This window comes from Harpia harpyja, chromosome 1 (genome assembly GCF_026419915.1).
Source record: "Harpia harpyja isolate bHarHar1 chromosome 1, bHarHar1 primary haplotype, whole genome shotgun sequence".
Lineage (NCBI taxonomy): Eukaryota > Metazoa > Chordata > Aves > Accipitriformes > Accipitridae > Harpia > Harpia harpyja.
The window spans coordinates 23,515,878-23,587,966 of NC_068940.1; positions in this window are offsets into that span (position 1 = coordinate 23,515,878).

The window sequence follows — 72,089 nt, forward strand, 5'->3', positions numbered from 1 at the left end:
AGATGAGCAGTATCTTGATCATTGCCAATTACATACCAGTCTAGTTTTTGAATGGGATTATATTTCTGAATAGAATACGCTTGCAGCAGCTTCACTGGATGTCATTAAACCAGTGGCTGATTCCATGTACAATCCTTTATAAAAATTCCAATAGCCTATTGCATTTCCATGCTCCACTCTTTTACATGAAAGACATTTACCAGCCATTTTGCGTAGCACGGCAGAGAACACTTACATAGAAGAGAAGAAAAATAATGCACTCTAGGACATACACTAAGAGCATGCATAGTTTCAAAACAATAATATTGCTAGATAATTGTTAGACAGCTAATCAGTTCAATGTCATCACTTAATATTCACGTGCTTCCCCCCATCTTGCTCACCCTCTGGTATTGCTCAAATAAAAAGATTGTCCCAGATTAAATTGCTATCATACTGTACCCTGCCCTTCTCTTCAAGTTCCATACTCACAGACAACGTTTTGTGGAAAGATTATAACATTACATTGTGTGAAATGTGTGCACAGACATCTATTCTTCTTGTAAAACCCAAACCTGAAAAATACTGGGTAAGCCGTTTGCCTGTGTTATTGCTGTTACAATCTATTTTGGCTCAACCGCATGCCAAGAAGCAGTCTAGAAAGGTAATTTAATTTTTAAACTAAATGCATTCGTTGCTATTTAACTGCAGGCATCACCTTTTCTCAGTGCTGAGGCACAATGAGAAGGAACCAAATTCCCAGAGGCACCGAGCGCCCTTTGGCTGCTGGGAAGCAGAGCGGGTTGCCATAGCAACTGCCACACCACCCTCTGTCTGTCTGTCTGTCTGTCTGTCCATCCCGAGCACATGGCACCTCCCAGGGCAGCCGCAGTGTCGGTGGAGCCGATTCCTGCTAACGCAGAACACAGCTACACACCTCAGCTGCTATTGTTGCCATGAGGACTGGAAATCGATGTGTAAAAAGAAAAAAAAAAAAAACCAAAAAACCAAACAACCTTCAAATAGGCTTCATTAAAATATTAAAAAATAGAGTACACAAAGTAGCACTTTCATTTTCTGCAAGGCATGTGTTGTCTGCCACGATGACCTTGACATTCAGTTTTATAATTTACCCTTGGGTAAGAGAATTTGCAAGGGCATATTCTCTTTAGGTTCAACATCTTCCATTGCAAATGAGATTTGTCTTGCCAAAGCAGCAGCAAATCAAATTCTGTGTTTCATCAGAGCTGCTTGTGTGCATTTACAGGATTATTGATTTGGAAATCTAACATCTGCAAAATGCAAAACTAGCCAATTAAGCTCAGGAAAGGCTTTAAACATCAGCTGATCTCCCCTGTTGTATGCAGGCTAATGGTACTTACCCACATGACTGTGAACTAGTCTGGAAAAATGAGAAATCACTGCGATCATTAATAATGTCATTATCAGACATTAAAAAAAATACCATCTTTCTAACTTGACCAGGCTTCTACAGGTATCAGTGGCCGTTTTAGAATTTCTTTCCAGAGTACAAAGGTGGACACCATCTCTTCCCCTTTTTCAGTCCATCGCTTCTTAATATCAATGTCTAGAAAGAGATAATACCTTTTATTAGACCAAAAGGTGCAGTCAGAAAAAGGGAAAGATCAAGCTTTAGGGCATACAAGCCCTTTCGCAAGCCTAACATGAGCCAAGCATGCACTGGCTAAAATTATTCTGGCTGCAATCTAGCTAAGGGGAAAAAAAATAATTCCAAAATGCAAAATTAAATTTTCAGGAGATTACTTTGTTTACTAATATGTACAATATTACAGGATAAGTGAAATTCTGGCCTAAAGTATGGGGTTTTTTGATAGTCCACTAGAATTTCCTTCCTACCTTATATGCTTCAAATTTCTCACCGTTTTTGCATACTATTTATAGCTCAAATGTGCTAGAAGTAGCACCCATTTTTAGAATAAGCAGGCACATAGGCACTCTTTGCCTCTCTGTCTCCCTAGTTTCTTACTATTATTCTCAACATCTCCTAGCTTATTAATATAATTCAATGATATCCAGAGCAATTACTACCCACTTAGTTTAATGTTTGCTCTGTCTTTATAAGGCCTGAAAGAGGGCCGCAGTGCTTCAACCTTCTGCTCTTTTCATACTGCGTCAGGTTGCCCGTCTTACAACCATGGCTATCACAGCTACATAATGCTGCTATTAATTTTGGTATGCTCTTTATAGTAAATAAACTTGTTCAGTGTGCAGCACAGAATCCATTATTCAATCAAAAAGGGAGAGTATGATCCCACTGTTTACACACTGCTAACATTTAATAAAAGGAGAAAAGGAAAAGAAGAATCATTCAGAGATAAACAAATACAGATATAAATTATTTTTATTGCTGTGCATCATTTCAGATCCTTCCTCTGTGATTTTCAATATAATGTTAGAAAGTATTTTTGAAATTCAAACAATGTCTTCTATTCAGTTAGGATCATAAACACACTACAAATCAGTATAACAAAATAATGCCATTTATAAACACAAAAAATCAAGCGCATTTTGATAAACCATTTTTAATTAGTATATTTAATAGAATAATTCTTAGCAAATATGGTCTGTTACTTATCAGCAGTAGCTTTTTTCAAGGCAGAATCAACTAGAAAGATGCTATGTTATCTGCTCCATATTGGATACGAACTCAGTTACTTATTTCCAGTTTGTATGGTTCTGATGACATTTAAGACCAAGAAAATCATCAGTGGGTCCAAATTTACATGACAGGCTTTTATAGACATTAGGATCAGTAAAGCTAGTAACTAAGAAACTTTACAGAGGCTAAAATACTGTCATCCAGTAAGTAGTATAGCTACAGATACTAAATTATTGAAAATACTGTACTTTTTGAAGTGCTTGAAATGTAAATGTCTATGACTTTAGAAAGATTTTATTCTTGTGCACTAAATTGAAATTGAAAAGAATAAATTAAGCTATGGACTACCTACAGCTCTGTATAAGTTAAAGTTATGAAAATTCTCCAAGCCAGACTGTTATTTCAAAGTACTGGAACCCTGGGTGGAAAATGAAAATCATCAGATTAGATACTGTTCTGAATTTCATTTCTGGAACATCCATGGGATGTCAGCAAAACACATAAAGTTTGGCAGAGAGCAGTATATAACATCAGATACCTCCCTCTGAAACCTCTTTAGGTATTGTTGTGTATTGCCAACTAAAAAAAACCACATAAACTAAAAGCTTATCATGCAGATGTGCTGCAAGATTTTCCCTTTAGTCTTAAGCTTCTCTGCCTTAGGCTGACTCATTCTCTAAAAGCTTTGTGAAATCTTGTTAATGTCATCAGAATGTGTTCTCAGAAGGAAAGGAGATCACATTTCAACAGTATTTGTAAAAAAATCCTACTTTGGCAATTTCAGAACAGAATACTTCAGTCCTTTTCTTCTGATAAAATTAAAAATATATTATACAAAAATAAATGCCCCCACCTTTTTATTGGGGAAAAAAACAATGAAACAAAACCCCCGTATAAAACAGATACAAAAGCAAAAATGCATTTTGACTGATGTGGAAGATTTTCTAGTTCTATTCTGGTCTATGTTCCTGTGCAGAGAGTCTACAGCATTTCCTATTTTTTGTGGTGTCATGTTGAGAAATGGTTAGAAATCCAGACTTAACTTGGCTGAATTAGTTTATTAAGATTTATTAAGGCCTGTCTGAATTCAGCCATATAAATAGAATGTGTTGGAGTTTTACCTAAGGTACAAGATACGAGATCAAATTATTTTTGATAGAATTCTATCCCAGAGAAGTTCCATTTGTGGCCTGATAAGATGGGACAACAGAGCCATGAAAACCTGGGTTGGGACCATAGTATTACCCATTAAAAAATTGCCCCTATTTTCTGTAAAACCCATGCCTAAGAATATATAATCAGTTCTCTGTGTGGGTCACATATGCCTTTCCACCTCACTACCATCATGATCACAGCGGCTTCCGATACAATTCTCTGCCTTGTCTACAACCGTCTACTTCTTTCCAGTTTTGGGGCTCATTAGTCTCTTAGGTTTATTTTGAAACCCACTTGCAATACAAAAAAAATTCAGTTGCATCTTGCTCTTTCCAAACAGCACAGTACAACTTCCAATTTCAGTATGGGGGGAACAGGGGCGAAAAGCCCCCAAAGGCGCACACCTTTGCAGAGCTAGGCTCCGACAGACTCACAATGTGCAACCTGTGGAAAAGCCAAAGAGAACTGCAGGACTTCTGTATATTTATGATCAAAGCATGTGCCTTAGGACCAATCAACACCGTAAGTCCAAATTGCATATCTTCCAGCTGCAGAAATATGTCTTGGCTTCCCTCTCATTTTTAGCCACATTTCGTTTGAGCTTTATTTTCACTGCTTTCTGCTACGTGCTGTAGTTTCCTCTCTCCCCTGTTGTTTCCAAATTCTTCTCGCTCTTAAGAACAGACACCACTGAGCTTATAAAATGACAATTGGGAGCATAAGCAATTTCTTTTTTGCTTAAAAACCAGTCATCTTGGATATTTTGCTACGAATGCAAAAAACAATCTTGCTTTGAAGGCTGTCATCCTGTTCATACAAAGCAGAGCTCACCTACTATCTGCATATGGAGAGTTATTTGAAATGACCAGCAAAGAGTTTGAGGAAAAAAGTGAGAGACTAACTAATGAACTAAAGTGCGATTGTGTTAGATTACAAAAATGAGGTATTCCCTTGAGGAAAAACTAGAGAAATTTAGCTTGCCTTCATAGAATCCTTTGTAAGGGGGGTTGTATTTAACAAGCTGAATCTCTCCCACTCTTCTCATAATGATATTTACCACCAGAAGGGCTGTTTTCAGGGACATGTAACTGTGGGGAAGTGGTCATAGGCTTGAAAAACTTGCATATTGGGAAGGAGATAACTAAAATCAGATCCCACTGAGGATTAAGATCTTTGGATGCAGAACAAAGACTACGGCAGAAATTTGTTCATGACAGGTATAGAAAATATCATGCGTACATTTCCAGTTGAAAAAATGGGCTCAGAGAACTTATTGAAAGGGCCGATTTCTTTATGTTCAAGACTTAAATAAGAAAAATGGGATTTGCTTGATTCTGGGGAGCATTACAAACCACCTCCATTTATTTCAGTAAATCAGACCAGATAGAGTCTTTCCTGCTCTTAACAAAGATATGTCTTACTGAGGTATCACAGCTATATTGTAATCCTGAGAGTCACCTGGCACAGCCTAGCAGAGGATGCAAGTTATTTCAAGTTTGAGTGAGGAATCCGGCTGCTCTGCATGCAGAACAGGTGTGATAGGATTGGTACTGTCCTGGGTCTGATCATAAAGATTCAGGAATGATCTGGAAACAAAATGTTCTTAAGCAGGACACTTACCAAAATCTATCTTGTTTTGCCTTTACAAATGAACTTCAACATGAAAGAAAATGTGATATACGACTGTGATTGTTAGAAATGAACAATAAAAAGGAATGATCACTCAGGTCCCAGGACATGGATATGTACTTTTGTTTGTTCAAAGTCTAGAGGGCTTGGTCTGCATCCTCCTTTGAATCTATGCTTTACATGAGAAAAGATCTGCCTGAAACCACCCTTCGGAAGAAGAATGAAGAACTTGGACAATGCTTGTGAACAAAAATTTTAATTCAGCAAGGAACACCAGATCTGTGACAGAAATCTGCATGAAAATGGAAGAACTCTTTGGTTTGTAAATCAAGTAGAGCTACATTAAAGGGACATGTTACTGCTGTCATAGCAGTGGTAATAATACTCCAGATCATTTTGGTTATACAGAGGCAAATTGCCAAATTAAGGAAAAAAAGAATGACAAAACAATCAACACTATATAGGGGATAAGTAGATTCTTGTTTACAACCTCACTGTCCAGGCTTTCCCTTGCAAGTCAAAGGGAATCCCTCTAACTTCACTCTGTAATTCCACAACTCCCATCTTGCTTGTGTTCCACCTCTCCTGTTTGTAGGGTTTTTCTTCCAAATTATAACATATATTAACATCCAACTATATTTAAATGCCTTTGCCATGAAAGAATACAGATAAACTCTCTTCTGCCTACTTTTTACCTTCTTTTCTGAAAAATGGCTCATCTTCTTTTGTCACAGTATCACTCACACCCTTCACTAATGATGTCTCAAACTTGTTCATTTACGGTATCCCATCTAGACTGAATTTACATCTCTTCCAACTGCTATGAGAGGCGTAAGAAAGACAGACAGGCTTTGCAGTATGTGACCTGCTCATTTATGCAAAATGGTGTCTAAATGCACAAAATGATGTTCTTCCATCTCTATTCAGGTCCAACGACATTGATGCTTCCTTGCAGGTGCTTATGCCGAGCCTGTAAGAGGGTTCATGAAGGTGAAGATGCAACATGCCCTACAAGAATCTCTGCCAATGTGTAACGGTTGACTTGTAGGTCCGAGCAAGAGAGAAGTCATGAAACAGAAAGTCCTGGGCTACTGTGCAAGAAAGTTGTACCCCGCTAAATTTGAATACACTCTCCACTCAGTAGCAACTTTACCGAAAATTGACCCCGAAGCCTGAAGGTTTCAGGATATGTAAGAATATAACCATGGAACTCTGTATTCTGAGAAACAAACTGTCTTTTAATGAGCCAGCCTGTGGGCTATGAATTGTACATCAGTTAGTGCAAAACAGTCTCATGAAAATGCTAAAATGCGGGACCTGACGATGTGAAACATCTGCTTGAGGCATTTGCCTTTTGAAGCAACAGTATTATCATGAAAGACACCCCCCAGGCCTGACTTTTCAGATTTCTTGAAAGAATTTTGGTCTCCAATCTCTTTTTTTTACATCTGTAAGTGATTGCAGAAAAATGTCTTACCTCTCAAGGAGACATTCTGTGATCCCAGGCCTGAAAGCAGCTTCAGACCAAAGTATGTCCTTGTGAAAGGGTTCCCTGAGAAAAAAGGAAGGACTGAGAAGTGGAAATCCTCAGAAACTGGATTGTACAGCACTTCGTGCCCAAGGCGTCAGTTACTCCCTGGAGCACCATACTACACTAAATCAACTTTCATCTAAGGTAGCTCTAGGAAACCCAAAGAAGAGGAACTCTGAGGAGCTGAGCTAGAACAGCAATTTGTTATACTCCCAAATAATATCTGATTCAGAATTGTAGAGCTGTCAAAACCTACATTCTTTCAGGAAAATATCAGTCTTCTCAGCATCCTTGATGCACATGATTGTCTAGGCTATTTGCTGCTTCTGCGACAGAAGCTGCAGCTAACAAAGAATGGTTGCATTAATTGTAGAAGACATCTGTTTCCCCTCCTGTGAATACCAGGGCAGTTTTTAAATCTATTCTTTTGAATAAATACCCAATAAAAAGCTGAACTTGACAAGTTATATAAACCTGTTCCAGTAATGTTGGATTGACTGAAAGCAATAGATTCAAGGTACAGAAATGGAAACAGAGGTCTACCAGTGTGTGTGACTGTTCTGAGGAGCAGGAATCTCGGTGTGGCCGCTGCTCATTGTAGGAGCTCCGCAACAGTACTGGATCATCCTGTGCTCAGACTGGGGTGTCACACAGTTCGTGGACACTGAAAGGAAACTCTGTGCAAAGGACAGCTCAATCCTCTGTAATGTCAAACTGTAATGTCCTCCGTGTCTTTAAAAAGACTAAAAAAGTATGTTCTTTTCCATTTTAATCTGGTTTCTGACAACTAGATCACGTACAAAAGTGAAAAAATTGTCATGATAAATAGTAGCTGTTTTTTCTTACCCTGATCATCAGATCTAATGTTCTTATTAAATAAATTTGGAGAAGCAACTTGATTTATTTCAATATTTACTCCTAATTGATATATGGATTAGAACTTCCTTTTAGCACAAGCATGTAGTGACAGTTTTACTACTTCATGATTATCTGGCCATAGAAAGAGATTAAAAGAAACAGCACCTAGAGAACCTGAAGTTCATTAAGAAATAGTTGAAACAATATTTTCCTGTCCATTCTTCTTCAAAACAGAGCTATAAAAGAGTCCAGTTTAAAAACTTGTGAGTCGTTGACTGTCCCTATATGTGATATTCTTATGAACAAAGTAATACTGTTACCAGAAAAAAAATGCTTAAATTAATAATGGCAGTTAAACGCACATTTTCTATAAATCTGGATATCCTTATCAGGATCATTATTTTTTAATAAAGAATAATTAAATTAATAAAAATACATGCTATGTTAACCATCTGCACTAAAATTTTTCAGTTTGGTTTTTCTCCAAAGGTTTCCTGACTATATGTGGGCCACCAAAAAAAAAAAAAGAGTAGTATAATGCCTAAATGCTGCCAACAAATAGAATTTTCTTATTTATTCACATGTATAAAATCACGTTTATAACAGAAAAACATGCACCTTCTAAAATGATCCATAATTACTGCTCAGAGACAATTGAGAGTAAAACATTAGAATTGCATTTGATAGTTCATAATTCTGCTTTCTTTGGATCTTTCCACACCACTCTTCATCCATTTCCTTACTTCATGTAACATATAGGCAAAATATAGCAGGAAGGAGAAAGCAACATTCTTAGGAAATGAAAATGGAACATCAATAATTTACCAACAGTTGAGCTGAAAGTACTTATCTTCCCTGGCATAAGGCTGCCAATCTCAATTCAAGTCTTAAAACCAAGTTTTGCAGTCAACACGGTGGTGCAAGTCAAGATAGAACAATAGCAGAACATTCTTTTTCCATATTTTAGCAACTCGGTGACCTCCCGTTAGAAGATTTGAAAGTGTGGCATGGATTCAGTGATATCTCTGTTTGCAACCTATCTGCTAGCATATGACAAGCCACATTCTCATCTCAGGAAAAAACAGAAGGTAAAAGGTATTGATAGCAGTTAATGGCTCAATGACTTTAAATCAAGCATCTCAAATGAAAGCTTTTTGGCGTATTCAGGAATTAAAAGTATTTTCCAAGTTTGCCTTTTGAGAGGCAGCACTGTGGTGTGGAAAAGGAGCTGTTGTTATAGAATGCCCATTAGCACGTAATATAATGTGTGTCTTGCTAGGTTTACTTTTAATGAAGTTCACAACTTTTATAGCCTAAAATATTATTTTTATTTCCCTGGTAAACATTAACACATTTATTCAGGAGTTGGTGTCCAGTAATATATGCTTTTATCACAGAGCCATGTGTTTTCCTTCCATAATTAACTCACTACCAGTACAGGCCTACCCTGCGTCAGCCCTGCCTAGCTTAAAGACTTGATTATTGGAAACCTTTAAGATGTTTCCGCTTGAAGGACAGCAAGAACAACAGAGAACAATTTATCAATGTCTGGATCATGTTAACTCACTGTCCTGGGTTATTGGCTGGGATAAAGTTAATTTTGTTCTTAGTAGATAGTACCATATGTTTTGGATTTAGTGTGAGAACAATGTTGATAACACACTGATGTTTTAGTTGTTGCTAAGTAGCGTTTATGCTAAATTAAGGATTTTTCAGTTTCCCATGCTCTGCCAGCAGCAGGTGCGCAAGAAGCTGGGAGGGAGCACAACCAGGAGAGCTGACCCGAATCGGGCAAAGGGATATTCCATACCATAGACCATCATGCTCAGTATAGAAACTGGGGGGAGTTGGCCGGGAGGGGCGGATCGCTGCTCAGGCATCCCTCAGTGGGTGGTGAGCAATTGCATTGTGCATCACTTGTCTTTCTTGGCATTAACATCTTTTTTTTTATTATTATATTCCTTTTCACTACTATAATTATTATTATTGTTAGGTTTATATTTTATATTACTTTAGTTATTAAAACATTTTTATCTCAATCCACGATTTACTTTTTTTTTATTCTCCTCCCCATCCCACTGGGTGGGGGGGGGGGGGGGAGTGTGCAAGCAGCAGTGTGGTGCCTGGTTGCCACCTGCGGTTAAACCACAACACTCACCCTCACCCCAAGAGTAGAAACTGTACAGAGATGTCAGTTTATTTCCAACATCAGTTTCCCACATTACCAAAATTTACCCGGTTATACCAAGATTTAACAGCTTTCCTAGGGTCGTAGGAACTTTTTGTATTTACAATGGAATAAACCTGACAATTGGAGGATTTTCATCTTTCCAGCCTGGACTTTTTATTTGCAATATTTGTCTCTTGTTACAAGCAGTAGAACCAGCTATTCTTGAAAGACTACACGGGGATGTGGAATCTCTGATGTAAGGACACCAAGCAGCACTACTATGATTTCTTTGAGAAAACCATAAAATGCCCATCACCGAAGGGCCTTAAGAATAGATTACACAGACATCTCATCAAGAATTATACAGGGGTATTTGATACTTCCTTGAGGAAGCAAAATCAGCTAGGTTATTTCCTCAGGTACCTTTCAGCCCTATGATTAGACCCGATATGCTCCAAAGAGATTAAAAAACATATTCTGTAATTATGGAAACTTGTAGAATGTACTTGAAGCTTGTAGAATGCCTAATACATAGTCTTGTAAAAAGTACTCAATTATCCAAAAATTCTTTTGATTAATAGACATTTTTTAAGGAAAAAAGACTTTAAAAAAAGTCTGAGCTTTTTAAATGATGGAGTAAACATGTGGGAACCTATTAATACCTGTTGAAATTATTAATATTAAAGGTAGTGGTTTGATTTTCAGGAATCTTGTCAATGAGAGTGAACAAATAACTGTTTTGTTAACATCTTTTGTATGTTTCAGTGTATGAAGTTAATATTTCACAGGTGCCTTGCGTGGCTAAGCATGATCTGTGTATGATCTGAACTTGTTAATTTTGCCCTGCAAGCACAGAAACAGTATCACCTCACTTGCAGCAAGGTGCCTTCCTAAGGACGGCTGCTGTTTCATTTACACGTACTGCTCACCAAACATCACTGAATAGAGGAACATAAAAATTGGGTACAGGAAAAACAGTAAAAATTTTGAACTGAGCAAGTTAAGGTAAATTAGAAAATAGAATTCTGCATAGCTCAACTTCAAAAAGAGAAAATGTTATCTCAAACTTCAAATGGACATTTGATTTGTTTAGCATGTAAATTCTGCTTCGGTTTATTCAGATTGCTACCGTAATGCTCTGTAGTCATTCCCTGAATTTTTCTTCAGAATACGACACTTTGGGATTGCGTCTGCTCTTTTTTGGTGTTTTTTTTCCTTCTTTTCAGCCTGCGACCCTGAGAAAAAAACCAGTCATACCCCTGCCTGTGTATCTTCTGTTCTTCCATTTCTTCTTCATGATGACTTAAAAAAAAAAAACAAACCAGGACAGACAGACAGACAAGATGGCCGCACCCGCACCCTCCGCGGCACTGGCAGGAGGGGCGGGACCGCCCGCCCCCCCCCCCCCCCAGCAGCCTATGGCCGGGCCGGCAGATCACCTGATGCTGGGTGTGGCTTTGGGCGGTCATGGCGGGAAGCTGTGAGGAGAGGTTTGCCGTGAGAGGCGACGGGTACGCGGGCGGAAGGGCGGCTGCCACAGCGCGTAGAAAAAAAGGAGGGAAGGTGAAAAGATGTTTCTGACGCTCAGAGGTTTGAGGTTGTTTAACAGCCTGCTAGTGGGGGTCATGTGGGGAAGAAGCTGAAATTATTTCACAATGAAGGCTGTTAAGTTTCTTCGGCTTTTTTGTGATGTGGCTGTCTGCAGCCGCAGAGAACTAAAACCAGTAGCGTAGAGGGTCCCTTCCAATCCTAAATGGCTAAAACAATTACAGCAGTCAAAAAAATGGAATTGCTTTCTGATAGGAGGCATATTTATGCAGCGTAGACAGAAGGTGTCCCTCATTTCTTTGCTTTTTGTACTTGATGAATCAATTAGCCTAATATCCTGGAATATTACTTTTGAATTGAAACAGCAGTATTCATCTTCCCTTTCCATAAAGCTCAACAAAAACATCTTGGTCAAACAAAGTACTTTAGAAATCCCTCCGTCATATAGTTTCTTAAGGCTTCAATAAGATTTAAAACTGCTTTTAAGCTTTTTGATGCCATAAATGGCCAAGCGTTTACCATGAAAAATCTAATGCAATTTTCAACAGGAAACCAAGAATGTTATTTTAGCTTGACCAAGCAAGAATCTATGGACATATATATGCCCCAAATGCTTTAAAATTACAGTGACTGCTTAGAAAGCGAGATGTGTAGAAAAAAATCACAGCTCTTATGCTGCATTATTAACACACATGTAAAGACAACATCTTTATTTTAATACAGTGCTTTAAGGAGGAAAAAATAATATCTTCGTAAGGGGGTGATAAAAATGGGAAGTAAGGCCTCATAAGGGAATGTCAATTTTTCTTGAAAAAGGAAGAAAAATGACAATATGCATGGTAGCAAGCAAGAAAGAAAACATAGGGGAACAGGAAATACAAATTCTGCAATTTTATTCACTAGAATTGTGTACAAGATGTATTTTTCTAGTGTGTTTTATTGCATAGCATTATATAATTTTGTTAACAGTCAAAATACAGGACCTGCACTCTATTTGTAGAGAAGCTGTGGCAACACAGTTCAGTTGCTAAGCACTCCTCAAGAAAAAAATTATTTACTGAAATGCCCAATGGCCGTTTTAAAGTAGAGATGAAATGCTGGAGGCACACAAACACACACACACACACACATATACAAAGGGTGTTTATCTTAATATGCACCTGGGAAATTAAGTTTCCCCAGACAGAAATAAAACCAAGCTCCCTGTCTCACTTAAAAAAATGAAATACAATTCACTGGTGGGGGAGCAGAGCCTGAAGGAGAAGGGAACACTACTGACGAGCTTGGCAGTTCTGGTTACAGCAGTAGACTCACATGCCTCACTCCAGCTAAGTGGAGTACCCTGCACAATCAGCTCCAGAGGAAAAGTGGTTGTACATAGACCACAGTCTGAACAAAATAAAATAAAATCTGATCTGCAAAACTTTCGCTGGGAAGAATACCATGCAAGGACTCCTGCTGACTGTCACAGCTCAGTCTTGAGTTTGCAGTAACAAGAAACATAAACAATACTTTTATTCCCTCCGGTGCATTTTGTTCCCCACCAAAAAGTTGTATTTCTTTCATTACAAAGAATGTTCATTAATACTGTGTAGCAAGCAAAACCGTTGAAGACTTGAGACACATTAAGTACCACAAGCCAAAAATACTTTATTATACAGTACATTACGTTAAATTTAAAATACCACATGCTAGAGACCTTCCAAGTATCGAGACCTTCCACATTCAGGAACATTGAGACTTAGCACATTCCAAAGCCTCTATATTTAATGTAGTGCAGTCATGAGAAACTTAATTAACACAGTTTTACCATTTTATTCCTCTTTGGGTTTATAGGCATAAAAAGAATGACTTAGAAGATTCTTTGGCTCAGCCATGAAAATCAGACACTTTCCTCCAATGAATTATTACACCTTGGTCCTATAACCACTAAGCACTAGCTAAAACAGGAAATTATTATCAGAATTAATAAGTTTAAATGCATTTTGTCTACATTGGCAATAAAAATGGACTTCTTTAAAGAACAGCTGAAAAAAATCTGGCTTCAGTCTTTCATTGTTCTTTTTGGCAGTACTCATCATGGCAAAAGGGTAAAAGGAATGCAGAATAGCATTTCTTTGCTGTTACACAACTTTCGGACTTTAGTCTCCTCTCTTCCACCACTTTCTCCTCCTCAGTCTAGACCAGGGCTCTGTCCATGTTTAGGTTTTGGTAGGAGAGGGTTTTTTGGGGGGGGTGGAGTGAGGAGAGGAGAAGAAAGCAGGGAGGAGGACATAGTTACCAGTGCAAAAACTGAATCTCCTCTCCTGGCAACGTTTCTGATAAAAGGATATATAAGGAAATTCCAAAGCGGCAATAACTTGCCACACAGATTATATTAAGTGTATTTTTCCTGTGGGGCTCAGTGCATATTCATCTACATACAAGCTTTATATGGTAGGTAGTAAACATTGAGACTGACAGGAAACACACAAAAATTGAGGTGTAGGAGTATTTTGGTAGAGAACTACAGTGGAAGTTGTACAGTGATGAAGTAACAATTTTACTCAAGCATACAGCAAGGGCAAGAGGATTTCCATGGGCTAGATGATACTCTTTTTATAAAGTTTCTGACTTCTGAGCCACTTCTTAAACTATTAGGCATTGCCTGCCCACACAGCAATTCCAACTTGGCCTCATTTACACAGCAGAACTCCTTGCTAAGGGCATTTCAGCTATCCACCAGAGGAAAACATAGTCTGTTATTTCTCAGTGTTTTAGACAGTAAAGATTAAGAGGAAAGCATGAAATATAGATCTGGTGAGTTCAGTTATTAATTTGATGCAGAGAGCAACTGGGAGAAAATAAAGCCCAGAGTTATAAAGTAATTGCCTGATTTTTAACCAGTGTGCTTCCTGTGCGTTCCCCTCCTTAGCACAGAGGTAGAATGACAGCTTACATTTCCAAAAGGAGAGGTACAGAGAGATGCCAGGAACTCATTCCTGGGGGGCTTCCACACAAGTATCTGCTCACAGTAAGGACAACTGATTTCCTAACTTCTGCTGAATTAAACAAAACCATTTTTATAAATTGTTAGGCAATTGGTATATATAATTATTTCCACCATGCACTTTCATAACACATTTAGAAGTATTGGGCTCAATTTTCCTTGTTTTTTGCTTGTACAACAAATCAAGCCTAATTCCTACCAAAAAAAAAAAAAATAGCTTTCACGCAAAATATTAAATCCAAAGCAAGTAAACAAACAAAACAGGAGTCAGAGAATTTTAATCCTGCAACATTGAATTACTAAAAAAAAACCACAAAACAAACTTGGGCCCATAGACCTGTGCTACGAAGGGGAGACAGTCCACAGAACACTTAAGAATCTGTCCAAATTCTCAAATGGACCCAACCACTTTTCTTTCTGAACATGATTAAAATAGTTCTAATTTCTTTTCACTGACCTGAAGAATGATTCTTCGTGAATGTTTTCAATAAAGTTCAATCTAATTAAATTAAAAATAAAGCAAAGGAGACACTGTGGCCCAGAGTAGCAGAATTTAACAATTTTTTCAGTAACTCATCCATTGTGCTTTGTGGAGTCCATCAGGTTTCAAGGGTAGCCGTTCATTTCAGGAGCCACTGTGAATATATTACCCATAAAGCAGTACATCAAGCAAGGAAATACCACAGAAAGCCCCCTAACCCACTGATGAAACATCAGAGAAATGTTAATCTGGGCTGGTTTCTTTCACATACCGAGATCTGTGCAAACCTTAAAGTTGGTTTCCCTTCACTGTGCAGATTACTCCTATATAATGATTTATTTTCCTTTTTGTATACCAGAACCTGTGAAAGAACTGGAGTGTGAACCTCTTTTGCTTTGCAGATCATTAGAGCTATCAACATTTCAGCCACATTTTTCCAAAAGAAAATTGCAGAGATGATTAGTTATTGGGGATGAGGTTTTTCCATTGATTTTCTACACATGGCCTCACTATTGCAAGATGCTTAAGCACGTGAACAGCTCTGCTTCTGAGAGTAACACTGTTGCATAGCTCTAGGCTAAAAGCATATTAGCTCACAATAGCTCAGTAAGTCTTGCAGTTATTTATTACCCTTTTGAAAAAAAGTCCTCCTCCTCCCTAAAGAGATGAAAGAAATGAGGAGGGGCTGTTGCACAGCACTGATTACACAACATGAGGATAGAGCATTTGGTCCTTCTTTTGAATCCTGTATTATTATTAGATACCTTTCCAATAATGAAGCCCATCTATTCTTAAGAGCACATCCAAGATTCCCTACCAGCCTCAATTTAGATTTAAGTGTAAGTATCTTGGCTTGAAATGCTATTCACATGCACAAGCTTGAATTTGAAGCGTATGAGCAAATAGGTAGCAACAGGAGGATGTTAAGAGCTCCGGGCCAGGTTTTCAGGAAAGGATTGCCTATAGCTCAAAGTGAAGACAGGTAGACTTTCAAAAAGAGCAACAGCACCATCAACATAACAATGTTTCCTAAGTGTATTACATACCTTTGATGCCTAGTACGTTTCGTAAAGGCCTGAAGTAAATACTGTAATTTCTCAATTTTTGTTTATAAGCAGAAAAGTGAGATTCCCAACTTCACCTATTTAAAGAATAAGGCATAAGCATGGAATAGACAAGGACAAATCACTATGAAATAACTGAGAATTTAGTTAGTCCTTTCATCCAAGCTACAGGTATAACAACCTCTTTGAGGTGCTCTAACTAATTTTGACCTTCAAGTTTCCCATTATGCACTAACCCATTAACAGCCACGTTGACTTCTACTGTTGCTTGGCTTCTTCTCAAGGTAGGGTATAAGCTGGAATTTCTTCAGTCAAAAACTGTTCTATGTCTGGATGATGGGGCAGAGGGTACCTTCAGCAAGTTGGCTGACACACAAACTTGGAGGACTGGCTGACACTCCAGAGGGTTAGGGGGTTTTCATTTACTTGATTCAGAACTCTTTATCAAAGCAAAGAATAATGCCAATGTAGGACAGATCAGCTACAGTTAGCCATCCAAGGACCTAATTCTGTTTCCCTTTCATATTATTTTGTCAGAAAGGGGAAAATACTACCTAACCGAAATCCTGGCATTTCACATCACTGAAACCAACTTCCCTATATGCAAATTCCATATAAGCAAGATAGTAAGACTTATATTACCAGCATTCTGTTCATTGGCTTCCTAGTAACACAGGCAAAATTGTTCTTGCGTCAGCAAAGTTCGGATACTTCACTGAGGCTCAGCTGCTCCTACCATGAAAAGGGAAAGGAGGTGAGTAAACTTAATCCAGCTGTTTCTAGGGGATGGTATTGGAGGGGTGGAAGTAGAAATTGCTAGTTATTGGATCATGGTCATTAGCACCCTTTTTTTATATGTCAGACCATCAAAGAACAGAAATTTGATCAGTGTTGGGTATGAACAAACTATTGCATTTCTGATGAAATAGAGTACATCGTGCAGAGACTATGTTGATTCTGGAATGATAGCCGATACCGGATCCAGTATAAATTTACTGACATAAACAGTCATTACATCAGTCATTCAATTTGCCAGTGCAAATTTTAACCATCAAGATGAATTTATACATACTAGAGTGGTGATTTGTCCTGCGGCCACAGCATTTTCCTTACAGGTGGCTGCCACAGGCAACTGCTGACTTTGCCTACAGCTAGAGCTCACATTAAATATGAGTTTTAGAGGCAGTTTGCAAGACCATGTTCTTGCTCACACTTCTCTAAGTACGATCACAAGAGCAAAGCCAAGCACATTGCCAGCCTTTGTTCCATGTTCCCTTACCCTCCCCCTATTTTAAAACAAAAGCATTGAAATCCAATTCCAAGCACTAAAATCATGTAAACAGTGCTTGTTTGAGCCTGCTAATTCTGACACCCGTATATTACATGGAAGCCACAAACCATATAAATGTCATTGCTTTGCAGCTTTTCCCCTGAAGGCCTCAAAATGTTTATCCTAAGGTTTATACAGGGAGTTTCTCAAAGATGTATACAGGTGTATGCATGCCCAACATTTAAGGTCATTACTTTTTTTTTTTTCTTTTTCCCAAAGGCTCAAACATTGAAGGATAGTGTCTTTCATAGTAAGAGACTCCATTTATTGTCACAGGTCTATTATAAAGAGTTGGAAAGAAACGTCCTGTCTTCTGGATTAGACTGATCCAGACTGGGTTTTGTCAGAAATAGCAGTAGACTTACAGAGACAGTTCTCTTTTCATCCCTCACAATTTCTTTCCTATAAAGCTTGTTAATCTACCTATTGTATGAAATATTCATCACAGTTTTAGTCTCAAACACTAGCTTTCTCTTCCTGGACCATCCAAGAAGAGGGGCACATGCTTAGTGTGTTTGTTTTGATATGAAATACACCCAGCCTGTCTGCTTTCAAAACACTCTTTGCTCAGGGTATGTTAGCGGTTGGTGTTTCTGACTGTGTTTAAGTAGGTGATGGCAAAACTCTCTCTCTTTCTACAGTTCCCTGTTCTTACAACCTTATTTTCACAACCAATACCAGTTCTTACCAGCCCATCAGAAGATCTATCTAAGACCCAAACATTAATCACTTATTCAGATTTCTATCAAATTTGCTAAGGCACTGGGCTGCTCATGTGAAAGAAGAACGCATCCAACAAAAACAGTGAATTTTCTCCCTCCTCCCAGGACTTTTCCTCAAGACTGTACATGAAATTCCCTCTTCAGGCAAGAATATTTTTTACCTTCTAGTCATTATGAGAAAATAGCAACAGAAACTTGGAAAACTTGGAAACTGGGAAAAGAAATAGGAACCATATTGAGAATTAACTTCCTCTTGTCAGTTGTTTAGGCAATTAGGCAAATAAAATATTGAACTGAGGAAAGGTATCTGTGACTTCAGCCAGGTGTTTGAATGATGGGTGTCTACTTTCCTTTTGATGAGTATAAATCAAAGACAGATGAGGACTTTCTTTTGACACAAGATGGTATTTACTTTGCATGGTTGTGGCATGAGAATAGAATCATAGAATCGTTTATTTTGGAAAAGACCTTTAAGATCATCGAGTCCAACCATGAACCTAACACTGCCAAGTGCACCACTAAACCATGTCCCTAAGTGCCACGTCTACACGTCTTCTAAATCGCTCCAGAGATGGTGACTCAACCACTTCCCTGAGCAGCCTGTTCCAATGCTTCATAACCCTTTTACTGAAGACATTTTTCCTAATATCCAATCTAAACCTCCCCTGCTGCAACTTGAGGCCATTTCTTCTCGTCCTGTCACTTGTTACTTGGGAGAAGAGACCAACCCCCACCTCGCTACAACCGCCTTCCAGGTAGTTGTAGAGAGCAATAAGGTTTCCCCTCAGCCTCCTTTTCTCCAGGCTAAACACCCTCGGTTCCCTCAGCCGCTCCTCATAAGACTTGTGCTCCAGGCCCCTCACCAGCTTTGTTGCCCTTCTCTGGACACACTCCAGCACCTCAATGTCTTTCTTGTAGTGAGGGGCCCAAAACTGAACACAGGACTTGAGGTGCGGCCTTACCAGTGCCGAGTACAGGGGGACGATCACCTCCCTGCTCCTGCTGGCCACACTATTTCTGATGCAAGCCACGATGCCGTTGGCCTTCTTGGCCACCTGGGCACACTGCTGGCTCATATTCAGGCAGCTGTTGACCAGCACCCCCAGGTCCTTTTCCACCAGGCAGCTTTCCAGCCACTCTTCCCCAAGGCTGTAGCGTTGCATGGGGTTGTTGTGACCAACAGGCAGGACCCGGCACTTGGCCTTGTTGGATCTCATACAATTGGCCTTGGTCCATCGATCCAGCCTGTCCAGACCCCACGCTGGAGCAGGGAAAGAGGCTGAGGAGTCCTCCCTTTGAGGAGGAAGAAGCAGCAGAGACAATATGTGATGAACTGACCCCAACCCCCATTCCTCATCCCCTGGTTCCACTGAGGGGGGGAGGTGGTAGAAAAAATAGGGAGTGGAGTTGAGCCAGGAAGGAGGGATGGGTGGGGGGAAGGTGTTTTTTAAAATTTGGTTTTATTTCTCATTATCATACTTTGATTTGATTGGTAATAAATTAATTTTCCCCAAATAGAGTCTGTTTTGCCCGTGACAGTAATTGGTGAGTGACCCCTCCCTGTCCTTATCTCGACCCACGAGCCTTTCGTTCTATTTTCTGTCCCCTGTCCAGCTGAGGAGAGGAGTGATAGAGCAGCTTTGGTGGGTACCTGGTGTCCAGCCAGGGTCAACCCACCACAACAAAGACTGCAAAGCTCCCAAAAGTGGTCTGACCCCTCCTGGTCCACCAGGCACACATAGTAGGAGAGAAGAGACTGTGCATACATTCCCCCGTGTCTCTCCACATTGAAGGCAGAATTGCACAGTCAGATAGGAGACAATGCAGCAACCCACTAATAATAAATCAGACGCACTGCATGGGGAGGGGAGGGAAACTGGTGGAGAAGGAAATAACCAAAACCAAATGGGAACTGACAGTGATTTAGGAAGGAAACTTTGGAGCACTCCAGAACTGTTTCTCACAATGTAAGTTTGCCAAACTCAGTGCCTTGGCATTTAAGGTCAACAACAAAAAATGAGGAGGAATTTGTGTTATTAATGCTTAATCTACCCCTCAAAAGTGCATCAAAGAGTGTATTTCATAGCTGTTACAAGGTAAAAGCAGGCTTCTGGGACCTCTGATCCTGACCAGTAGCTGGAACTGGCTGCTGCTGTTCAGATATGTTGCTATAAAACCAGTCACTGTTAGTATTAGAAACCTCACCCCTATGTTTCAGACGTCAGAGAGGAATCAGGTTTAGAGTAGCTGTAAGCATTGTGAAGAACCATAAATTAATCTTACAAATATTACAGATTTAACCTGTTGACATGTTAATTTGTCTCTATAGTTATACCTGTAAGAAGAGTCTCATGGCAACTGGGTGATACTTCCTGCATGTACCACAATGCTATCTGTTAAGATTAAAGCCTTAATTAACTGCTTATTAAAGTTTATTCTTAAGCAATACCAAATTTCTACTGACCTTTTGTAGGGCATCTATTACGAATAGCAGTTACAATATATAAAGCACCTTCTACCTAAAAATTGAAAGAATATCCATGTAAGTAACAGGTTCTGCCACCAAAACTGACGGTCTGACCACCCTCAGCGTATCACACACAAACCTTTGAGCTTTCAACACTTCCATTAGAAAAAATCTTTTTAGAGCAGCACAGGACTATTCACTGGAGGTCCGACATTGCCCGTGGAATGGGCAGAAGCCGACAGGACTGCTCAGACCACCTGGTCCTCCTTCAGGTAAATATATAAGGGAAGGAGCAACAGACCTAGTGCACTCCCTGAAGCTTGCTACCACTGCACAGCCCTGCTCTGTGCCTGTGGGCCATAGGGAGGGGGAGAAACTACCCCTGTGACTCCATATTAGGGGTAGAAGCACTTCTGAGGAGGAAACAGGAAGGAGGAGAGTTTAACTGACACCCCTGAACAGACAAAGACCAGTTATGTGAAGCAGCAGAGACAGAAAAGTGCTAAGATAACATCCAGTACAGCAGCAATCTGAGGTTTAGAAAGGTGTCTAGTCTCTGACTTTGTACACCTTCCTCAGTTGTTCTCCCAGAATTATCTTTTAGGCCTCTTCTCTAGTTCTAAAAGGAAAAAAAAAATTAAAAAAAAAATATTAAATGTTATACTCAACAACTGCCAGATCAGTCAACTCCCAATTACAAAGCACACAACAAAACATCTTCCCCAGAATTTTAAGCAACAGTGACTAAGGGTTGGGAATGAGGGATGAGGGAAAACCAGGAAACACATTAATACAATTGATGGATAAACATACTATATCAGTAAAAATTACAGTGAACATTTGCGAATTTTAATACATGTATCCCAAGAGAAACAAACAGAACAGCTGCTTAATTGAAAATAAAATTAATGAAAAATAATTCCCTTTTCCCCAAAAGCGCAAGACCCTATCGTTAGCATTGTTAGCATCTTATTACGAATCATTATTTTGATAAAAAGCAGAGCCGAAATGGGTTTTCTGGTTTATTGTAAACAACTTGTACTTTATCACATCAGTGTAACACATTAGGTGTGTCATTATTTATCTTGTTCTACAATAAGCAAGCTCCATATATTTTCAGGCTTCAGTGAGTTTTGCTGGCATGCTGTATCAAGAAGATATTTCAAAAAATCATTCTGGCTTTCCTCCATTTCTAAAATGCTCCTTGCAAGTCATTTTTTACACTCACAGTTAAGTCGGGCTTCATGGATGCTTGGAACATTTTAAGGGCAAATCCTGCTAAGGGCAGACTAACTACATAGTAAGGATAAAAGAACACAAATCAGATGCAATAAATAAAGCTGGCTAACAAATTACTGCCTGTCAGGTAGCCACAGTAGCAGTCCGCTTTTACTCCTTTTTTCCAGCTTTTTGCAAATTAAGGCATGTTAATACAAACTCTTTCACTGAAGTGTTCTTTCTTCCCCTGACAGCAGAATGCTAAGTTCACACGTGCAAACAGGCAGCATCGGTTTAGCCCTGAGGAAGCAAAATCTCAAAACTTTTCTCACTCTGTCATGGTCAGTTGTGTGCTGACAACCAAAGGCAATGGTTTCCAAACTGTTTCCAGCTCCTTTCCCAAACACACACTGCCATGTAGCCCTCCTGTCTCCCCTTGCCCCAGCCACCCATATGATTATTGTGTTCCAACTCTGCCTGCAGAAGTAACATAAACAATCATTTTTTTGTTGCTTTTTCATTGCTTTCCTTTCTCAGGAGGTAGAGGCCCTCTATGAGTTTGGGAAATACTTTGGGTTTGCCTACATCACGCAACGAACCACACTGCAGAGACCTGTGCTCGTACCAAGTGAGCTAACACTGAGAATGGAAGCAGCATTTCAACACTGGCATAGCGATGCACACAAGGCACTTAACCCTGCTGAAAAGGTAGGGTTTGTCTTAATCTATCCGTTTGCAAATAAGCTCTCCACATATTATGTTGCTTTGGCAACGTGATGCTCAAATAAACCATACAGATGTTCTAGCTTTCTTTAACCTACCACAGCTGTGGATAGCACTGCATGTTGACGGTCTAAGGAGAGTGTCATGACATACTAAATGTATAGCTTCTGGAGCAATTTATTCTGGATTTGCAAAAATGAATAGAGATGCAGCCCGTTCATGAAGAGTGGAAACTTGGCTGGAAAGTCTCTCAGAGCAGCTAATAATTTTACCCTTACAGCCTTTCATGAGCCATCTAGATGAGTGCAGCGTATTATATCTCTCAAGCAAGAGGTTAAACAAGAGACTGTTTCCTTTACAGTGATTGATTCCTATGAAAGAGCGGTTAGATCATCTGTAGGATTACTTTGTAGCACTTAAACAAGAGGAACGAGACAGGAACTGCTAATAGTCGCAAAAAGGAGAAAAGAAATACAAACCCTGCCTGCATGCATCATACTAGTGGTACAGCTTATAAAATTGTAAGTTGTAGGGCTGATGCTCTTCCACAAAATTCCAGATATAACCACAGGTGTAATCTGAGTGGCCCTAAGCCCTCCTAGGGAGGACGGCAAAATTATAGGAGCTCACTTTGCATCCTTGCCCTTCCATTTACTGGCCATAATCACCATCTGCTACAGGACATACCAAAAGGAAGGCTAGAGTCATGTCCCGGGTATTGGCTCACAGTCTATTCTGCTTTTGTGGGTTTTAGGGCTACTTTCCAGGTGCCCTTACTATACTGGATACAGTGCTAAATGAGGCCTTTCTCCTACTGCAACATCTGTTTGTTAGGCAGCCAGTATCTGAATTCAATATTTCCTGAAGAATGATGCTTTGGAGCTTATCGACAAGTCTGCAGGTGCTGCTTTTGCTCAAGAAATGTGTCTGGATAGATGAGGCTCACAGCCAGTTCACCTTGCTTCCTGTTGCTTATCAACCAAATTTAAGCATCAGCCTCTGCGATCAATACAAATGTTTCCTTGTTAAATGAAAGAGGAGGGCAGAGAGGACTGTGCCTCTCATCCATCCAGCAAGTCCTGAGACGCCAGCACACAGCTCCGTGACCCTGTGCTATCCCACCTCTAAATGGACTGGCCTAGCATGCAAGCCCAAATTCACACAGCCCAAGTTCCACGTCAGCTTCAGTGCCCGATGTTTCCCCCTTCGCCAGATGCTCCCGAGGATCCACAGCCAGACCATGGGGAACAGGAGCTGCGGGAACACAGAGGGTGAACATCGGCAATATTTCCAGCCTCTGACGCTACTGTAACCACCTTTTTCTCAAAGCATTTTAGTCTACTGACTAAATATATACATATATACACACACACACTCATAAATATAGTTCATGCATTATATTTGCATGGTATTTTAAATATAATTTTTATTAAATATGCATTAAGTACAAGTAATTGTTTTATATAAAGAAATAGATATACTTCAGGTATGTAATTTTGCATGTTGCTTTCACGATTGTTAGTGGCGTCCTGCCAAGCTCCCAACACCGTCCACCGTGCCTGCAGCAGAAAAGCAGGTAGGATCGAGAACGGAGCTGATGGGCTGCCCCTTGGGCTGCTGTTTGACAGTATTCATAGCCGGACCAGTGACACGGCCTTGGCTAGTAGAAGTCCTCGTCAGGCTGATGTTCTGCCTGTGGTGCCAAGAGGCCCACTGTCACGTGCACTGCACATGTTGGATATTTTTATTTCTCTCAACCTCCCAGAGCTGGAGATGTCTCCTCTACTCCTGTTCTCGGCCATGGAAAGGGGAACCCACAGAAGGCCACGGTGCCTAAGAAGACAAGCACATAAGCTATCAGGATGTGCCTAAATGGGATTGGTTGCTCCTGGCGTGCAAAATCCCAACACCGGCTTGTATGGAGCATGATGGAGCACCACATGGGGCACTGCCTCTATGGGCTGCTTTTGCAGAACCATTACAGATGCATTACCTGCATGCAACATCCCAGTGAGGGTATCAGGGACTGGGCAGTGCACCCAGCCGAGGGCTTTGGTCAGCCTGGGCTGTTTAAGCACAGAAGAGATCCAAAAAAACAGAGGAGAGCACTTCGATGAGTCCTGCTCACACATTTCCCCTTTTAATGAAGTCATGAGACCTTCTCTTCTGGTTTTAATCTCTTTTCCCACTGTTTGTTTCTTGCTCTCTCTCTAACTCACTAGTTTTAGACAGCACATCTGCCCACGAAGTTCATAGGATAATGCCATCTACAGGTTATTGCTGATGCCTGCAAATTCTGCACATCCCTGCAAGTTCTACATGCATGACCTAGAAATTCATTTACGATTACACCAGAATAAATAACATGCATCCTTGTACTGCACTATGAATAAATGAAAAATACTAAAAGATGGCCCATACTGATTAAAAATGATATGGGAAAGGGTAGAGAGAGATGTGTTAGCTCATTTATGTCACAGTCAGCCTAGGCAGGTCTCCTACGTGTGTGATAAATATTTTCCATTATAGTTATACAATCAAATAGAAAATCATAATTAATTATGAATGCACTTCTGGATCCACTTGGAAAAAAGGAAACAAAGGACTTCTGGTGCCAAGCAACACAGATAGGCTTCTTAAAGAAACCACCCCTTTGATTTCATTGTCACAGTGGTTGCACCGTATTCCAACGTGAAGGCCAAAAAAATCAGCTCCCTCTGGGGTACAGGAGGGACAGTGAGCACACAGCATCTACTGATAGGAAAGCAGAGCTCGGGTATTATTTATCGTTGAGCATTGCCAGTGGCCCTGTGCCGTTGCAGTACAGCCACATGCGAAGGTGCCACCTGCCTTTCCTTCCCAGAGTGATGGACTCCAATAGGGTTCTGCAATGTTAAAGATGTATTTCTGACAAGATATTTCTAGCTTCAACATTCAAGCTGTCAAGGCTGTTGTCAGTTCAAAGCAGGCTCTCTTTCCTCTCAAGGCATTACATAACCACCAATTTTATTTTCCACATTTACCAGAAGCTGCCCGCAAGAAAACAATTCACTGGAGGATATAGCAGTGAAAATACCAAAGTCTGGCTTTTATTTCTCCTCATTTTTACCTCTTTTCTTTCTTTTCCTCCCCACATGTAGGTGACCAGGAAAGGACATTTATAATTTGATTTGTGAGTATGCGTCTCACATTTAACTTCAAGTACAGTAACGTAGTAAAATTGTGATTCATAACCAAGGAGAAAAAAGGGAACCATAATTCAGAAGAAGAGTGAAGTCTGTTGATTAAAACATACAAAAGCAGCAAACTGTTGAAAGGTTTGTATCACTTAACGGTACACCAGATTCACAAGAAATATACTGATGTTTATTTAACACTGTTACTTAATTTGCGATCATTCGGGAATATATTTGGTGCTTCACAAAACACATCGCAAAGTAACGCCCTGCTCACAAATCAAACAAATTGAAGGGCTATTTATCATGCATTTGAGATGGTGGTGTGCATACCACACCTATGCAAAGCTCCACTGAACTTCACTTCGGAAGATGAGAGTTTATAGTGAGAAAAAGGGAAGAACTGCAGCTTTGCATTATAGTAACTGGTATCTGCCTTAGCCCTGCAAGATCTCCGTATAGCAGAGTTCACGCAAGCCCATACTAAAGCTTTGCAAGTGGAAGGGTTCAAAATGATTTAGATCAATACAAGCCAAAATAGCTCTATGAGAAATGTTTTCAGTTCAGAGTTGGTGTTACTGCCAAAAAAAATAAAAAGGGGAAAAGATCCCTCAGTATGCTAAATGCCTTCAACCTCCAGCCAATTTTAAGCATTTTTAGATCTCTATACAGACTTAGTACAAATGATCTACAAGCAGCTGTAGACCTTCTACACTCGGGGAACTCCTGTCTCCCTAACAGAACAATAGAGATTTCATGTCAGGTTCTCTTGCATTATAATTCCCCAGGACAGAATATATATATATATCAAATAGAATAACATAGGACCCTGGAAGATATTACAGTAAGTATGACTCATCTTAAATGAGGGGCAAGGAGATCTCTCACCACGGCAGAGTCTGATAACACCAAAGCACATGGATAATCTTCCTAGCCGGGAACTGCAGCGCACAGCACAGCACGTCTTACACCAGATGTCACTGTATCATGCATGATGAATATCACATCTTTCCCTGCTAAAATCTGTATATATGATGTTGCAGCAAAAACCATCACCTAACATTTAGTAAATCCATTTCTTTATGTTCTGATCAGCAAAGCAAATTTTCTTAGACCTAAAGCAGCTGCTAGCATCCTTCTTTCCTCCCAGCTGTGCAAGATATTATTGCTTTTTTAAACAGGATGCAAGCCAAAAATGAGAAGCTGGTTGTGTCAGGGTTATTTCTATTTCTACTTAGAGAAATAAAATTTTACATCCTCTTTTCCTCTCCCTTTCACAGAGGGAAAGCCATACACTTACAGACACAAAAATGGACACGCATTCCCCATTTACAAAGGGCTTAATTTAGTCCTTGAGTATGCACAGAAATCCTCCCTGCAGCAAAGTGATGTCAGACTGTGTGTACTCCTGCAGTATATGGAAATCCTGGTTGCCATGAGAACCAGACTGCTTCTTCGCTGAGGTTTCCGCACACGGCTATGAAGACGTGCCTCCATTTTGCCACCCTGAAGCAGCTCAGCTTCTCAGCCAGCCGGGGTGGCCCTGCCACTGCTACCTACCTGCCAGTGGCCCTCAACTAGCTCCAGCTCTGCCACTGAAAGGAATGGGTAAAAGCGTCAGATAATCAGGATTACGTGTCTGAAGCAACACCCTTCCCAACCGTATTTCTTCCCCTCTACTGTCCTCCACCCTGGAAAATAAAGCAAGAAGCTGCTTGGACTTGAGGCAGCATTAGAGCACACAATATTTTATTGTATTAGGAAAGAAATCAAAGCCACACCACTACAGTGAGATCTCAGGGGAGATTTATGTCTCCAAGCAGCCATTTTTCCAAATGCTGCTGCATACACGTACAGCCTTTCTGAACACAATTAGAGCAAACGCGGCTGTGATAAACCAACCTTGTGCTCCCGAGGTAAAGGAAAAGGTTGGTTTCCCTTTTCACTTCTTTGCTAGGGACACAAAACCAGCTTCTTCACATACAGAAGTGCTTAGAACTGATCAGTGAAAAAGGAAAATGCTGTATTTTTTCCTCGTCAAGTATGATCTCTAGAAAAAAAATCCTTGTGGCAAGATGCTGAACTACATAATATGCTTAAGCTGCAATGAATGAAAAGCCTTTATCACATTCTATAATTAAGAGAAGTATAATATAGCAACAGGTAAGCTAACATTCATTAGAGGAAAGTGCTATAAGGGAAATAGTTGTGCATATTCGTGCTGGCTAACACAGAACTAACGGACCGGACGACCAAAACTAAATCAAAGCATAATGCCCCCAAAGTGCTATATATCAATCTAAGCCATAAAAAGCCAGGTTTAAATGGCTTAATTTCAGCATTTACATTTTCCTTAGTGCTCTGGAGAGCATGTGGGAGCCATGGAGACTCTTTCTCAGGTTTACAGGTAGCAGGGACCTCACATTTCCGCCACTGCAGCCCTGTTACCTGAAGGTATCAGGTCTCTCTTTTCTCTGAGGAAGCCAGTCAATTAGCAATTAGGTTAAACTCAGGTCACCTGTTTCTAACATTTGCTTTACTTGCATGTTTGGGCTTCTTTGTCAGACACGATGTAGCTTTCTGTGCCTGAAATCTTGTCCATTTTTTCGAACTGTATCAGCTAGCCTAGAAAAAAAGATACTAGCTCACTCTTATAAACCTGGCAGCTGATTAAAAAAAAACCAATACATTTTTCATTTTAACATTACGGGAGGATGAACACAAACCAGCCATGAGTGTGGTTGAGTCAGGACTAGTTTTCAAATTTGAATGAATGGCACAGCAAATTTTTTCCTGTTTGCCCAGTGTTACTCAACACAGAGCTGCACAGTTCTAAATCCAACCAGTAGAGGACAGTGGTGAATGCACACACTATCATGCCTGTCACTCCTATTTTTTATATTTGAAGCAACATCTCTGTATGAAGTGCTGTGTTTCTTGCCATCTCAAAAGTCAGCTCATGCTTATGAAATCTCTGCATGTCAAAGGAATACAGATTACAAAGAATCCACAGACCAAATGTAAATAATTATGCTCTGTGTATGCGGAGCGTATTTCTTATTTCTGCAGAACACCGCTTGGGTCTCGCTCAAAGATCTTGACTTGGTCCTTGTTCAACAGGCTTCAAAGCTTTTCCTAAACAAAAGACAGACCTACACTGCAAATCCATTAAGTATTTTGCTTATGTTAGGAATGCAGGACAGGCCCCTCAGTGTAATTATTTCTGTTCTTTAATATAATCCAGAGTCCAAGAAGGCAATGAAGTTGCACAAAAGTTCACAGAGCTTTAGCCTGCATCAGGAGCAGTTGCACTACCCACCCTCTCAGGAACAAGTTATAGAAGAATACACATCTGATCACTTTTCAGCTTTTCAGAAAAATTCTACAGCTACTTTATCTATCTACCTCGATCCAGACTCTGAATACTTTTAGTGAAAGCCATTGGGATTTCTTGTGCAAGTACACCTGTATCTAAAGCCCCTGGACTGCGAGTTCACTAAGCTAAAGACTCTGGCTTATTTTGACACATCAAAAACATTCCTACTTAAAAAAAAAAACAAAAAAAACCACAAAAAAAACAACAAAAAAAACCAAACAAAAAACCCCAGACTTAGCTGCATGTTCCATGAACATTGACAGAGCTATAACGTTTTATTGGTACTTGCAAAATTATCTATCTTGGCCTTGTGGCCTGAGGTTTTTGTTGTGGTTTTGGTTTTGCCACTTCGATGCCAAGTTAAGTAACATACAACTGAGTTAAAAACTTTATATGATTTCACAACACGGAGCACATAAGCAAAATATTTTGTGTTTTCCCTTACTTAACGACTAGTAGCTTAAGGACAATGCTCATGGAAGTTACAGGCGAGATCAACCAGAAACAACATTTCAATGTTTATGTAAACTCTATTGCATGAGAGAGCACAGCTCACCAATTTCCATCATGTTACATTTTCAAAGTGACATTCTACAAAGCCCTGAAGAGACTAGCACATAACAAAGAGTGTCTTCCAGGGTCCAGTCTCTTCAGATTCATCTGCAGCACTACAAAACACCTATTAATGGAATACATAAAGAGTGCTTGTTTACAAGGGGAGATGATCAGGAAAGGATTTCTAAAGACCTTGAAATAAAGAGACAAGACTTCACTCGTAGGAGTATTTAATCAACAAATATGTTCAAGTGCTCCTCCATGCAAATATCTAGCTCATATTCTGATCTTTTTAGAGCATTGAAAAAAATCTATATTCAATTAACACATGGCATATCAAGAGTTGTGATTAATATTTTCTTTTCCGGAAATGCAGTATTCACCAGGTACAGAAACAAACGACCCTCTGCTTCGCTTCAGTATATATTTGAATTTTGAGGTTTGCATTAGGTTGCTGTCTAATTCTTTCCAAATGTGAGACAGTAGGAGTTATAGGATCAACTGTAATTGCAGGAATCGGGGCCTGACGGCAAGCATGGATCAAAGCTTAGGCATTACAGAGTCTACAGAGCGTCTGAAGTCCCAGAGGTCTTGGAATTATGTCAGAATCTGAAATTGCCTTTTAAAAAATGCATGCATCTCTAGACTTCACAACTGCAAAGGTAAAGAGAGTGCAGCCAACTCAGTGGCACTAAGTGAGCCTGCAGACAGTCTGAATGAATCAGTCTCGGCGTTGTGACCTACCACCAGCATCTCCCATCCAAGTCTAGTTGCTCCAGGCGCTGCTGTCAGCAGCGGACTCGGAACGGCTGGGTGGACTCCTCTTACAAAAGAGCAGAGCACCTAGCCATGTTAATTTGGTCCCAGTGGAGTTTGCCATAACAGGGAGTTTAAAAGCGTCCATATGACCTCCAAATTAATTTGTATTCTTGGCAGGTGCAAGGCATTGCACGATTTTCAATAACTTGGTTTGTTTGTCTAAATCACAGGGAAACCACGTAATAGCTGACACCTCTTTCTTGTTCATACTTTTTTTCCTCATCTAGCAACACTTAACAGACAATAGTCGCTAGATGATATATGCTGTGCAGAAGTTTTGCTTATATCTGTATAAACTACCCATTTTTATATCTCTAAACTAAGACTTTATGTTTTCAGATTATTGATACAAAAGGAAGAACCTCTGGCATTGATGCAGAAGTCGAGGAATGGCTACACTAGTTCTTCCCTAGTTTGAATTCTACTATCCCATGGCTTCTCTGTACAGCAAGGCAACTACCAAATGCTGTTAAGATTGTCTATATATCAACGCAGAGGAACAGAAAAAAAATCTTAAAGCTCATCTCTTTTTTCAGTTGACTGACCTGTGAAAGAAGGGGAAGGGAAATTAGCCCTTTAGATTTTCCCCTCTTTCTTCTTTTTACTCCTCAAAGAGCAAGGGTGATTGTTTCCTGGAGTGAAAAGAAAAGGTTTAGTGTCTTTATACCATGAAGAAAATTCACTGAGGCTGGCTGTGAGAGGCAGGAGGAGAGAAGGGGACTGCCTAAATGCGAAGAAAGAGACACTTGCTCTGCCATCTGTTCCCGTGCACTGTCACCAGGCTGCTCTGCAGCATAAGAGGCAGCTGCTCCCTTTTCCAAGAGTTAACATGAGATATTGGAAGGAGAACACCCACCCTCCAATTCTGACCGTACCCACAAAGGATCACAGAGAGTAAGTTCATGGTACCCATTTATGTGTGATGCAGCCCCTGGTTCAATTCCTCTGACTCTGCTCTGCTGCTTCTCGTGACAGTGGCAAGGTGCATTTTCCTCTCAGGAGCAAATGCAAGTGGATTAGCACTATCATACTCTACTCAGTAGTCTTTGTTTTGCATACATTACCCTCGCCGTGTTTCATGTCAAAGATGATTCAGCAACTTGGTCCTAAATTCAGGAACAAACAAAGATTACTGAAGGGGCTGCTTGAAGGAAGGAGATGAACAAAAGCCCCATTTGTTAAAAGGGAAAATAAATAACAGCCTGGCTGTTACATGAAAGGAAGCGAGACCAATGAGGGATACAAAACTTAGGATACCAGCTGCTAGAGTACGAACTGGGACTAAGCTTTGCCTTTGCCATCTGCAGAGTGCATTTCCTCAGCCTATGAGCTGGATCTTTGCTTTGCCAACACCACAGCCTCAAAGTGCAAATGCACCTTTTTGTTTCTTTGGGGTTTTAAAGCATTTAAAGAAAGTTCATTTAATGCTAGTCATTTAGAAGTCTTTATCCCTGTCACTTTCTACCAGCTTTCTGGTCTCTTTCTTTCTAATAGCTCAGACGAAGTTTACTCCAGGAGTAACCGAGATTTATAGGAATCAGGCTCCCGGCAGGAACTCTGCCCCATGGAGAGGAGCCCACGCAGGAGCCCACGCTTGGAGCACCTAGACCCATCACATCCCTCTGGCTCTGCCACACCAGGCAGTTGTGGGCACTGTATGGAGTTGTTGCATGGCTCTGCTTGTGAATTGGAGCTGTGCTCCTCCGACCCCATTCCTAACACTTTAAAACTAGATTGCCTAAGTCACCTAAATATTTGCGTTTTGACAGTTTACTCTTCTGATCATTTGACAGAAAGTGAAGGTTCGTAGAAATTTACAGCTAATTTAAAAACTGCTTCCCCAACACCTAGCTACACATCAGCTTCTCTCATTTCACTGACAGGAAAACTGTCAAATAATCATACCTGGGATGTACATCCTCCTGCTTTACACCATTTCATGCCTTCACCAAGACTCCTGGTAGGAGTCTTCCCTGCAGTGGAAGTCCTAGTCCAAGTGCTCCTATCAAAATATTCAGGGCTGAAACCGAGTGCTTTTAAATGGAGCCCAGAAACCCTTTCTCCCTTCCCGTGGAATTCCCTGTGTCTCTAGCATCCAATAGCAGTGCCTTCCTTTCTCACCTAGCAAAGCACATAAGCATATGATTAAAGATGCACACAATCTCATATGAATGACTGGAGACGCTTTCTCTCACAAGAGACGCATAAAGGATTAATTTATTACATTCGCTTAGATCAGGATGCTGTCCATGTAGCCAAGATGGGAAGCATGAAGGCTTTTTCCTTTTTCTAACAACAAGGAAATAGCCATGTTTCATTTGCACATCCCTGACTGCAGCAGGCATCATATCTGTACCTATGTTTACCTATGCATTATGCTATAGATTGCAGTGGGAAAGGCATATATAGAAAAATATGGTTTCCATGTGGATCTTCAGTTCTGGATGGTGATGTCTGGGGCAGAGAGTTCTATGGAAATGCAGAAAGGAATCATTTATACTAATGCAGACCTATGACAATAATTAATGGTAACCCTGTTCCCATTTCAGTCCATAAGAAGACATGTTTTAGTGCATTCCGGGATGACAAGGCTTGGCTTCTATTGCAAACCTTACAAATATATTTAGACACATAGCTTGTCACTATGTGAAATTTGCAAACCACCATTCAGAATAGCCCACTCTATTTCTAACATATCTGAAATCTGAATTTGTTCTGCTTCCATGTTATTTCAAGTTAATAGCAATTTATTTTGCAATTGTTTCTGGAAAGTTGTGTATCCAAAAGCCTGGTCTAATTTATATAGTTACATATAAAAATAGGTGCGCATGTGTATACACATGCATTATTTCTCTCTACAAATCTTATCTCTCTTCTAACATCAAATCATTAACCTACAACACTCAGCCACATGTCCTTATCTGGGGTTTTTTTGCATGTTAAAACCTATATTTGAATGGTTATTTGTTTCCAGAAGCATATTGCCTTCCCTTGGCAGTTGTCCTGTACTATTGCAGTTTCTGGTAGTCTGTTTGTGACACCCATTGGCAGTAACATTTGAACTGATCTCTAAGAGTGCTTGTCTCAGCAATAGCCATTAACTTGCACCTATAAATAAGGTTTCTTTTTAGAAATCTGTCCTGTTTTACATCCCCATTTCTGTCAAAGTGAAAGCATAAGGGAAACTGGGCACTTTAGCAGAGAATCACTGATACCCTGTAAATTATTGACACATTCTAGGACTGAAAACAATGTAGCAATGTAATGAGATGTTTAGTTAGAGAGTTATTAAAATTGTTTCCTTAATCAACAAACCTGCTTTCTTTCCTGCACCTGGGACATACTGTAGATATCTAAGCAATTCAAAACCGCATTTTGTGATTGTCGTTATGTAAAGATGCTTAAATGTATTTCATGAAAATATTAATTGTACTTCTCCTCAACCCATACAAGTTTCACATATTCTCATTTGCATCAGCAGTATGATACCTGTCCTTTGCATCTGATTTACATTCTGCTGGAGTTTACTCTGTGAACTGTAGCCAACCCCACCCCCAAATTTTAGTCTTTTGTACAAATGTCACTACTTTACCCAGGCTATTATAACAATGACATTTTTTCTGTGTGGTCCATACCTGAAAAATTGTATCATCTCACATTTCTTCTCTCTAGCTGGGTTAATGTCCTACAGCAGATGATCAGGAATGCGCTTTTTCATTTTTAGTTGTCCGATTCCAAGGATGCTTTCCCTTACTGAGTAACATTAATACTATTATATACTTCTGATTTACACATAACTTTTGCCTCCCATCTGTACTATTCGTATTGCATTTGGGTATGACTTACACCCACTTTATCTTACATTTTTCCTACCACTTCTTCCCCCCCACACTCCTGTCTCCCATTTACCTGTTTTAGAAACCTTCATATTCCCTTTTCCCTGAGCATCTTTTGCTATCTAGCTATTTAATCACAGACTATCTGCCTAGCCTAGTCCCCCAGAAAGTTTCCCTTTTCATTCCTCATTCTTTTATGAAGGACATGTTCTTCCTTGTTTCTTACAAAGGGTGGGACCCAGCTTTTCAAAACAGGTGTTCAGGCTCTTCCAATGAATCTTAAAAGAACAAAAGGTCAAATTCAGCTGCAGTGGATAACATCTTATCTCAAAGGGAAGAATTTGTTCCCAAATACTTTTAAGAAAAAAAAGAAAAAAAGTGGAGAAAGCATTTCTAGGTAAGTAACTTGCCCTTATCCACATTTTTTAATTAAAAAGACAGGTCTGAAAGGTAACATAGCTAACTAAATACTATGATGTGGTGCAGTAGGCAGTGATGATGTTACTTTTAAAAAATGATGTTTATGGACTTTTTTTTAAGGATGCATCGGAAGGAAATTTAGGTAAGAAAAAGAAGAAAATATTGTATTACTAAAGTGCTTGCCTCTTCCAGTTATGCACAGGTACAGAACTCAGTACAACTGAAGGAGAGAATTTGCATCCCCAGGGATAAGATTCCCTGAAACAGGAAAGGAAAAGGAGCAAATTCTGTCTACTTCAGAGCTATGGCTTTTTTTCAGTTACACCTCTCCACTGGAAAGGCTCATGCAAGAAGTTTAGATGACTGAGGGATCAAAAGCTATTGCTTCAGCTACATGGTATCTCTATTGCTGCTTTACAATCTGTGAGGGTCATTATTTTCACTACTTTAATAATGTTTGTGTTAGTAATCTGTAAGCTAGTATTCAATAGGGACTCCATTTTGTAGCTGCAGTCATATTCTGCCTAGCCCAGGACAAACATGTATGTAATAAAAATAGCGTAAACTCACTTGAAAAAGACAACCAGATTTTGAATTATTTTAGATGTTTTCTGGGGAATAGTACCTAGAGAAGTAACAGAAACATGTAGACAAAAAAAAAAAAAAAGAAAATATGAAACCCCTTGTTGCATAACTCCTTGCAGTTTAGCTCCTCTTGAGAATTACAGTTCTGTTTTTTTCAGTGCGAGCTGGTAGAGCATATGCATTTATTTGATTTTTCACTGTTTCATCTGAGAAAGCTTATATTGTCTCATAAAACTACTGAAGGAAAAAAATTAAGGCAGGATGATAGAAAGCAACTTCCTCCATCCAGTTTCCCCACATTTCTGAAAAATGGGACATTGAGGACTGGACGCAATCCAACCTTTGTAGATCAATGCCCTCTTTAAAACACCGTATTCCCATCAGCTGCTATTGATAAATTAAGACACAACTGTACTGTATATTCCTAGATCATTAGAAGACTCTGAGGAAAGAGAAAACAAACCCTCAGACAGCAATGGCATTCATTAAAATTATTAAACTATCCTTTCTCAACTGAGTAAGGTCCAAAGTAGGATAATGCACAATGGTGTTGATTAAGTTATTGGGCAACTCTTCTATGCTACTATACAACTGTAGATTGATGATGTAACACTCTAAGAGAATTTCTGATCTTTAAACTACTTCACTTTATCAGATATGAATAGGGAAAGTATTGTTTAATTTTATTCCTTTCAAACCCTGCAGTGTAATTAAGGGGGCTAAATCTTGAAATCCACTTTTTCACTTCAAATTTAACTTAATATATACACTGTGCCTGCGATATCTGCCACTGAGCTTCTAAGGTGTCTCACGTAGCATCTAGAACATTAAATAAGTGTTGCCACAATATCAGGAACACATTTTAATAAGGATCTTGATCAGGAGTCCAGTGAAGTCTAATGTTAACTACAGTGATCTGTTAGCCAGCTCTATATAGAGCAAGTCCTGAGAGAATACTTATTCAATAAATGAATTACACTTTAGATATATTAATTACATATTAATCTCACTATATTTTCCCACCACCATCTGTCACTTGATATGGCACAGTTAGTCAAGTCACAACTGGTAAAAAGAATTATAAAAATGAGATTTGTAAGGATTATAAAATAACCAGATAATTGCATCACCAGTGGCATTTACTGTACAAAAATATTTTTCCCACACAATTTTGTATCACATCAGCTGCTTATCAAAAAGGTGAGGTAGGAATTTCCCCTATATATTCAAGTAAAGAAATGACAGATTTGACATCCAAGAAGACTGTTCTCCTAGCAGCATGTAAAACAGCCTAAGGCAAGGGAGTACAAATTAAAACATATAATGCCATTCATTTCTTGGGACTGCCATTGCTGTGGTTTAACCCGGCAGGCAGCTTAGCACTACGCAGCCGTTCCCTCGCTCCCCCACCAGTGGGATGGGGGAGAGAAACGGAAAAAAGATAAAAACTCATGAGTTGAGATAAAGACAGTTTAATAGGACAGAAAAGGAAGGGGGAAATAATAATGATGATAAAAGAATATAGAAAGCAAGTGATGCACAATGCAATTGCTCATCACCTGCTGACCGATGCCCAGCCAGTCCCCGCCAGCTCCCCCAATTTATATACTGGGCATGACGTCCCATGGTATGGAATACCCCTTTGGCCAATTGGGGTCAGCTGCCCTGGCTGTGTCCCCTCCCAACTCCTTGTGCCCCTCCAGCCTTCTTGCTGGCTGGGCAGGAGAAGCTGAAAAACCCTTGACTTAGTCTAAACACTGCTTAGCAACAGCTGAAAACATCAGCGTGTTATCAACATTCTTCTCATACTGAACCCAAAACATAACACTATACCAGCTACTGGAGAGAAAATTAACTCCATCCAAGCCAATGCCAGGATAGCCATGTATTGATTAAAAATTGTCATTTTTCTTGCTCTTGCTTATATCCCTCTTCCTGTAAATTTTATGCCTATAAACACTCTCTTTGAACTTCATATTTGGAATAACACAAAAAATGTAGAGATAGGCAAGTCAAAATCTTATTCAGACAGATTCCACTTGCAACTGCTGATTCCAAATGGTTTTGGAGCCTGTACAGCCTCTGAGCTTGTGCACGTTTGTAGCTGTAACTAGCTTTCTGGTTGCTGATTATGAATATAAATGGTGAAGACTAAGAACTAGAAAACTCCAAACAGCCATCCCGTAAAAAAAAATTAGGCAGCTGTATAACACCTCTATCTTTATCAAGTCTGATTCTCTTTAAAAAAAATAATAAAATAATCTGCATCACAACCTGCATAATGCCTGATTTTTGCAGCATTCCATAAATTCAGTAGGTAATTCAATGGGATAATTCACCTTTAAAATAAGAAGTTCCACCTCAATTGCCTCTGCTGTAATTATATACCTAGTAGTGCTGCACAGACAGAGTAGAGCAAACAAAATCAGAGCAGGAGTCAGCATAGATCTCAAGGACTAGTGACAAGGGCAGCAACAGACAGATGCTGCAGCAGAGTGCCTAATGCACCTTACAACGATATAATAATGTCAAGGAGATGTATTGGTGACCTGCACGTGAAGCACGACAATAAACCACAGCGATTTCATCCTGCACGTGTTACTGGCCTTTATGTCCGAATCTCTTCTGGAAATCTAAGCGATGCCAGGGTAAGGGTTCAGGCAGAACAATTGTTTCTGCATACATATGAATGTGATATCACTGTGCAATGTTCATTTTTTAGCACTGTCCCGGGCATGATTTAGGACCATGACAACTAGCATTATCTCAAACTTCCAAGTATGGTTTTAAGGACAACGCAGACCAGGGACTGTTACACCATTTTGAGTCAGTTTTATGTAAGATAAGAATTGTTTTATTTTAAGCACACAAATAAGAAGCTTTGTTACAAGCACAGCCCTTGGCATGGCTTTTCCCCTTCTCAATTTGTATTTTCTCATGCTATGCTCAGACACATGATCTTTGACCTTTATTTCTACTCACTTGTGTGTAATATATGTATGACAAACTGTGAGGAGCCTAAAAAAAGCCCCAAGGTCGCCTACATGAACTTTAATCTTTGCCAAATATATATGGTCTTTATAAACAAAATTTGACAGGTTGGAATGATGATTTAACACCATTCAAAAAACTAACCTATTAAAAGCCATATATGGCAGTTTGATTACTGCAATATGCTGCATTTGAAATTCATGCATTTTCTATTAATAGAAGGACCAATTCTTCAACTGTTACTTATATTGACTAGTGCGTGCTAAATGGAGCAAAGTGAATCAGCGATGGGTTTTGTATAAAGAAGTACTATTGATGAGACTGGAGGACAACGGTTTGAATCCACAGATCTCATTTGTCTGCCCTTGATTCCTTAGAATCACCCACAGTTATGGAAATGTTACACCTTTGCCTCTGTCTTGATGTAAAGGTGAAGACTGAAAGTGGTTAATTTGATCAAGTAAAATTTTACATTTGTTTTCATTATCAGTTCAGTTTTGAAGGATTAAATGCTTTCTTCTAGGTATTCTAATAAAGAGTTTTAAAATCAGAATCAACTTAAAATACCTTTGCCGTAAATATTTCTTCAGCTTGAAACTACAAACAGAATCAAGTGGTCATCGTGGCTACAGTATGGCTACTTAGTTGGAGGCCTGTTCGAGAAAGAATAGCACAATCTAACTAAAATAAATTGGATTTCTTATTTTTACTAAATTCTTATATTCCCACCATCTATGCAGCACAAGTTTTTGTGTGTTACCCGCATGTGTACACACACATTTGGACAACGTTTTTTTAACTCTGGTGATAGGTGAGCGAACTTAAGAAGAATAACTGCTTCCCTAACACATTTGGAAACATACTGAAATAAAAAAATTTCAACTGGAAAAATACATTTGTTGGAAGAGACAGCTTTGTCTACTACTAAAGTATCTGGTGGGAAATTATTCTGAATTTTTCTGTGAGAAGAATTTTTTATTCTGTTAAAGACAGACATTGAGCGAGCTGTAATAATTTTAAGATTAATTTAATATTGACTGCTGTATTATGCCATTCAATTAAATATGATGAAAATGGATGAGATTTAATACTAAAATGTTACTGTGTAATTAAAATGTTTATTAGACAGTCCTAATTCAATAAATCTTTTTGTTCCATGAGATATTTTTAATTTGTATTTTATTTCACATTTCAAAGTAAATTTTCAAATAATCAGTAAGGCAGAAAATAGATTTTTCTATACAAAGGAAACATGTATTTACAGCTTAAAAAAACCAACTTGGATCAGCAAAATCCAGACTATTAATGCTTTATTACTACCTGAAACTTTCTGCCTAAAACATATTCCTTGGTCTTCAGTACAACTGAGACCACATGACCTTCAATCTTCATAAGCCCTTAAAAATCTAGATGCATGCCTGCTTGCAATTTATTATCAAAGACTGATAAAGTATATTTGTAAAACAGAAACATAGAAAAGCTCTTGCATGCAAAATTGTGTATTTTGAATGTATAGACATCCTCTAGTACTCACAACTTCGCATCTGTATTAGAAAGGCTCCACAGAATACAAGCAATCTCCGTTGGCTTTCACTAAGTAGGTATTCAACTTGTGTGTCACCAGGAGTAGCATTCCAAGGCATACTGTATGTGTTCATCCAGGATCATATGTTTTTTCTAATACGGGCTTATTTTATCTTAAAATATTTGTCTTTATTTAAAAGGTTATTTGTTCTCTTGTACTTAAATATTTACATTTGTCATTGCGGTTTGGCTGGCAGAGAAACTGGGATTATGTACATGTTGCTATTTGTCAAAATACTGATGTAGTATGAAAAATCTGCATTTAATGCTTCTTCCCATCAGACTTCTTCCAAGAGCCTCGTGTCTGTCTTTTTAAAGACAAAGCTAAAGGAGCATAAAATATTAAAATGGGTTTTGAAGAAAACGGGTTTTTTTAGAAGTGTGATTGTAGCTGCTACTTAAAACATATGCAACAGCTCAACAAAAACAAAAGAAACCACATACACAGACTTACATATATACACATAGTTGTGTCTGTGCATGTTCGTGTATATATCTATACACATATAATGCTGAGAACAAGACGACCTTAGGTCTATTGATCTATTTGTTTACTAGTAGTCTATTGAAGCCTTAAGGCTTGCTTATTGTGCACCAGGTATTCCTCAGCAATTATTCACAGAATGTCACAAGATCAACTCTAAAGTCCAGATGATGAAAGACAGTACATATAAGTCTACTCTTTAAAAAAAAAAAAAAAAATCATTCTCCTTGCAGGTAAATGGTCAGTCCACAGATAGTTTATTTCTAAAAGTATTGTGGATGGCCAGTAGCTACTGACAGGCAGTGGAGGTGTTCTTGCTTTCAAAGTATTCGTCTTAGCTCAAGTTTTGCTGGACATGAATGGTTTTTACCAGATTTTAAAGGAACTGATGAAACTCTTATTAACAGCTGTCCAAATTGTTATAACTGTGGTGCCATCACTTGTAAATTGGTGTATTTTCTTGTCAAGTGATCATAGCAACATGAAAGGAAATACCAGAATTTCTTAGCTCTGGATTCTGAAGTGTCACTTATAATCAAAACTAACTCAGCAAGAACCATTAAAACCTTCTTTCTAGCTAATCTGCAGTAATTTCTACTACATTTTCTCATCAAGATGTATTGCCTTCCACTCTCCCTTTGAAGCATGGAAGCAGCAGCGCTTTGGATAAATAAAGTAAAATGATTGTTCAGAAATCCCCAAGATGAACAATATCCTCAGTTGGTTTCCTTCAAAAAGTAAAAACTTTTGATGAATACATCTACAGATAGCCAATAACATAGATTAGAGCTAGATTGGATACCATTTGTTTTCACAGGAAGGTTAAGGAAGAGGCTTATATTATTAAAATGCTACGGAAATATATTTGCAGACATGTTGGAAGACCCTTTATAATGGGTAGAATTGCAATGGAAAAACATGATAATTTGAACTCTCTGGATGTTCACCCAGGGGCAAGGATTATGTTTTAGTTCAAGCCTGGTGAATTCTGCAGGAACCTTTAATCATGAGCATAACCACTGAAAGTGCTCACTCTCTCATATCGAAATTCCAGAAACTGCAATATGACACTTGTTCATCTGCTGGTTTCTGTATATTAATTCAGTTGCAAAGAGAACACGATATGCATCACCATTTGAAAAGCAGAAAACAGGAAACAATTTCTTCCTTACGGAAGCAAAATTTTGTTAAAATAACTTGTGTGATTTCTATCAGGGGTTATTTTTAGATCTGACTGAACGATGATAACGAACATTCTTTCCCCACTTCTACCACTTCAATAAAAATGACACAGTAGTTTCCTGGTAAAGAGTTGTGAGTAATTATGCAGTAATGCAGAGCTTATTGAAGTTCTTTCTTCCTCATTTTTCTTCAGCAGAATTTGTGCCTCCTGTGGAAGGGCCCACTAGGCATGGTCAGCTGAGTAAGATGATTACCACAGTTTATAACATTAAACTGCTACATCTTTAAGTCCTGTGACAGCTGAAAAAGGAGTGAAAGAAATGGTTTCCACACCCTACAGACATTTTAAGAATGTATTCATTCCATTTGATCTTCCGCAAAAATTATTAATTTTCAAACATTTTTAGAACATTTATGATTATTTTTTATAGAAGTTAAAATTTGAAGAGAAGACATTTTAAAGATAATTGCTTATTTTACAACACCTAATTAATTGCCTTTTTTTTTTTTTTTTTAATTAGCAATGTGTTGAATTCCACCCAATTCCAAGATATTTGGACAAAAATGATGATCTAGTGGTTTTGGATAGAAAACATTATCACTTTTTTTTTTTTCTTTTTTCAGACTGGTTTCACAAAAGTTCCTAAACAAAGTTTGCTAAAAATACTTCTTATTGAATTTTTCCATATGTTTTTTCTTTCTGTAGCCTAAGAGACAGTAAGAAAATAAGGCCAGATCCCATTCTTAGCCTAATAAAAATTGCATAGATTCAAAGTAACTCAATATGAGCAAATGGTTTCTGTTGCTTTCAGTGAAGTTACTCTGCACAGACATTTTTGTAACAATATCTACAAGTCTATTGTCTCTTCGAGGGATTGATCCTTTCGGCTGACTCTGGCTCTTCTAAACAATGAGTTAGGACACTCAGGACTCCACAGGGGGATAGGATAACATACCTGTAACAGAAAAGTGAAATAGCATAAGAGTTAAATCTGTATATCTTAAGTTTGAAAAGAAATTAAAGTGTACATAATTTTTAGCATGATGCTTCTCTGCTGTTCATTAAAATGGAAAACAAATATGTAATGATCTGTTCTTCAGCTGTGGTAAATTTCAAACTTTGTATAGTGAACTTCTGCTCTGGAAAAGTTTATCATAAGAAAAATAAACATTCTCACCTGTCCAGAGCTGCCAAAAGGTGTGCAGAATCTAGGTAAGTCAGTCATGTATGTGGCTTGTTTAATCTTTTGGAGCAGAATTTACTTTCCTATCTCTAAGAGTTTAAGCTCTGGAGCACTCTCCTAAATTTCAACTTGTGGCCTTCAATCCTCAGCTTTCTGCCTATCTGTAACTTCACTTTCGCAAAAAAAAAAAAAAAAAAATATATATTAACCACAACTATAGCAATAAGGAAAAAAAAAAAAAGAGCTTGTTTGGAGGTTGTGGTTCTTTGAGAGTCCTTGGCTGGCACCAGCCCCTGAGTAATGAGGAAATGTCCAACTCAATAACGATAAAATGGATTGAATCAGCTCACAGAGATGCAACATTGGAAGAAGTGCTGACTTTGGTTATTTCACAACTGCTAGATGTGTCATTATAAACTGGAAGTTAATCAATTCTGAAAGTAATCGTGAAACACAGTTGGGAAAGAAAAGCTGACCTTAAGGGGGGAAAAGCATGTTCTCAAGTGTTGAAAGAGGGACTCAGCACATTATATAATTTGTTCTTTGTTTTAATAAAGCAGATGTTCATATAATATCTGATACAAAATACTAATTCCTGGTTTACTGATGAACTAATTAGCAATATATATTCTGAAGCTGGTAAGGGTAGCAGCAAACCATAATCCAGATATGAAAAAAAAAAAATTCCTGTGATTTTTAAAAGGTGCACTGAGCAGGTGCAAAAAAGTTGATAAATTTTGAATATCCCAGAACTACGTCCTTGGAACTGAGAGTACAAAGGTAGCTGCCCATTTGCAGTGTAGCCTTTCTCTCAGTTCAGACCGAGGGTGAGTTCCTCTTTAAGAAGGTACGCATGTGACAAAAAAAGCCCAGGAAGCATTTAGCCAAAAAGTTCAAGTAATTCTAAGGCTCCAATTCCCATTCTGTCAGGTATCTTACAATATTCCATCTATCCACTTGCATAGGACATCTGCCACTCATTTTCCCACCTGGAAAACAGAAGTCAAAGGGATTTTTAAAAGTAAGGTGATTTATTTCTCTGGTATATATACCAAATTATTGATGAAAATAGTGTGTTTCTGAGAAGAGGCTTGAGATAAAATAATATAATTATTGGTAACTTTTAGCAACTGACACTGAGAGTTACATAGTCTCCATCCTTGGAGGTTTTTGAAACCAGACTGAATAAAGTCCTGAGCAACCTGGTCTGAGCAACCTGGGAAAGTTAGGAATACCTCAAGGTGCAAACTTTTTTTTAAATGTGGAAAACCTTACTCATAGGCTGAACTTTTCCCTAACACATACAGACATGAGCTCAAAATCTCTTCTATGAAAGAGCGGAATTTCTTTTACTTGACTGAGGTGTTGGAACACAGTGAGGAAAATTACAAAATGCTGTAAGTGAAATAACTGTAACAGCTCAGTCATTCGTATATAATTGCTAATAACTGAGTTGAGAGTCTGTAATTACAATGCAAAGGGTCTTCTCATTAAAGGCTATAATATAGAGCTGTTCATGATTCTCTGAATTGATCCTCTCTTTTAACAATTGACAAAAAAATATACTTGTGGGAATCATCATTTTTTGACATCTCTCATTCTAACAAACTCCCAAAATCAGAGTAATGAACTAAAGGGAAGGAACCTCCTCCATGTCATCCTTCTCACAGTCAAATTAAGAAAATCCATAGCATACCTCATACTACACAGGGGAAAGTGCCACTCCATCCACTGGGCACAGAAACAAAAGAGAGTGATAAAACACAGACACATAGAATAATTGAGGTTGAAAGGGACCTTTGGCGATGACCTGATGCAATCCACCTTTCCCAAAGAAGGGTTAACTTTGAAGGCATGGCTTTGCCCAGCTGAACACCAACTGGGTTGCAAAGAAAAGGTTGAAATTTGGCTGCTGCAGCCAAAGAAGCGGTTAGCAACCACTACCAGGGGAACAAAACCTAAACCAGTAACACATTTTTGATCCAACTATAGAAGTGGGTATCAGCTCAAGCAGGAGAGGAAAGCTTCTCGAACACTGTCTCAGACACTTATTTGAAAGGGTCCCATGTGCAGTGCTAGCAGCATATTCATAAATGAAACATCAAAGGGCCCACCATGAATTTTAGTGTTTTTCAACTGACTATCAACTGGGTTTCATTCTTCATTCAGTTCAATATTATGAACAAATTACTTGCCACTTTTCAAGGAACTTTTTGTACTTACAGTCCTGTAAAAAGTATCATCAAGACCATTTTCTTTAGTCCTCTTACAAGTTAAAACAATGTTGGGTTTCGGGTTTTTTAAGGTTACTTCTGAGTTGACATGTTATGTGCCACTTTTCCACTTACATTTTTTATTAACCATGTCACACCTTCAAACAGGTTTATAATGGAAACCATAACAATGGTGCCTGCTCTGCTGGATTCCAGACTCTGCATCAATGGATGCTCATAAAACACACAAGTGTGTCAGAGATACTAAGAAAAGCAAAGTACAGAATACTAGTGTTTGGGTACTTCCTTGGGAAACAAGATTTGAGACCTTAAATTTCTTCAGGCAAAGAAATTTGATTCCCCATACTCTAGGTAAGTTGCCTACCCATTGGCAAGTGGGTCAGTCTTCCTATGTCACTTTATTGAAAGCATTTACAAACCTCTTAAATTTTGTAAATTCAGCCAGTGAAGGTCTCAAGGGTCAGTATTGAATAACAATAGTTGGCCACCTGAAGTTTCCTGCTGTCTACTACCTCTTACCTGGAGTACCCAATAAAAAAAAAAAAAAAAGAAAAAAAAATCTCTCACTTCGTCTTTTACTTACTGAGTTTTCTGCCTCAGCATGGTAAACAGGTAGCCAAACAATCATTGTCCTAATTTTGAAGCTGACATTTTTTTTGATAGTTGTACAACAATGGCCAAAATAGAGCTTTCAAATGAAAATTCTGTAGTAAAATCCATAATTGGGTTACTTTGAATAGGTGCCAGGGCTTACAGTAGAACAGACACTGCTGAAGTTTTCTTCATCAAAATTATGCAGTTTTACTGAATCAGTGGAACTGAAAAGGATGAGGATACATGCCATGGGCAGTGTTTAGCCCTTCTTAAGGTAGAGATAATAGAAAGCAGTGCTAGAAAATAATGAAAAAGCTTTCTGAAATATAAAACTTTATTTTCTGTTTAATTCTTTTCATATGCTGTCTTCTTGATCTCCCTTTATCAAACTGTTTGGGGTTTTTTTTTTATATATATATATTTTCACTTTATTCTTCTGTGTCACCTGACTTAAAATTCCCATGCTTCTGCCCAAACTTTCCTTTTCTTTCTTTTCCAGGAAAGAGACAATATAAGTTTCTGATATAAAATAAATAAGTCAAAACTAGACCTTCAAAATATGGGATCTGCAAGTTTGCACCTTCTTTGCAAGTTTTCATTTAGTTTTCCTCATTACTGTAATGACCTCCTACTTAGTCCACACAGTACAAGTGCATATGTCAGTTCAAACAGAACACTAGAGAGAGAGAAAATTAAACTAATCTAAAATTTGGATTTGCCAAATGCTTTCTTCTAGTGGTGTGAATACAAACAGCATTTTTGGTATTGAACTTTTTAAGCAGATCAACATTCATTGGCAATTATTCTATGTTCTAACAAACTCATCTACTTAAAATTTAAGTCTCATGCATTTGTTTCCTTCTAATGTGTTACAGGAATAACGAAATGAAATTTATGTTTGCTAAAGTAGCCCTTATTCTGAGTGATGATACTCTTTTAGTCTTAACTGGACTATGCTCTAAACAAATTAATATCTTCATTTATTGTTTTCAATATCAGTCCTAAAGAAACATTCACAGTAAATTAAACAGTTTACATTAAAACAGCTCTACAGTGTTAAGCTTACTGCAGAGATGGATTATATATGTCCCTCATTTGGGGCATTTGTCTAAATTGCCTATTAGTTTAACTAAAAGCACAAACAGCCTTTCAATTTCTCCATTGACTTAGGGAGTACTGAAGATTTTTAGTACTGTTGGCAAATTTCAGCATAAAATTCCAGAAAAGCACCGGGAGAAGAGGGAAGTGAGGTGCTTACCATTTTACCAACGCTTCCCTCTTTTTTGTGAAATGTCAACCATTACAGGCAGTGAGTGCTCTGCTGCTTTTCCTTACATAGCCCTTCCCACGCTTTTGGTTGCATCCTCTGGTTAAACCAGCTGACCGGGGCTGAGCACAGTGTCTGCTCCCTTGGACGAAAGCAAAATCCATTGGGCAGGACAGATACTCCCTGTCACAGGAAATATGCTATTTATGCCATTCTGCCGTAAAGCACACAAACGGTAAGATTAATGACTTTGGAATTTTAGCTGTGGTAGTGCTATCAGTAACAAGACACTCATGGAAAAACTTCTGTCTGCCAGTGCCTTTTTGAAGCACTTAGGCAAGCCATGTTTATGACTTTTTTCTCATAGTTAACTTCATTCATTTCTTGCAATTGTTCTCCTTTTTTAAATTTGCATTTTAACAAAATTCTGAGAATTTGAATAGATATTTCCTCATTGCACTCAGCCAGTGATTCCGCATGTGCATCTTACGCTATCAATATTTACATGCATTTTTCTTTAAATACCTGTTTGTGTACGTAGTGACAACATTTGACAGCAAGCTCAGGCCTTTATAGCAATACTCCTCCAAAGCTGAACAAAGCTGGAAGGAGAGGTCTATCCTTAAAGGAATTAGAAGGAAGGAAATTAACCCCAATCCTGCACACACTTAAGCACCTGCAGAACTTAATGATGTGAATACTCAGTTGGAGATCAATAACAAGCATTTAGCATACCATTAATGTGTTCTTCAGTGATTGCAAGGTCAAACTCGTGTCTCCTTATTTGGGTAGTAGCTACACCTTAATGATATGAGATATAATGCACTTTAAGACATCATTTTAGCATGCATGGTCATTTCTGAGTGCTACCAATACTACAATAGAGGAAAAGATTGTTGTTTCCTTGACACTTTTATTGCTAGATCAAATATTATAATAATAATCACATTTACAACCTAGATAACATCAGTGGAAGGCACTTTGAAATTCTATTCTGGGATGTACCCGTATTTCCATATATGACTATAAATCGAGCTCTGACTAGTATAAACTAGCTGTATTCCTAAGCTATACAAAAAAAACCCACAAACCCAAACCAACCTAAACAAAACCAAACACAGCCAACAAACCACCAAACAAAACCTGAATTTTTTATGCTTTTCTTTTCACCTGCAAAATACTTTTCTAATGCTCTCTATAACACATATGTAATAATCACTTTTCCACATTTCACAATTTTCTTGTCCCAAGCCATAAGCCACCCACACAGCCAGCAGCCACACTGGAAGACAATTCATAGAGCACGGAGCATTCTATCTGCTTCTATTATAAGCTTGTACAGTTGCATAAAATCTGTGTATTGGAGGGGATATTTAGAGAAAAATATTAACACCTCATTTGCTTTTGCTCATATCCTTAGAGGCACCATGAAAGTTCAGAACAGACCACACTTTCCCATTCTGTACAAAAGATAAGAAAGGAAATAACTGAAGTTTGTCTCTGGATGATGCGAGGAATCGGATGAAACAGAAAACATCCAAGAACCAAGCAGGAAGTTGAGCTGACAATGACATCTTGGTAGAGAAGAAAAACGGCAACATGCTGATTTTTGTTCTAGGGAGGTTGAGAGTTGGCTAACTTTTCCTGCACTCAGCAGGATATAATTGCAACATAGCAGAGCAAAATGAACAGCCCACCCACAAGTGACTTCAAGAACATATCATATTATTTGGTTTAGTGTAAGCATTCTTTTGGCAGTTCTCTACTTGGATTAAATATATTCAGCTCTTTCACTCTTGTTTCCTTTTTCCATTGTAGAACTTGAATTAAGACATCAGCTCCTCCTTCATTGTTTGCCAGTATTCAAGGCAGAAGTATTGCACTAGAGGCATGATGGAAAAGAGGATTCATTAGCAAGAAACATCAGTATATTTTTGTGACCTTAAAAACCCAATCATAAATCAGAAAGTAAGCTGTATTAATGTCATAAATATATACTTAGCAGAGGAACACATCAGTATATAGTTTTAGATATATATGTACTATAATTCTTAATTTGGAAATCTTCAGAAAAGGCATTATGAAATCACAAAAAAAATATCTCAGGGCAGAGTAAAATACAATACAGAGTTTAACAGCGTACACATGACTTAAGACTAGGCTGATTTAAGAAGCTGGGGCTGCAAGAATAGGTGCAAGACAGACTCACAGAACCATGGGATGACAAAAAGTACGACATTATCAGAATTGGAAAGAGTTGTGTGTTGATAGGACCTAGTACTGTCGTTGATATACTATCAAAGAAAAATAATACTATAAGATTGTATCATTCAAATGACAGAAATAATCAGAATTCAGAGAAGTGTTGCACAGGGCAGCACCAGAAGTGAATCTTACCTACTGACCTGAGAAGTATAGTTTTGAAGACCATGTAGAGGGTTGACCTTGCCTGGCTGCCAGCCCCTCTCTCACTCCCCCTCCTCAACAGCCCAGGGGGAGAAAACAAGATGGAAGAACTTGTGTTGAGATAAAGGCAATTTAATAAGAAAAGCAAAAGCTGCACACAGAAGCAAAGTAAAAAGAGGAATTTATTCACTACTTCCCATCGGCGGGCAGATGTCCAGCCATTTCCAGGAAAGCAGGGCCTCAGTACACATAATGTGCACGTAACGTACACTTGCTTGGGAAGGCAAACGCCATTCCTACAGTATGGAATATCCCTTTGGCAGTTTGGGTCAGCTGTGCTGGCTGTGTCCCCTCCCAACCTCTTGGCTACCCCCAGCCTGCTGGCTTTTGGGTGGAAAGGGCTTGGAAACAAAGCCTTGACACTGTGCAATCACTGCTCAGCAGTAGCCAAAACACCGGTGTGTTACCGACACCATTCTAGCTACAAATGCGAAGCACAGCACTATATGGGCTGCAGTGAGGAAAATTAACTCCCCAGCAGCCAGATGGATAATGTTAATCCCAGGATAGAACATGTTGACAGAGAGACAGCATGATCCACGAGTTTAAACAAGACAGATTTAATTGGTTTTGCATAGCATTGTGCTAGTAGTCGTTTCAGGTGCATATACACAAATGGATAATGTAGTTGTCAAGAAGCAGCCAGCAAAGGTACCTCCCCATACTCCTTCTTTCTGCCTCTTCACCAAGAACTCGCTTGGACTGGAGACAAAGTATGAGATTAAGAGCTATCTCACTGCTTCTCCTCTTCTCCACAGGAATCATGGCTGTGACAGCCTAGGTCAAAGTGATCAAAATGAAAATGATCCTTTTTCAGCAAATCCTGTCCTATGCGAAGCTACAGAAAAACATTCAGCACGTATTCATTTTTTCTAATGTACCTGCAGCCTGAAGAAATATAGCAAAGATCAAAAGATATAGGCAACAAAGATGTCCAAACCGAACATGCTCCAAAAGATAATGTTGTAGCTTGAGTATTTTGATTCTTTTTCCCCTCTTGCTTTCAAAGAAAGCTGCCTTCAGGCTTAATCCTTGTGTATCAAAGGGAACCAACATAATAGAAAATGTTTTAAAGAGAATTTTCACACTAGGAGATGTTACAAGGTGCTTGTTTCAAGCTCTGATTGAAAGCTTTTTTCAAGCCAAGCTTCTTTCAGGCTTGAGGCAAACATGGAAAGGTTCACCATATTGGTTTATCTCCTTGAGAAAATGGATATAGCTGTCTCCTCCCCCATCTTCAGGGTATTACGGTCTGGGGACTGTGAGTGAGTCTGGGCCATTCTTGTACCTCCCAATCTCAAGAGCTGTTTTGGTCTTTGACAAGCGCTTTCTTTGGGAGATAAATAGAAGAAACCCAACTCACCCACTACTCTCAGCATTAGCCAGTTACTCACATTTTTCTTATTAATTCCCAGGACCATTCCTTCGTCTTCTCTGTTCTTGTACAAACCTTTTCCTCCCCTTTCCAGAGTTTCTTTCCTACATCTGTACAAGCAATTGCTTAAAAATCAATTATTTAGGAGCTGCTTTTCAGTAGTTCCCCAGACCCTTGACCTCCACTCCTCCTCTGGAAGTAGATGCCTACAATTCAGCTGGTTTGTTGCCAGATCTTGGGTTCCAGCCTCTTCCAGAGGATTTTCCTGCTCACATAAGGAACTGCGTATATGAGCCTTCCTTGTCCCCTGCTACTGTGTCCCTCTTCTTATATTCATCAGAGATCAGATAAGGTAACGAAACAGGGCTGTCCCTTCTTCTGGACATGACAGATGTAAGGAAACGCATACACACGTAAGGATTGCTGGTGAATAAGTTGACAGAACAGACTGGCGAGTGAAGCAGCCTGGGCTGACAAAAATCTGTCTCTCTTTTTTACATTTTACTTTGTGTAAAAGGAAAAGTAAACAGGGAATTATTTAATAGAAATGGGAATGAACGAAGCAATTGTAACATTTCATAAACATGACCTGCATTTAGAGTCCAAGAATTTTTTTCCTGGGAAGGTGGCAGAAACCACCCTAAGAATTAAGCAGGTTTTGTGCTATCCTTCTGTATGAGATTTGCATTAAATTAACATGTACTGAGACCAGAAAAAAACCCTGCTGATAGTCTCAGTGATAAGTCCGAATTACTTATAGCCATGAACACTGTAACTGTGCATATTATTCAGTTAAAAAAAAAAAACCAACCAAACAACAAAGCAATGACTTTGCTTATTTTTAAATCTACAAAGCCTCCATACCAGTTTCTAACATAGAACATCATGCTAGGATTTTTTTCTCTTGAATAACAAAAAATATTCAAAAGGTTAAACTGAACATTTAGCACAATATACATGTATTGTATCAAGAGTCTGGTTGGGGAATCACAGAACAAAGTCTATTCTGAAAAGGCTTTAAGGTTAATTTTTGCCTCTCTGAATTTATGATATTTAATATAGATCATGATGTTGCGTGCAGTGTAAAGAACATTGGATCATGCTTCCTTGCATAATAATGCATGATTGCTTTAGGTATAAAATGGAAGCGTGGTAGAGAATAGCCATCCTACTGTCACCATCTGTCTATATTTTGATTGGGTTAGTTCTTCTGATGGAGATATTTGCTAATGAATATATGCTATTCCAGATCACTTATCTTTTAATATCTCAGATAGTCATTCAGGCCAAAATGAATTTGTATTAAAAGCTACCACATCAGAAAGTCCAAATTTTTTTTTGTCTATTTTCTCCTGAAAACTCAGTTTGAGCGGATATTGAGGTAACAAGCTGCAGAATCATTTACCAGCTCATTTTAGTGAACCACTTTTTACTAAGTGAATTATACTGTAGCCACCAATATTCATCCCTCTGCAAAATCAAAATATTTAGATCTCTTAACAGATTCAAAGAATGATAACCAAAGTCTGACCACAAGCCAAATAAGATCATCACTATAAACCACAAAATTTCTCTCCAATATTGCCCATCCAGGAGACTGAGAGAGGAGTAGCATCCAGAAACATGGCTACAGTATTACTTCTGTATTTATTATTAATATTGGAATATTAAGAGAAATTATTGGGGAAAAAAAAAGAGAATATGTGAAAGGATACACAATAACTGTAGCAAATTTAGAGAAAATGTCATACTACAGGAGAATTAAAGGTTCAATTTATTGAAAAAGCTTAAAACAAGGTGCAGAGAATGATTTGGTTACCATGTTCTAAACAACTTTACAAAAATTTATTCCAGGGAGTGAGAGTTTCCAGTAGATACAGTAATAATAAGAATCAAAAATTTGACTTTGAAAGTCAAACACAAATTAGAAAAAATAAAAGGTTTTATTATTATTATTTTTAAGATGACTGATTAGTCACTAATGAAAGAAATAGCAGATGTTTTCAAAGATTCAGTGCTTTAGGGAAAATAATACATCAAATACAAATTATTAGGCTTAGTACAGGAATAACAGTGCAAAATATGGCATTTAATTTACATAATTTAACAATTCCTGGCTTTAGGATATAAAAAGATGTAATGATAGCCAATGACTAAATGATCATGGAGTGTTTTCAACAGAAAAGTCTCTCTGTAAAGGGTCTAGAGTAAATGATTCTTCAGGGCCAGATATCAAAGATTTATATTACAAGGCAAAGAGATCTCAAGTGTTCTAAAGCAACAAGATCCCAGCTCTGGATGATTGCCTTAGAAGTTCCCAAGATACTTTCAAAGAAGATTTAAAAGAAGATTGTTCGTAGATTTCTATATATTATGTTCAACAGTGCATTTAGATTTTTAACCCAAATTTAAAGGATTCTCTTCCCCTGAAATGAACTGAAAGTATGATATGGATCTCAAATCTATCCTAAAACCAGGTGGAATTGTTCTTATGCTAGCTAAGATTTTGCAGAAGGACCAATACCTGTTGCAAAGTAATTTTTAAATCACTCATCAAATGATAGCAGTATATTCTATAAACAAAACACAAACTTCTATCATTAAAAAAAAAAATCTATTGATAGTCATTTTAGATGACCTGCAAGATTAATAGATAGCTATGTGAGCAATGCAGCCAGGTTTTGTTCATACCAATGCAGATTTTACATATACCATCCATAATAACTCAGTCTTACGTACACACCAATCAATGTCTTTCGCATTTGGATTCTAGTGCTTTACATTAGCTTTTTCATGTCAACACATGGTCATCTACTTACAGAAGACTTTTTCCAGAATCTTCTATCCTGGTATCTCAGTCGATGACTTTTGCATTCAAGGCAGAAGCAACTACCTCACGTTAGGGTGACTACCTTTACCCAACACCAATATGCACAGGGATTTGTGCCATGGGTGCATACTCTATTGCAACTGTAAGTTTTTCTCTGTTTCCTAGCATATCAGAGCTGCTCTTTTGCATTTTGGGAGGAAGGGAGGTGCAAACAGGATTACCCCACAGAACACCATTGCCAGCAAAGGTCTCCTCCAATAGCAGGGACATCTCTGTTACACCCTCCCTCACTTTAATATAGCAAATAGGTATTAGAACTTATAAATCTACCACACCTGCCTGCAGACTACCAGGTAGCCCAGTGCCTCAGGCTCCTTTACCCACTTTTCCCTAACGATCAGCTCCTTTGAGCTCTGATCTCTCCCATCTCAGTTTGGATGAGAATATGGCTAAAATTATGTTACTGCTTCCACCTGAGGTTCCCAGCTGCCCTCTCTGATGTTGAGCTGATGTCTATGTCCTCAGATCCCTGAAATCAGTGTCTCTGCTTTCCTAACCTGTTAGTTGTTTCAAATACCATCTCCTTCAGATGTGGGTGCTTGAGATTACTCATTAGACAGCTGCTTTAATTAGACATCCTGAATATATACTTTGTTTCTCTCATTAACACTGTAATGTTAGGATAGCTACAAGACTAGCCACAGTTTGGTCTCTCTAATTTTGATGAAATAATATAGAAAAATAAAAGCAATATTTATTTTTATTCATCTGAGCATGTCAAAAATTCTCAGATGGTTTCACTAAGTTGAGAACTATTGGGTAGTCAATAACAAAAGCAGCAAAAATCAGTTTAAACAATAATTTCTTCTCAGTTCCCAGTTTATAGGTAAACTATTTTACTTTAGCATGGCTCAGTCACTTCCAACACTTTCGTAACCCACCTTCTAGCCCAGATACTGGCTTCCATAATTCTGAGAAAAGCACAGTCCCCTACTCCAGCATGTCCCACTTTTTTTCTTTTTAGATGTTTCATAAACAAATCTCCACAAAATATCAGCACATAGAGCCCTGCTTAAGTATTTGACTTTCTGCAAACACCACATAAATGATCAGATGCATCTAATTGGATCTGGGTTTATCAGAGGTGTAGGGCACCTCACACCCTCTTCATGATGCTGGGTGCAGGACACCCAGGTCGCATGTCCCACCCATTCCTTTAGAGTAAGGCTGCTTCTGTCCCCTTAATCTGATACGCGTTACAGTTGTAGGTACACCAGCTGGACATGTTCAGTGAAGTTAAAACTTTATTTTTCCTTTAAAAATATGTACAATTCAGATAATGTGAAAAAAACTTGATAAAGCTGCATTCTTTCTTTTTTTTCCTACCTCTCATATTGAGTTTGCAGACAGACAGCTTATGTCTACTCTTTGTAGCCTCATTTTTCCACTGTGGTGCCTAGCTTAAGCTTTCATTTAGCAAAGTATTTAGATTGCTACTTGCGTTTAATTATGATATTGTTTTGGTCAATAGAAATTAACTTCACCATGTACAGAAAGATAAGCCTCATACTTAGGAGATAATACTACAGTAGGAAAGTTAACTTTGTGGTTGAGTAACTCATCCGTGGTTTAAAAGATCTTGATTCAGTTTCTAGCTCTGCCACAGCCTTAATGTATGATGGTGTATTGTGCAGCTCTGAGCTAGATATCTATGCTTCAACTGTACCCACATTTAACTTGTAATTTGGATAATTTTCCTGAGTTTTTTGGAAGTGTACTTGTGTATAACATTACACAAATGCAAGTTTGAGAGATTTGTTTGGTATATAGCAGATGGGGCTGAAGATCCCATTGCAGCTTGTATGTACTAACATCTTTTTAAATATGTGTACTACTTTGATCTCAATGCTGTGTTAATCAGTGTTGGTTCTTTGCTTAACATCAACGCTAAGAGCACACATTCAATATTTTGTTTTAAACATGATACCAAATTAAAACGAGAAAATCTGAAGACTCCACGTCTCTCCAGTGCCTCGCTATCCTTGTGGTCAAAATGTTTTTCTTCATGTTTGTCTTAATGCCATTTCAGTACTCTACTTTTTGTCCTGAGAGTCCTGTGTACAGAGAACCATCTATTCTTTTCTTCTCAACCACACACTTTCACATTCAAACCTTAAGCATGGTTAGGTTTTATCCACCTTGTAACTGACTAGCTAGCTGGGCACACATTTAATTTTTTACAATACTTGTAGTTTTAATCCAAACACATTTTTAAAGACAGAACTAAAAACCAACACCACCAACAAAAAAAAACAACCCCCCTCTAAAAAAGCAGTAGAGCTCTGCAGATCTATTCATCTCTTTCTCGTCATTATCAAAATATATTTATACGTAATTAAGTATTGCTACTGTCAAAAGCAATTACATTTTGAAGACATTTGTAATCTTGATAAAGCTGCTGTTCAGACTCTACAATGCTGATCTAAAGTGGATCTCCTTTCTCACTTTGGACTCACTATTGTCAATATGCACTTAGGGATTTACTTTTATTTTTCCAGTGTTTCATTCTTGTGAAAGAAAGATAATCAGCACATAGAGGTTGTGATTTAGCGGACACTCATACATAGGATAAACTGTAAGTTGTTCCAGTGAACTGTAAATGACAAGTAATACATAGGATTACTTTTGTGCTTAAAATTAAGCTCTCCCATAAGTATTTAACAAGGCAGAAGCAATTGGTCTTCAACATGGTTTCTTAGTTTAATATCTTGACACATATCTTTAAAAATCAGTTATTTTAGAGAATTCCACTGTTACACTGTGTTCACACAAACACAATACACAATCTTAAATACAACTCTGTGATCCTTCAAAAACAAACGTGTGAGATTCCTCATTCAGTTAAGGCAATTACCCAAATAATTATTTATTCTATCAAGTTCCACTTCTATTTGATAAAAAACATGAATGCATTTTTCAGTTTAACTTTCTGTAAATAAAAAGTTTCATGTTACACATGTTTAAAATTATAGGGATATAGATGCGTCTGTATGCCTTAAAAGCTTAAAAACTATTTTGTTCATAAAGACATATCTTTATTATAGTAAAAATATAGCATTTATTTTGGCAGTAATATACTTACTGTATGTTTATTCAATATATTATTATATGGGCGGGGGAGATACTACAACACAGGCATATCACTAAACTAAATGTAACTAATGAAAGTAGTATGTGTAAATCCCTCAGCCAACATTCCTCTGCAACATTTGTGTAATAGGAAATGTTCTGATTTGGAAAGTTAAGTGCCCAAAAGAAATCTAAATTCACGTTCTGGCTGAGACCGAAAAGAAACACAAAGGCAATTGAAGGACGAAATCTGGTATTGAGCTATCGTTGCTGGAGTTGGAACAAAAGTCTCTATGGGCCTTCCCCAATGTATTGCAAAATGGTGTAATTATGAAAACGCAGGAAGTGATCAATACCGAGGACCTGAAGACAATTTATGCAAGAAGTTATTCAGTTTGGATTCAATGTACAATTATGAAGTGTCAAACCTCAAACATTTATCCACAAATTTTAATCAATCAAATAATTATTCCTAGTGAATTGTATGCAGTGCTTTGTCTAATACAGACCAGTTTTGCTCATCATCTGCCAGTTTTTCCCACTAGCTTATTTATATGATTGTTTAAAGGGACATCACTCCACTTCTGCTGTAGCTGTTCCAGCGTGAAGTGATCCAGTTAGGGGGTGAGGAAAAAATACTGTACAGCCAGTCACTTCCTCAGCAAAACGAGTTGCTGTTAAAACTGGGTTGTCTACAGTTGGACTCATAGAGCTGTGTGATACACATTGAGGTACAGTCTGAATTTCAAGTGTAATGGAAAGTTTCAACAGGACATATGGAGAAAGTAGTCCTGAACCTGCAGCGATCTGTAAGTTTTAAAAGATAAAACCTAACAGAAAGGATGGTAGCCCAATATGAAATACATAAAGATAGATTCAGAAGCTTACCCTGGACACAAAACTGATTTAAATTGGATAGTGAGGACAAAGGCAGGCCAGGATGTGTTCTGAAAAATATGTACCAGTAACAGCAAGAGGAATATATGCAGAAAAAAAATATGTGCAAGAGGAAAAAGAACAAAACCTTTTTTGTTGTTCTTTTGCTCTAACTTTCATTCCTACTAAAAGAAGAACAAGATCCACAATCAATATACTGTGCCTGCTGTTTTAATTGCAGGACAGCACAAAACACTGTTAACAAAATTGAGCCAAATTTAGGTGTTAATAAGGCAGAGTATGTTAGACATATCTTCTATTTTTTGATGTCCTGAACTTTATCTGCTTATACTACAATTTTGTAGAGATACAGCGATGTTCACTGAGGGAAGTGACCACAGTCTGGCAATTTTGCTGCATAGATTTACTTGTGTATCATAGTATATTTTTTTGGCCTCCATTTTCCAAGCACTTGACTTTCTTCCAGTGAAGTCCTTCAAGGTTTGGCCAGGATGGCCAAACCATATCTGAGCTTGACAGCAACAAAATACCTGAGATCACACTGTAACTGTGTGTCAGCAGAACAAAGGAAAAAGAGCCATAAGACAGAAGTAAAATATCAACATGCTCAAGACTAAAAAGAAAGAAGAAAAAGAAGCAGAAAAAGATGACAGCCTATGGAATAGTCAAGCTTCCCTAGAACAGTCGCAGGACAGGCAAGGTTTTCTCCTTTAGAAAATAGAGGAAAGACACTAGCAAAAGTTTTTGCCAACAGGGAGAGGGAGAGGAAGAGAAGGCAACATCATTTTTCCTACTACTTCCGAGCACAAGCCTGTGGTCCTGTAGAAGCCATGCTGCCACACTGCTGCCCTCCTCCTCTCATTCACAGCATGGCTCCATCTGCCTCACCCATTTCATAGAATCATAGATTCATAGAACGGTTTGGGTTGGAAGGGACCTTAAAGATCATCTAGTTCCAAACCCCCTGCCATGGGCAGGGACACCTTCCACTAGACCAGGTTGCTCAAAGCCCCATCCAACCTGACCTTGAACACTTCCAGGGATGGGGCAGCCACAACCTCTCTGGGCAACCTGTTCGAGTGCCTCACCACCCTCACAGTGAAGAATTTCTTCCTTACATCCAATCTAAATCTACCCTCTTCCAGTTTAAAACCGTTACCCCTCATCCTATTGCTATGGTCCCTGATAAAGAGTCCCTCCCCAGCTTTCCTGCAGGCCCCCTTTAGGTACTGGCAGGCTGCTATAAGGTCTCCCCGGAGCCTTCTCTTCTCCAGGCTGAACAACCCCAACTCTCTCAGCCTGTCCTCATAGGAGAGGTGTTCCAGCCCTCTGATCATTTTTGTGGCCTCCTCTGGACCCGCTCCAACAGGTCCATGTCTCTCCCGTGCTGAGGACCCCAGAGCTGGACGCAGGACTGCAGGTGGGTCTCACCCGAGCGGAGCAGAGGGGCACAATCCCCTCCCTCGACCTGCTGCCCATGCTGCTTGGGATGCAGCCCAGGACAACAGGGTTGGCTTTCTGGGCTGCGCACGCCTATTCCTCCTATTCTTAATGAAACAGAACACTTTACAGCATTTCTTTCTATAATTTTTGTTGTTGTTGTTGTTAACTTTACTTACCTGTCTCAAAATTGATACTGCAGACATGATTTTAGAGAAATTGTTGAGTCCAACTGCTAGAGGTTAAGTGATTGTAGGTCTTGTTATAGCTTTGTCAAGTCTATCTGAATTCGAGGCTTCATGTTTTAACTGATCTAACAACATCTGGTATACTATCTTCATTTTCTGACTTTTAATCAGTAAATAGAGAAAATCCTTCCAAGGAATATCAAATGTCATAATAACAAACACAGCACAAATCAAGCTGCTGTCTGCTGTTAGAAACAACATTAGTCTCTGATTGTTGTACAAGTTTTGCTCTGTAAGTATGGACACTACGAGCTTGTGCTTCTGGCCTCTATGAATAAGGTATTTCTGATGCCATTGAGTCTTGTCAAACTTCAGCAGAGTTCTTCTCTCTCTTCTTCTTGAAGTTCTTGCTGGAACTTCAGCAAACTTCCAAGAGTTAGAGAGAACTTCCTATTGTTATTAGGCTGATAAATAAGGAGAAATGTTCTTTCTGCATGCTCTCTTTAAAAGGAACATACATTTACTCACATTTTCAGGTTCTAATGTCTATAAACAAAGTTCTCTATGCTTATAAAAGAAAAAAAATGCAGAAATCAGGTAAAGTAATTCCAGTCAATAGACAAGAGACTGTTACTTTGCTAAATATTTAGTGTTAGCTCGCATTTGGCAGAAAAAGATATTAACAAAATAACAAAATAAATTCAGTTCAGATTTCACAATGTTTTGTGTTGCACCTCATTTCACACATTTATTTGTGACATGCCTGGTGTTCTGTCTCAGTAAGCAGAGCGTCCTGAAAGGAATATTTTGACTTATGTTTGGATCAGAAAAGCAAAATCATGGTGCACATATTACTGATGTAATGTGTGCTACTGATGTAACATGTTGAGTTTGGCTCTGTTTGATACAACTTTTGTCAAAATGTTATTTTTCACAAAACTTCTCCTGCTGATAAAGAATATTCCACTGTCTTGGTTTCAGATAAAGATATCTTAATATCAAGTGTTTATTATAAACAATGTAGCAAAGATAAAAATATAAATAACCTGCCAGCTTCTGATACCTCACTATTAATAGTTATGTTGTGTATCTGCAGGTAATGCCAACTTACGCTATGCATGAATTGAAGTCCTTCTATTTGAATATTATGAGGGAGTTATGGTGTTCATAATCTCTTCTTAGACACTTTAAATATATTAGTCTATGTAGATATAAAAATAATATGTTGGATGATGAAATGAGGCATACAGTGCTGAGCATCAGCACTGAAGACGGCCACGAGCTCAGGTAAGCAACTGAGCTGGGCAAATGAGGGAGAGAAAAAAACAAGCTGTAGTCATTTAGTCATGACATACAGTCTAAAAAGTTCACTTCTATATTTCTGTGTTCAACACCACTCTTTAAGGTTTTTCTCACAAAATCACAGAATAGTTGAGTTTGGAAGGGATCTCATGCGATCATGTAGTCCAACCCCTGCCCTGCTCAAAGCAGGGTCAACTACAGCAGGTTGCCCAGTCCTGTGCCCAGCCAGGTTTTTAATATCGCTAAGGATGGAGACTTCACAGCCCACCTGAGAAACCTGTTCCAGCATTTGACCCCCCCTCACGGTAATTTTGGGGTTTTTTTGTTGTTGTTTAAGTGAAATTTTCTGTATTTCAGTTTGGGCCCATTGCCTCTTGCCCTCTCACTGGATACCACTGAAAAGAACCTGGCTCTGTCTTCCTGATTTCCCCCATCAGGTATTTATACACCTTGGTAAGGTCGCCCCTGAGCCTCCTCTTCTCCAAGCTGAACAGCCCCAGCTCTCTCAACCTTTTCTTATAGCAGAGATGCTCTGGTCCCTTCATCATCTTCGTTGCTCTTCACCATTTCTGAAATGCTCCTCCTCAACTCAGCTCAAGAAAGCAAGCTGGCTCCACGAAACTGAGATTTATCGGATGTTATAAGACAGAGGGTGCCTCCTGACTGCGCTCTATCATCTCAGACTGCAGTGACGTGTGTGCTGTGACACTGCCAAGCCATTGGCAGATAATGCAGCTTTGTTCAGTGTTCAGAAAATATTTGGAAAATTTAGATGCACCTCAGCTTTAAAAGAAGTTTGCCTTTTTCAGGGACACAATTGGGGTTTCGTCAATAATTTTCATATCTTTTTTGTAGCATTTTTCCTGGGAGAAGGAGAGCATGGGGGAGGAAAGAAAAATGTTGTCTCCAGCATGGGTGGCAGTTTCAGAAAGCATGAAAACAACTGCTCTGGTTTCTAATCATTTTCAGCTAGTGCAAATGTTTAAAAAGTACAATGGAGTAAAATAAATTCTGCTGAAAGGGAAGAATCCTGGCATCACTAGACTGTACGGGAACATATTGGCTCGCTACCCAATGTAGTCATGGAACAGACTTTTTGAACATGACAACCAAACCCATCACATCTGGGGGTTTAGAGTCAGGGACGGCCAAACATACACTTCTGAACACATTTGTGTCCCCACTTAAACCCATCTCCTATTATTAAACAAATAGACCACTCAGAGCTTTGGTTTTCTTTTTTACTAAGCCAGGTGGCTTTGCTCCAGTCACTGGTTATAAATCTCACAACATTTCACAGTTGCCCTCACCTTCAGTTCCTCCCACTTGGAGGAGAGTTCATTTTCTCTAAGGTACCAGGGGTATCCATGCTATTTTAACTCACTGGAAGGTAGCTTGATTGCCTGGTTCTGTTACTAGAACTTTTTGATCTTGCATATTAACACATGAATATTGAATTACTACACATTTATATGGGGAGGGAAAAAAAAATCTGTAATTCAAATGAGTATTTTTAATCTAACATCCATAACAGTCAATTTAAATTCACCTATGGCAAAAACTTCCATATTTTATATTAAAACTAAAGGATTTGGTACTTCTGTTTGTGATTCATTTATAGATTTTTGCTCTTTTGGAAATCAAGAGGAATCTTTATTTCAATAACATTTCCCTCAATTCATTAGATGATGCATCAATAAATGATGCTTTGTTGTCAATTTGATGACAATGACTGAAAAAGAAGTAGCTAAAAGTAATTGTGACTCTAGATCTTCTGAAATGGTTAGAGGGAAAAAAGATTCCCCATGTTAAATTAAGTAATATTAAATTACTGTGTCAGTATTGCCCATAATTTATGCAGTAAATCAGTGAATAATTTCAGAAAAAAACTTGTTTCTACATAATCACACAATTTTTCATAGTATGCCTGTGCAAATAGTTACGAACAAAGCTTATTAGTTTGAACTCCTTGTTCCATTACTGTAGTGAAGACTGCAGACTACAGTTGGCCCTGGTGAACTCAGTCTGGGCAAACTGGACATGGAATTATCTATACCCACACACCTCCACAGGCTGAGCTACCCAGCACTAAATGTATTCATCTACGTTCCAGTTAATAGCCTCTTCAGGGCGGTTTGTCAGAAGTATTCAATATTTGACACCTGCACCGCTTCCTTCACTGGCACGAGGCACATTCCAGTTCCTTCAGCACAAACTGTTTGGCTGGGGTGTTCACATGCATTCAACAAGGGATTACCCCAGAACATCGAAGTAACCATAAGCCTTTAGCTGTATTTTATATCCACATCAGGAATTTTCATGGCCACAAGAATTAGTCCTAAACAGACAATTACGGCTGGATATATAATGATAAATATTTTGGCCAACACAGCTTACTGTGCTGATAAACATATTGTATTATGATAGGTTGAAAGATATTTTTATTCTAAAATTACCATTTTAGAATCTTAATTTTAAAACAATTATTTCATTCTTGCTTAATGATCACTTTATGAGGAGGATCAACAAATACTCCCATCAATAATCATTTCCTGTGACCATCATGGAAGACAAACATAAGGTGATGAGGTGAAATAACCTAAAAGGGAAGTTAACTAGCCAAAGCGGATTTGTTCCAGTATAATTTTACTTAGCTACTTCTGTACCATAGCTTTCGACTGTGGTGACTAGTTAAAGCTGGATTTGCTTGAGTTTATGCATTTGGGAACAGTACTATAACTTCCCTGCAGGCATTCTTATCCCTTCTTCATGTGGCATCAACCTGTAGATTATTTGCATGGGTTCCCTTTTTTTTGCACTATTTTTTTTGTCTCATCTGCAAATTTCCTTCATGTTCTCTTTCATGCTAGCACGGTTTCTTCAAGGCCAGACACATAGAAGCTGCGTTTCCGAATACAGTGATTCTTAAATCACCATGATCTCATCCTGCGTACGTAGCACTGCACATACATCGCACCTCTTCTTGTTAGCCTTCGTAAAGGAGTTTAAAACTCACACCAGCCTTAACAAACAACAAGAAGCAACATATTTTGAATCCACTTAAAATAACCGTACAAAACTGTAAAGATGAAGTGGGATTACAACCAATAACTTTTTTAAAACCTTCTTTGACTACCGACTGCCTCATTTTCCCATTGTTACAATGAATTAAGAATACTCAGTCTCTTCCACGTCTGGATCTTCGTATGTCAAAGTATCTTGAATCTTTCTAGGAATTTATTCCTTTGGGTTTTACCAGGTTTATCAAGTTCCCATTAAACAATTGTTTGTTGCATTTTTATTGGTGATATATGTGGGAATCTGTCCTCATTATTCCTGTTTCAGAGACCCAGGCATAAACCAGATAATTCTTAGCACTCATCTTAATTCTGTACTTCAAAAATCTCCATGCAGCTTGTTCAAGACTGAAAGCATTAAATAAATCTGGATTTAAATCAGTTAGATTTTTGCCACATAAACTATATCCTTTACAGTTATTGAACAATTTAAAGTGTTGCTCCCTGGGTGGGAGGAGGGTGGGATGAGAAATACTGGCTGGCAAGCAAGTATCTGTTACATATTTCATTCTTATGTCCAAGGGCTAATAATCCATATGTTAGCTACAGGAAATTAAAAAAATAGATGACTAAGCCTGTCAAAACCTTGCTTGATTACTATTTGTGTATATTTATGGTTGCAAAAAGCTATGAATTTTATATTCAACAGATTTTAACATATCATACATTGAGATTCAAATCTTTTCATCTAATTATAATCATATATATGAAATACATATCCAGATTGGATTTTACTAATTGTAACATTATTGTTGAGATAGGCCACCAAACTTAAGTGGGAAAAATATGTATTTTTTCATTTCCACAACATGAGTATTTTGAAGCATAAAAAAGGAAGCTCTATCACCTGATTTTCAGTGCCTGAACATTTTCACATTTGAGAAGTTTCTTTCTATTTATATGCCTAAGTTTATAGTTAGAAGCCTCACTTCACAATACCCTAAGTGAAAACCTTAGTGAAAAATTCTATGTTTTACCAGAGAAGTGAAGTCTAATTCCTATTCAAGAAAGTAGCCATTGGATGATTCTCAGAAAATTATGTTAACCCAACTATCAAAAAAATGTACTTTTAATTAAAAGCAACCGTAGGAACCAGAAAACATTGGTAAGTCTGAATTGATCTCGTTGCCAAGATGTCCTTTAAGATTTTAATCAGTTTGAATCTATCCAAAGTCGTTAAAAAATCCAAAGTTGTCTGATGGCATTTCAACATGCTTCCTGAAATCTGTAACAGCAGTCAGATTCCTCACGGTCAGAGCCAATTGTCTGTGAACACGACTACTCTGTGTGCTTGTTCTCCAGCCTCTTTCTGCAGACTTGAAATGATTTCGCTCTCTAGTGCCATTAAATATATCATCTCAAGCAACAGTGACTGATGAGCACTGTCATAGATACAGAAATTAAATCTAGTGTCTAACTTGGAGATTAGAAGGCTATGAACATATGTATCTGCAAATGGCAATTTATTAATTAACCTTGATTCTCTTACTATTGGTACATATAGACCATAATTACTTCAGTTTCTCAACGCATAATAGGAGTTTACCTTTGAGCATTAAACTGGTACTGATACAAACTGTTAAGCACTAGATAACTAACAAAGATTTTGTATGTGCAAGTGCCAACACTCAATTAAAAGTCTGGCAGGTTTTTTTTAATCAGTTCTTAAATCATGTTAAAAGTAAAATGACATACACAAATGTCACGTTAGGACTGCTTTGTAATGTATCACACACTACTTAAGACAGCAACAAAACCACAAAGATCATGCACATCATTTTATTATTTACACAGATGTAGTAGAATAGATGTTCTTCATCTCCACCAATGCCTTGTCTCAAGACAAAGGTCTAAATTAAAATCACTTTAATTGCTCAAGAACTAAGAGCAAAGAAAGAATTTGAAAAATGACAACTGCTGAACAATACTCATTTCAAATGCTTGGCTGACTCCAAAATGGTAGAATACATTTATTTCAAGCTTTTGAAGATATTCCACTTGGGACAATGAAGGCATTAGAGAAATTTTCATAAAAAAGGAAATTTTATGGAAACCATCTATAACAGAGGCTGTAAGGCAGAGTTGAACCATCATCTCAGCTGTGAACTACAGTACTGCTGAAACCATTATACTTAAAAAATCTGCTAATCGAATGGTAAAACCAGCACAGCATGGGGGCACAGATATTTCATATAGCATACCTTGCCATGCTGTTAATTTTCTGCAGAGTCTCTAGTCCCTTCTGTTTGAGACTCAGCAAAGGCTGTCATGGATCTCCTCTCAGCTCTCGAATTTTTGTTTGTTGACAGAAGCACTTGATACGCCATTGTGCTGCTGTCAGTGCTTAAAAGTCTGAAAACTTTGATAGCAAAATTCACAAGGAATATTAAGTGCTGTACAAACTTGGTTGGGCAATGAAACTGGAAATGAGACAAATCTAGGATTCTGAACAATTATTTTTGTTTGTTACTACTCTGAAGTGGAAAATAGGGATCATGTATGCTAATCAAGCTAGACATGGTTTAAATTTTAAGGTTCCTAGGTGTATTATTTGTGGCCTGAATCAATGTTTCATTACATCCTCAGCTAAGATAAAGCCCTTAACAATCCTCCAGCTTTCCAGTTCATGGCATGGCTATTTTTGGACTGTTTGGCTCCTGTAGACAGTGCTTCCAGGATGATTGCAGTAAATTACAAGTATGTTTGAAATAGTAACAACTTACAAATAGAATTTCAAATGCTAACAATATCTCACTGTATAGATGCAGTTACTGAGTTCACCAGGCAGTATTGTGACATGCACAGATTGAAGCAGTTTACTAGTAAATGTGACACATGGCTTCCCCAAAACATACTCACACTTGCCTTGAGACAGTGAACAGATGTATCTTGCTAACCTTAGGTATATGTAACCTTCCAAACCGTCCTCTGTACTTATACAGAAATGGAATTGATATAATCCATTTTTTAATCCATGCCATCATATTTTCCTGGCAACTAAAGTCTCGATAGCATAGTACCCATATTCCATATCCAGTGATTTAAAAACATATATGCTAATAGCAAATACACTTTTAGCACCATGTAGCCAATAGATCTGAATTTTATTTGTAAAAGCAATATTAACTGAAGTTTTATAATTCCACACTTTTTAGTATGAACACATGAGAGGCAGCAAGCTGGAATGAGAAAAGGAGAATTTTCAAAAGTAGTAGACAATTATTAAACATCAATAAACAATCTCTTCCCTGTGTGTAAGCACACAAACAATAATGTAGATATTCTAAAATAAAAAGGGAGGTCATGCAAGCTTTAGGGTAAAATATGTAGCAAAGTTACTGGTGGTAGCCAGCAATGCCTCCCAGTCAGGTGGTCACCTGTGTGTCATGAAAACAGCCTGACAAGGAAGATCAAGTGGCCAGGTCACCTCGTCTTCTTTCCCACGCAGAAGCTAAAAAGATCTTTCTGATTAATTCCCAAGAAAACTCCATTTAAGTGCCAAAAGCCTTCTCTGTATGGACCAGCAGAACACGTAGACTTGTCTCTTTTTTTCACTATTATCATTTTCGGTAAGAATCAATCTGTCTCCTTCCCAGTTAATTTCAGCTTAGTAACTTCCTGTCCCAAACTACTGTGTAAAGCAGCTGTGCGCTGTTAGTCAGCTGTTTTTCACCTGTGTGCTGGTTTTGGCTGGGATAGAGTTAATTTTCTTTATAGTAGCTGGTATGGGGCTGTGTTTTGGATTTGTGCTGGTAACTATGTTGATAACACAGGGATGTTTTCCTTACTGCTTCTCACCCCACCCCACCAGCAAGGAGGCTGGGGGGGCACAAGGAGTTGGGACAGGACACAGCTGGGACAGCTGACCCCAACTGATCCAAGGGATATTCCAGACGATAGGACATCATGCTCAGCATAGAAAGCTGGGGAAGGAGAAGGAAGGGGGGAACACGTTCAGAGTGATGGCGTTTGTCTTCCCAAGTCACCGTTACTTAGCGTGCTGGAGCCCGGCTTTCCTGGAGATGGCTGAACACCTGCCTGCCCATGGGAAGTGGGGAATTAATTCCTTGCTTTGCTTTGCTTGCACGCACGGCTTTTGCTTTCCCTATAAAACTGTCTTTATCTCAGCCCATGAGTTTTGTCACTTTTACTCTTCCAATTCTCTCCCCCATCCCACCAGGAGGGAATGAGTGAGCAGCTGCATGGGGCTTAGTTGCCAGCTGGGGTTAAACCATGACAGACCTTTTTTAGCCCCCAACATGGGGGCTAAAATTTGTCATTTGAGATAATGACAGATTTGATTGGAATGTGCTAGATCAAATCTATAGCTGTTACTGCTGTTTAGCGATTAACCGGCAGGCTTCTATGCTTGCCAGGGGGCTTGCTTGCCTTACAGCGTATTAGTCTTGTGCTCACTAAGCAGCTGCTTTTTGCTTTCGCTGCTTGCTTATCATCTGTACTGCTTATCATCTTACTCTGCTGTGCCCAGGAACATTTTGATAACAGCAATGGCGATGTGTCTGGACTGGCAGATGGCCAGGGCATCGCTGCTGCTTCTGTGCTATTGTACTGGACAGGCTGGAACTGCGGTGTGAACTCGAGTCGAAGGGACTGTGACCTGCGGATGAGTCCACACGGGAGCAGGACACCCCGAAGCATCTGTGGCCATGGGTAAGGCACTGCCAGAGCAGGTACATCTCAAAGCATCTATGGCTGTGGTTACGTCTGTGTCGCAGCAGGTATACCTCTGAAGGGATTTTGGCCCAAGGATATTTCCATGCTGGGACACCTAGAAGCATCAGTGGCTGTGCATGAAGTCATGCTGGAGCACCTCAAAGCATGTGGCCATGGATAAGCCCACGACAGAGCAGGTACGTCCCTGGAGATGGTGCTTAGCTACTGGCTGGGGTTAAATCACAACCACCTGACAGAAGTAAAATGACCTCTAGGCGTTTTCCTTTCATGTATGGGCTTTGCTTTTACAAAGCCTGCATAAGCCAACTTGTCCGGACCCCTAAGACTAAAGTAGGGCATCTCCCTGTCAGAACTAAACATAACAGCTAAAAAGATGTATTGGTGTCTGTAAAAATGAGTACCTTAAAATTGAAACAAAAATAAGGATCTAAGGATCTCTGTAGAAGCAAAAGATTAGACTTCACTGACAAGAACAGAAGATGATCTGCATGTAGCGTCAGAGCTGCAGAGTGAAGTGGTGCCATCAAAACCCAGCTAACATAGTAATATCCACTGCTTGCCTCTCGGTATGAACATGCAAAATTTTATTTGTCCCAGAAGTCTGTAGCCTAGATCAGGTACTTGGAACAGAGCTGGGCATGGACTTTGGATTTTAAAAGAGTAGGATGATTATTTAACCATATATAAGTTAAAACTAAACTGACATTTGGTTCATGAATACTGGAAGAGAACAGAATGCTCTTTCTGCAAGGTTACACAAATTTTGGGTTCTTTTGTTGTTTTCTGATTTGAGTGCTGCCCTGGCACCCTGGGACATTAGTATATAGGCAGTAATGTGTGATAGCAGTTTCTCACAAAGATGATCTACACATGTGGGTGGTTTGGGTTTGGGTTTTTTGTGAACTAGGAGATATGAAAAGCATTAGTCTCAGTCAGCCATGTTTTAATGCCCTGTTTTCTAGTTTCCTTTTTAAGCAGTCTCCTCAGGGCATCAAATATTGTGGTGTCAGTTATTGCTCCACAATCAAATGACATTTTAAACTAAAATTAAAAATTAATATTAATAAAAGAAAATCCCAAAATTATATTCTGTAAATCTTCTTGACTGGGAAAGCAAGAGCCAGTGACAGTCATTGCCCTTTATTTAAATTATACCTAGCCAAATCCTATAACATTTTTATTTTAAATGTAATTGCTTATATAACCAAAGGGTTGGAAACCTGGCTATTGTTTAATATTCCTCTGGGTAGATCTATAGTGCATTTTTCTCAGCAGGGTAAATAAGCCAGCACAGATACATGTGCTACTCTGCTTTTATTTCCCAAGCTAGCAAGACTACTCAAAGCAGCCACCCCCAGGTTCCTCGCAAAGAAACTAAAGCAAATTTATTCCGTAAAAAATAATACCAAAGAACTATCTTTGAGATTATTACCACAAGAAGCAAAAAGTGAGCAGTCCAATATTAAAGTCTTACTTAATGTTTACTGCGTGGTATAACCTTCATAAGGATGTGAAGAGAAGAGAGCGGTGGATACCTCCAGCAGGCAATACCTCTCCCCAGCCTCCGACCCTCCTGAAATCCCTTCCAGTGCTTAGAAGTCTGTTGCTTGATCTTGCTGGAGAGAGGGAAGGTGAAAGGGAGGCTGGAAGGGGACAGCTCTGCTTATCAAAGTGAAAACGGGAGTAAAATACAGACCCAACTATAATACTGAAATAGTAAGCTGTGACAGTAACAAGCACCAATGATCACTTTCAAACGGGAGTGTGGAAGGTGAAAAGCAGCAAATATATAGCATGCCTGTATCTGCATGTAGTTTAGAAAGGGTTATCTAGCATAACTCTGCCAAATACTTCTAGTGCAGATATGATTTATACTATCAAAAAACCTATTTTTGTGCCACTACTTATATCAGTTCACCAAATTAAATTTAAACTACATTAGCAAGATTGCAAATGTCTTTGTGCTGTTACTCCAGCCAGCAAAATACCTGCTTCCCCATTCTAGCTATGCCAGAAACGTTGAAGGGTAGATCAGAACTAGTGTAATTGTCACCGTGTTTTGTCTCAGCTGTTTTATAGCCCACGCCATGCACAGATCAAAGTGCTTTAAGAAGAATACTGAGTTCCACTGCATCCATTTTGCAGACGCTGAAGTAGAGCCAATGCGATTCTCCTAACGCTGTGAAGCAGTCCGCCAGCAAAGCAGCGACGAGAGCCCTGATGTTAGGTGCGTCAGCTCAGCACCCAAGTCCTGGCGTCACGAGAGCTCAAGTTGTCGCACGGCTGCCGAAGTAAAAACTGACATTCGAGTCAGGCCTCGAAACTCCAAAATTTGAACAACTGCTTTGCATTCAACTCCCCAAAGGCCGTGCTACGCAGCAGACTGCGACGCACGCACCAGCACATGGACGCGCAGCCTGCAAGGGGTCGTGGGACTGGACGGGGGAGGCACACGGTTTGTGCAATGGCCGAGCCACGCACGTCTAGAGCCAAAGAAGCGGCAAGTCAACAGCTCTCTAGGTGAACACCTACCTAGGATAATCACCACAACACTGAGCTGGCCTGGTGGTTATCAGAGCGAGCGATAGGCGTGACACAAATGTAGCGAGAACATAGGAAGTGGCCAGGGAATAAGGACCAGAACTAATAAAGTGTCAGATGTTAACACATCAGTCTGCACATTTGCATATAGTCCAGACACCCTTTCTGCTTCATCTCCAAATGCAAAGAAAATGCACTTAAAGCAATGTCTCCCAAACTACCTTAGGTCAACGTCATGTATCACATACACAGCAACATTTCTGAGGGCAGTTGCTGAAACGGGTGTGATAGTTCATTGATCCACATGCAGATAATTCAACCAAATCCATCAAAGTTTAGACACTTGTCTGCTTTTCTGCTTAGTGAGTACTGGAGATGATTCAAAGGTCATTTATCACCCTCAGAACAGCTGATTATTCCTGCTCTATGATTTTCCTGAAGATGTTTTGGCTAGTCACTTTGACTGCGCATTACTAGTCAACATAGATGCTAGTACTGATTTTACTGTGGGCGTGACAATAAATACAAACTCTTTTCGACAGCTCCTGTTGCACATGTGCATCAAGTGAAATAACATCTTGACATATCCCACAAGTGACATTTACATATTCATTTCATCAAAGTGCAGCAAGTGCATGGTACTTACTTCCCTGCAAATGATAGGGATCCCAGCAATGAGGTTTGATGTGTTGCATATCAGCATCCTGAATTGTAGCATAGCTAACCGTGTCTTTACTTTCCTGAAGTGTTACGTGTTGTACCTCTCTGGCGTGAATTGTCACAGGTTGTAGGCTATAGAGACATTTCAAAGACACATTTACTATATTAAGTCTACGTTCAACTCTACTTTAAAAATTAGGCTTCAGCACACAGTTGTACCACTTAAACATCCAACCCATGTGTATACCTGCAGACATAATCACATTCTTGTCTAAAATCTTTAGAGCTTGTTGACTGAATTTCAAACTTGACAGAGGGGTACTGATCTTAGAGATAATCAGCTCATTGATCCAGCTGGAATAACACCACACACGCACACAAATTAATTAGGTTTCAAATTCACCTTGAGGCCATAGAATTGCTAGACCTGATGGGGTAGTAACGCACCGTCAAAAGCGAGTAAAGAAACCATGACTGCCTCTTTTGGCATGCTCCGCAGTTAGAACATTTTAGGCATGATGTCAAACTGTGTCTCAGTTAAAAAGTCAATCAAGAGGCAGAAATCTGTAGGAAATCTGGCTTCATTAGTTCATTAGCTGCTCACAGAACTGCTTGTTTACACTGAATACATATTGCAGGCATCAGGAGTATTTGCAGCAACTCATGTGTTTCTAAAAGCTGAGGATCTGCTGTGACT